General features: G+C 32.0%; 9 protein-coding genes and 1 long non-coding RNA gene across 12 annotated transcripts; 3 read left to right on the plus strand and 7 right to left on the minus strand.

The window, feature by feature from the left end:
• The first annotated feature begins 899 nt into the window (after positions 1-899).
• LOC123914310 lies at positions 900-1,660 on the plus strand. Its single transcript, XM_045965412.1, has 2 exons — positions 900-1,168; positions 1,258-1,660. Exons 1-2 carry the CDS (start codon positions 946-948, stop codon positions 1,527-1,529), a joined length of 495 nt encoding a protein of 164 aa, XP_045821368.1. The 5' UTR covers positions 900-945; the 3' UTR covers positions 1,530-1,660.
• A 3,371-nt stretch (positions 1,661-5,031) lies between these two features.
• On the minus strand, positions 5,032-6,698 carry LOC123914312 (endochitinase A2-like). The gene has a single exon (XM_045965416.1). The coding sequence runs from the start codon at positions 6,584-6,586 to the stop codon at positions 5,591-5,593; it is 996 nt and encodes a 331-aa protein (XP_045821372.1). The 5' UTR covers positions 6,587-6,698; the 3' UTR covers positions 5,032-5,590.
• A 349-nt stretch (positions 6,699-7,047) lies between these two features.
• On the minus strand, positions 7,048-10,273 carry LOC123914311 (two-component response regulator ARR11-like). Of its 2 annotated transcripts, XR_006811803.1 has the most exons (6): positions 9,967-10,273; positions 9,711-9,863; positions 9,144-9,524; positions 8,883-8,959; positions 7,691-8,602; positions 7,048-7,595 (listed from the first exon to the last, which is right to left on the minus strand). XR_006811803.1 is itself a non-coding variant. In XM_045965413.1 (5 exons), exons 1-5 carry the CDS (start codon positions 10,127-10,129, stop codon positions 7,742-7,744), a joined length of 1,635 nt encoding a protein of 544 aa, XP_045821369.1. In that variant the 5' UTR covers positions 10,130-10,273; the 3' UTR covers positions 7,048-7,741. The 2 variants fall into 2 exon arrangements, 1 of the variants encoding a protein (XP_045821369.1); XM_045965413.1 differs by having other exon boundaries at positions 7,048-8,602.
• A 12,135-nt stretch (positions 10,274-22,408) lies between these two features.
• Positions 22,409-24,983, plus strand: LOC123914313 (E3 ubiquitin-protein ligase AIRP2-like). The gene is made up of 5 exons (XM_045965417.1): positions 22,409-22,824; positions 23,095-23,257; positions 23,762-23,828; positions 23,984-24,224; positions 24,484-24,983. Exons 1-5 carry the CDS (start codon positions 22,745-22,747, stop codon positions 24,692-24,694), a joined length of 762 nt encoding a protein of 253 aa, XP_045821373.1. The 5' UTR covers positions 22,409-22,744; the 3' UTR covers positions 24,695-24,983.
• A 1,661-nt stretch (positions 24,984-26,644) lies between these two features.
• On the minus strand, positions 26,645-30,882 carry LOC123914314 (subtilisin-like protease SBT4.14). 2 transcript variants are annotated; one of them, XM_045965419.1, is made up of 11 exons: positions 30,587-30,882; positions 30,399-30,490; positions 29,867-29,964; positions 29,636-29,779; positions 29,415-29,520; positions 28,762-29,272; positions 28,563-28,660; positions 28,259-28,483; positions 28,062-28,170; positions 27,691-27,904; positions 26,645-27,335 (listed from the first exon to the last, which is right to left on the minus strand). In XM_045965419.1, exons 1-11 carry the CDS (start codon positions 30,692-30,694, stop codon positions 26,803-26,805), a joined length of 2,238 nt encoding a protein of 745 aa, XP_045821375.1. In that variant the 5' UTR covers positions 30,695-30,882; the 3' UTR covers positions 26,645-26,802. The 2 variants fall into 2 exon arrangements, with proteins under 2 accessions (XP_045821375.1, XP_045821374.1); XM_045965418.1 differs by having other exon boundaries at positions 29,867-29,967; positions 30,587-30,732.
• A 3,156-nt stretch (positions 30,883-34,038) lies between these two features.
• LOC123914315 (agamous-like MADS-box protein AGL29) lies at positions 34,039-34,596 on the minus strand. Its single transcript, XM_045965420.1, has one exon. The coding sequence runs from the start codon at positions 34,570-34,572 to the stop codon at positions 34,039-34,041; it is 534 nt and encodes a 177-aa protein (XP_045821376.1). The 5' UTR covers positions 34,573-34,596.
• A 4,792-nt stretch (positions 34,597-39,388) lies between these two features.
• Positions 39,389-43,132, plus strand: LOC123914316 (probable mediator of RNA polymerase II transcription subunit 19b). The gene is made up of 5 exons (XM_045965421.1): positions 39,389-39,650; positions 39,908-39,993; positions 41,910-42,202; positions 42,333-42,524; positions 42,726-43,132. The coding sequence occupies exons 2-5, from the start codon at positions 39,963-39,965 to the stop codon at positions 42,786-42,788; spliced, it is 579 nt and encodes a 192-aa protein (XP_045821377.1). The 5' UTR covers positions 39,389-39,650; positions 39,908-39,962; the 3' UTR covers positions 42,789-43,132.
• Positions 43,133-45,707: 2,575 nt separating this feature from the next.
• On the minus strand, positions 45,708-49,651 carry LOC123914317 (wax ester synthase/diacylglycerol acyltransferase 4-like). The gene is made up of 5 exons (XM_045965422.1): positions 49,462-49,651; positions 48,602-49,201; positions 48,007-48,351; positions 46,330-46,467; positions 45,708-45,872 (listed from the first exon to the last, which is right to left on the minus strand). Exons 1-5 carry the CDS (start codon positions 49,645-49,647, stop codon positions 45,708-45,710), a joined length of 1,434 nt encoding a protein of 477 aa, XP_045821378.1. The 5' UTR covers positions 49,648-49,651.
• Positions 49,652-54,823: 5,172 nt separating this feature from the next.
• Positions 54,824-56,094, minus strand: LOC123914318. The gene is made up of 2 exons (XM_045965423.1): positions 55,940-56,094; positions 54,824-55,664 (listed from the first exon to the last, which is right to left on the minus strand). Exon 2 carries the CDS (start codon positions 55,642-55,644, stop codon positions 55,261-55,263), a length of 384 nt encoding a protein of 127 aa, XP_045821379.1. The 5' UTR covers positions 55,645-55,664; positions 55,940-56,094; the 3' UTR covers positions 54,824-55,260.
• Positions 56,095-59,834: 3,740 nt separating this feature from the next.
• LOC123914320 lies at positions 59,835-64,094 on the minus strand. The gene is made up of 6 exons (XR_006811804.1): positions 63,682-64,094; positions 63,527-63,567; positions 62,442-62,611; positions 61,959-62,100; positions 61,070-61,151; positions 59,835-60,332 (listed from the first exon to the last, which is right to left on the minus strand). It is a non-coding gene; the product is annotated as an uncharacterized LOC123914320 (long non-coding RNA).
• Positions 64,095-70,895: the final 6,801 nt, after the last annotated feature.

Genomic DNA, 70,895 nt, shown 5'->3' on the forward strand with positions numbered 1-70,895 from the left:
ATATGTAGGGTGTTGGTGTTCGAACCTGATCATTCCACTAAGCATGAATTTCTAGCCACTAAGCTACTTGACAAAATAAAAATTGTCTCGTGTATGACAAATATATGTACTGTGTTTTTTTATGTAAAAATGAAATGTTATATATAATGTCTTTTTTATGGTATTTAAAAATGTATTTTAAAGATGTTATAATGTCTTTTTTATGACGGTACGCCAATTCTGTTACCTTGGTTAAAATAAGCCTTAATTTCATTGTCTTGGTGCAAACTTTATGAGAGGTGTTATTTAGCCATAAAAAAGTATGGACAAAAGATGGACACATTTTTATTTACACATGTTGTACGCAAATCGAGGTCAAAAAAATATTTAAAAAATCTGAAACTGTATTTTTGTCACATTTTTGTCAGTATTTTGTGTTGAATTATCATTTCCGAAACTTTATTATATGTAAATGATGTGTGACTCTAGTAACAATTATGCGTTTAACACAATGTTATCAGTAAAGTTTGTAAGTGACAAAATCATACTTTTTAATTTTTAGTTTACTTAACAAGTGAAATTACTACTTCTATTTGTGAATTCATCAAAACTTATGTTGAGATTAAATACTCAATGTGATTTATGATTTAACTTCCGTCTATTTGTATGGTAAATATGCCTTAAACTTCTTGAATGAGATTAAGTATTGAATGTATGTTTATCATAGGCGTTTATATATATGAGTCACATATTATAGCGAGAAAAAAAATCCAAAAAATTTAAAAAATAGGATGGTTAAAATTTCGGATTTTATAATAGGATGGTAAATTTCTCATTCAATCAAAATAAGGATAAAACTGATTAACCAAAATCTATTATAAGCTTGTTAAACACGAAACCAGAAGCAAAGGGAGCACAGATTGAAACTTGAAACCCTAGAGTTTGAGACAGAAAGTGAAAGTAACCATGAGACGATTTCTGCTGAAAAATGCTTCTCTCTACACTCGCAATCTTCTTCATCACTCTTCTTCCACCGCCACTCCACTCGCCGTTTCATCTCACTCCCAATTCCGTCTCTTCTCCTCCAATGATATACCCGCTCCACTTCCCTCCACCACTGAAAAACCCGTTCCACCTCCCTCCATCAAAGACTCCGCCCCTATCGAAATCGAAGACGTCGACAACAAAGGTTTCTCTCTTCCTTTCAATTCTCATATACACACACACAATGCCAATTACAAATCTGAATCTCTTCATTTTTTTATTTTTGTATTTCAGAGTTTAAAGCTATGATTGAAAAATACTTTAAAGGCGACGAAGAAATGCTTCCGACGATCATGGAAGCAATTCTGAAGAGGAAATTATCAGGAAAACATGAGGATACTGATGATGAACTGATGGAGGAACTTCGTCCGGAACCTATTGATGATGTTGATGATGAGGATTTTGAAGAAGATTTTGAGGAGATGCATGAAACTGATGAGGAGATTGATGATTTGTATGATGCAAGAGACATTGTCATGGAGAGAATGGTTAAAGATAAGTACTAGCTTTAATATGGATGCATAATTACTTAAAGAATAAGATAGTTGAGGTATATTCTCTGGTATTAAGATGAAGGCAAAATAGTAGAAAAAATAATACTGTGTGTTTTTGTTATCATTCTCTTAGCTCTATGAAACACAGCCATGAGCCACTTATTAAATTAGAAGTTTCGGTGTCGGATATCGATGCTTGATTCCATTGAATTATAACATTATATTATTATTTTTTTAAAGGCTAAATTTTATTAATAATGCAACTATGCTGCACTCTATAAAACAAACACATATAAACTTTACCAAAAAAACAAACACATATAATCACATCACATGACAAAAAATAAACTAAAACAACATCTAAATTCACCGACACCCATAGCGGGTCTTACACCAAATAACATCCAACTCAAGCTCCATCACCACAATAACTATCGATCATGCTCTGACACTAAACCATACCGCATCAGCCACAACCTATTAGTATTTAGACTTGAGAGACAATTTGCATTACTATTCTCTTACTTTTGAAGCAAATATATTTTAGACCTAAATGCAGTTTTGGCCCCTAAGTTTTACAATTGCTTGATTATGACCCCTCACGTTTCATTTGCTTGATTTTAATCCCCTAAGTTTCACAATTGCTCGATTTTAGCTCTCCAAGTTTCAATTGCTCGATTTTGGCCCCCCAAGTTTACCCCTTTTTGCATTTGTCAGCCCCCCGTTGACTTTTTTGACTAAAAATTGCTTATGTAACATTTTAAAAAAAAATTAAAAATATGTTATAATTAAAATAAAAATAAAAATAAAAAAATTTGCTTTTATAAAAATGTATTAAAAATTGTTTTTTTTAATAAAAGGTTTAAAAATTTGCTTTTATAATTACTTTTTTATATAAAAAAATTATTTTATAAACTTCATATAATAAAAAAAATATATAATTTAGTTTTTAAAAAAACAATTTTTATTTTTTAAAAGTTCAAAAACATTTTTATTTATTTTTAAATACTTATTTAATTTTAAAATGTCACATAACCAATTTTTAATCAAAATAAATTCAATCGGGGGTTAGCAAATGCAAAAGGCGGTAAACTTGAGGGGCCAAAATCGATCAATTGAAACTTGGAGGGCTAAATCGAGCAATTATGAAATTTAGGGGGTTAAAATCAAGCAATTGAAACATAAAGGGCCAAAATCAAGTAATTGTGAAACTTGGGGGCCAAAACTACATTTAAGCCTATATTTTAGTGTCATTATTGGCACCTCACTTATCCTTAATAGTTATTGACATGACAAAATAGTATAAGCAAAAGAATTCAAAAAATCAAATGTATTTGCTTCAAAATTTGGATGAAAAATATATTACTTTTTTTCATTCATTTTGCTTAAAATTTATTAAGAAATGAAATGAGTCCTATACACTTTATTGGGGTCATGACCCGGATGAGATTACATGAATTTCAAATTTCAGCTCATTTTTATCTTAAAATCATTAAAAGAATAAGAATTCACATCAACCTAGAGGTTCCTAGCCTAACCATCTCAATATCTATACTACTCTAGCAAGTTCAAATCACATAAATAGATTGCAAAAAGTATAAGTTGCATAAATATTGTATTACGTAGCATTGTATGGACCACTTATTTTTTTTAATCATTTTTGTATAAATCACTTGTTAGTAATGTATGATACCCAAAATGGTATCATCATTGAAAATGCTCTTATTTATTTATTTATGAAGTGGCAACACTTATTAACTTATTTTTGCTTACATGTATAATCCGCAACCTAATAAACATTGACACATCATTAATGAATGAATCAGATAGTAAAAAATGATATGATTGAGGACCAAATTTCAAAAACGAAAAAAAGAAGTTAAATTGAGGGATGAGATATTTCAATTTTTAAAATAGGACTATAAAAAAAATTAAAAAATAGAGCGATCAAAAGTGTATTCATATTTTCGAGTGAATGACGATTCAACTTATCAAATCTATGATACTAAGATGTTTTTTTAGTTGCATGAGTGAATTTTTGGTGATTCAACTTATCAAATTTATCATAACATGTCTGGCTGCTAGTATATTCATCAGGGGCGGCTCCTATGGGTGTGCAAGGTGTGCCACCGCATAGGGCCCCTCTAAATTTGGAGAAGTTGGAGGCCTCCTATGTACTATGGATCTTCAATGTATGATATCATGATATCAACTACCATACCAATAGATAGTAGTTATATTAGTAACAATAAGCGTAAACAAATAAAAATATTATTATTATTATTATTATTATTATTATTATTATTATTACTACTTAGTAATAAACACAAAATTAATAAATGATGAATAAAATGAAGACTTAATTGATCAATTTGCTTTAAAAAATGTTAAAATGTTGACATCTTTTAAGTAGCTACAAGATTGATAGTAATATTAACTTGAAAATTATATTTAGATCTTAGGCTTAAATGCAGTTTTGCCCCCCCTATTTTGATTAAATCAGAATTTTACCCCCCCTGTTTTAAAACGCGGACTTTTACCCCCCCTGTTTTATAATTTTTTGGATTTTGCCCCCCCTAAAATTCTGCTTTCGAGTCACAACTTTAAAGCTTCGCGCGCAACTCAATTTTGATCAATAATTCACCAAAAGGATACCGAAATGACCGTAATCGAGTTATCTTTCCACAGAATCAAACCCCACTAAATTTGGAGTTACAGAGAGAGATTAATTACCGTTTTAGTGAAGTTCTGTCCAATTACTAATTCTGCAGAAATCTACTTGTGATCTTCAAATTCAACATCGTCTACCGAACACATCGTAACTCCAAATTCGACGAAATTGAAATGCCAACAAGGGTAATTTCGTTAGATTTCCATACATGTAAATAGTATTAAAATATGAGCTACAGGGTGAGAGGAATGACGAAAATATCAGTAGTAGTTTCATACGATAATTAATTTGAACAGACCTTCACTAAAACGGTAATTAATCTCTCTATGTAACTCTAAATTTAGTGGAGTTTGATTCTGTGGAAAACTAATTCGATTGCGGTCGTTTCGGTACCAGTTTGGTGAATTATTGATCCAAATTGAGTTCTGTGCGAAGCTTTGAACTTGAGGCTCAGAAGCAGATTTTGTGCAAAATTTTGGTGGGGGGGCAAAATCCAACAAATTATAAAATTGAGGGGGGGTAAAATTCCGCATTTTAAAATAGGGGGGTAAAATTCCGCATTTTTCAAAATAGGGGGGGGGTAAAACTGCATTTAAGCCTAGATCTTATTGATTATAAAATGTCTCTTTTTTTTTTCGGAGGTCGCTTTTTATGTTGATTATAAGAATGACTTTTTTAATGTTATTTAAAACTTATATAGAGAGGATTTTTTTTTTTCATTTTTTTACTAGGGCCTATTTTTAATAATTGAGCAGGGTCTCTAAAAAGTTCGAGCCGCCCCTGATATTCATGAATCATAACATGTCTGGCTGCTAGGATATAATGATTCAACTTATTCAAAGATAAACATCAATAGTGATGCATGAATTAATCATAACATGGACTGATGCTAGTATATTCAAAGCCGAAGGTTTCTTCTTCTTCTTTTTTTATCGGTACTTTTATCATATCTTGTCTGGCTGCTATTTATACTTTTATCATTTTGGTCACGCTTTCTTGTTGGATAAATGATTAATTCAAGAGAAATGATGATTTAAGAGATACACCATGTTATGAAAACGTGACCCAACAACCAACATTTTTTTTTAAAAACTTGGTATCCAGCTTTAGGACCGATAAGGGGACCAATCTCACCGCCCACTTGCAGGGCCCCCATTTAAAGCCAGAGACCTGAGAACAGGGGGGATCGAACCTGAGACCTTGAGAGGAGCATACTCCAAGGACTCAAGCCAACACCACTAAACCAACCCCAAGTGGGTTCCAACAACCCACATGTTACATTACATTATAGAAACATGCATGTAGCTGACACAACCCAATTACCCTCACAGGGTGAACCATGATTCACATCATTTATTTTAATACAAAAATAATACAAACAAGCTAGGCAGTGGCAATGGTGTTAAGAAGAAGCTAGTGATGGCAACAATAGTGAAGATCCAAATGGCCTCTGAGAAAAACAAGCAAGCTTATCTCCATATTGAAGTCCAAACATGTCACAATATCTCTTGTAAAATCTGATTCGATCTTGCACTCTAGTATCCACCCCTATTCCACATTCAAGTCCTCCATTTATGATATTCGTCACCGTCCCATATCCTGGAAACCTTCCTGCAGCAAGATCCGCACTCGAAGGATTCCATCGTCCGGTTATAACATCGTGGCATGATGGCTTTGACGATTGAGGCGTCATCCAGAACCACAAAGCGGTTTTGAAGGATATAACAGCATCATTCGCAACGAGGTCTGGATTATTGAGCAAGTCAACACCAATTGCTCTTCCACATTGTCCATAGTTGTAATTCCAAGTGATCTGAATAGGACCCCTACCAAAATATTGTTTATCTGAATTACATGGAAATTCAGAGCTCGGTCGACAGTAGGCGCTAGGATTTCGTTCAGTGACAAAGCAGTAACCCCAAGCGTTTGGACCATCAGGTGCAGTTGGCCATCCACCAGTTGTTTCATGAGAAGTTTGTCCAAAGAAAGCAGCAATTTCCCTTTTTTTAGTGGCGGTATCTCCATAGTTGGCGAAGTTTGGGAAAGCTTTCGCAGCTGAAATGAAAGCGTCATAGGTGTAAAAGCCTTTCCCCTGACATCCATTATCATCGCGATGCTTGAGCATATTGTTGAAAGTGTCCCTGGAGATGAGGCTACCAAGGTCACCTCCACCACCACCTCCGCCACCTCCACCACATTGACTTTGGCAACCATCTCCGCAGTAGTCGCTGTTTGATCCACACCAACCATATTTGCTGCAGCATGTTCCTCCGGGGCACAGAGCACCTCCAGCTTGGCTACCACATTGCTCTGCCAAGCTGCATCCTATAATACTAACAAGTAGTATTAATGTTACTGTTGTAAACCTCATATTCATGAATGGGAGTGTTTGTTCCATTCAATTGTTTGTGTGTAGAAACCTACTCCACCATCTATCTATATATAGGCGCTGCATAAGGTTATATTACGCCAAAAATGGATCTTGCCTCACTTTTTTTATTTCAAAATTTATATTTTATGATTCTTTAATATCAACTTTTGTTAATTAACAAGACTAAATAAAAAGAAATAGCTGGATTTTTATAATTCAGGCTGCTAGTCCTTAAATAAATGTTATGTACTTCATTTGTGTAATAAGTAATATTTTAAATATTGATGTTGAAGTTGTTTGTAGTTTGTATCGAATTCTCACATTGTTCAAGTTTTTGGGCTATTGAATGTTTAAATATGTGTTTGGGCGCTTTCATTCTTTGAGTTAACTTTTGGGATGAAATCGAAATCCATTTAACATGCTATTAGACTCGAATTAAGGATTCAATGTGTTGAAGTTGTTGTGTTTATATCTCTCATAAATGGACAAACAATGGAGGTTAGTAAATGGAGCAAAGTCGCACTCCACCCTTTGAGTTAGTTTTTGGAATGAGATTCAAATTCATTTAACAATAGAGAGTGTAGTCTTATAATTGTAAAAATAGGGAGTATTGTCCTATCTTTGCCATCTCATTAAGCCGCCCTCCAATTATCTTTAAAACTTGTTTTTGAAAATCTCAATTTGTGATCATCTCTATTGCACATGGACCACGTTGAGATGAGACAAAAGTAGAGTCAATGATGGCATTTCAGTTTGAAGATTGTTAACTATTACTTGGGCAATGATGAAGAACCATAGCTGATCATAACATCAAGATAAGGTTTTAAGTTGTTGATGCTATCAATCAATTGAACAAGTTTGTTAACACTGGCGGGGTAGCTCGGATGCCACTACATCGACATCACGACTAAGGAATTCCTTTAAACTTTCTAAAATACATGATGCATTGTAAACATTTCGAGTCTAATGCTAGCTAGAGTATTGACAGAAATGGAGGAATCTGCATGACCGGTTGAAGTTGATCTTGGTTCATTATACGTCTATTTTCGCCAAATAAGTCTGGGCGCTGTATTACGAGCTGCTTAATGCGTTTCAGAAATTACATCTAACACATAAACGATCGTCAATTATCCGATTTTCATTGAAGATGCATGAAAAGGTAAGACAAAATCAAAGATCATGCTATGAATAATCTGCTGAATCATACAAATTGGTAGGTACTTCAGCAATAATCCATGGATCAGAATACTCAGACATCTCTATATTCTGCATGCCAAAGTTCATATTATAGTATTCACCTTGTAACAAAAGTAAATGTAAGTCTTCATCCAAAGGTGTTAAGGCTGCATGGCTATCCAAAAGTAGGTTTCTTTGGTAAATTTCCATATCAGAAATGCAACCGAGATTATATCCTGGTGCTTTCGAACTCAAATTTGAAGTGAAAACGATATCTGGAGATTGATCATTCGCGACGAGGCTTTTGGATTGACTAGGAAAGGTGACAACTTCCAACGCCATTGAATTCACAGGACTAATGTAATCACTTGTGTAACCGGAGGGATCGGAATTCATTGATTGTGATTGATCAATTTGGAAGTGCTTCTGTGTATTTTGTTCTTCTTTCAGTAGCATTTTTGGAACTTCATTCCAAGAGCATTGTGTCGAAACGGTGGAGTACTCAAAAACTGTATGATTTACTTCTGATTCTGCAGACTCATATGGTTGATTATGGCCTATCTGTGAACACTTTCTTATCTTTGGATCAATAATATCACTAACTGAAGCTCTTATTTTGTCTATTGTTGGCCTTGTCACAATTCCATTGAGATCAACTTCATGACTTGTACTCTCCATATGAAGTTTTAATGTCCCATCCGAATATCTGAAATTGTCGATTGCACCATCGTTTTGTTGCTTGTTAAGAGAGTCGAGAAAACTTACACATCCTGAATCTTTTGAAGGTAAATCGAAATACTTTATTCCACCTGTGGAATACTTCTGATCATTTTCCTTTTGCAACCTACTCAAGTAGAGCCGGTACTTCTGCGAAGCATAATTTTATTATTAGGAACCTGTTGTATGTTTTCAAACTCAATAAAACTTTTAGACTATTGCAGAACATTTTTTCCGTTTTAGGTTTTAAGATATTCTGCATTTATGTCGATATTTCTGAGATGAGTATTGGTTCGGCAGTTTTAGATTGAACCTCTATTATGATTCTAGTCTTCTAGTTCTAGGCCTAACAGAAATGACATCAGATACAAGAACTCATAATCCAAAGTTTTAATAAGTAATTCATAAGTAATAAGTAAAAATCATATACCTGCAAGTGACTAGCAACATTTTCTCTAGTAAGCCACGGAACATTCATCAAATCGAGAATTTTCTTCGGACCAATTTCTGCCAAAGATAAATTATATTTGTCATTTCATTCTCTTACACAAAAGATATGACGGCTCATAACTTTTTATATAAAATTAACAAGAACAATATATGATCAACAAGACATGAATTAATGTTTCGCTCACTGGCGTGCTTATCAGATAATAATACTATTGATGAGAAATGTTGATAAGAAACTTACTATCGAATCCAATTCGATTCACAGCTTTAACAAACTTCTGATGAAGATCCACAGACCAAATTACTCTAGCTTTCTTTAAAGAAGTTTGATCTCCAAATTCTTTGTCATCATGTTTATTATCTAAATCTTTTCTTTTCTTCATTAAGTTCATTTCTCCTCCTACAGCAAACAGGTTACCGTCATCAATGTGATTCGATCCATTTCTCATCAAGTGAATGCCCTCAAAAGTTTCAAATTCTCTTGCCTCGTGTATTCTTTTTCTTAAGACATGTTGCCATATATTTCGCAATTCTTTCATCCTTATAGGCTTAAGCAAATAATCACATGCTCCATGTTGAACACCTTTCATCACTCTACTTGTTTCTCCATCAACAGACATCACTACATAACATCATCGAATGAGGCTAGTAAGAACACGGAATTTCAGTCAATAAAATCAAAAGGTTATATACATATATTGTAACATCCCTCTTCCAGCTCGTTTTTTCTGGACCAGGAATGCTACTCATAGGTACTGATTGGTCCAGAAAAAGAGCTGGTAGAAGAATGTTACACTAAAGAACTTACTAATGACAGGAAGATCCATTTCAAGTCCAACATGTTCAAGAAGCTTGAAACCATCCATGTCAGGCATGTTTACATCACTGATCACTATGTCATATGCATCTTTCTTTTCGCGAAGCTTCTTAAGAGCCTCTATTGCTAAACAACATGTGGTAACTAAGAGTACATGATAGATAAGAGTCAGATAAAGAACACAAGTCATTGTCTACAAAAGAGACACAAGATGTGAAAGAAGAAGCAGAGAGTGAAAGAAAGAAACCTTGGTAAAAGCATTTTTTGAGCATTTTTTCAAGGATTCTAAGCCATGTTGGATCATCATCGACAACGAGAACTCGTAAACCAGCTGGAAAAGCATCAAGGTGTGGAGAAGGAAAGCAACCACTGTCTATATTGTGAGAGATAATAGACCTGTTGTGTACCATGGTGTATGAGTTGAAGAAAAAAATGGGTTTGGTTTGTTTTGGTTTTAAAGTGAAGGAAAAAAACAAGGTGATTGTGGGAACATTAGAGTTAACAGTGTATAAATTATGAAACTATGAGTCACACCTAACACAATCTTGTATGTTTTTCCGTAATCTTTCATGTTTAAATAATGAGGCTTAGATTAGAGTATTCCTCTCTCCGATCTTATATATAAGTAAAAATGATGTATTATAGACTTGATAGTCGATACATCACAGTATAGATTAGATACGTAAAAATTAATTTTTACATATATATGAAATCGGAAGGAGTAATATTCTAATCTAGCCCAAGGGTAGGTCTCTCTCACTCTACTCAATCGATCTGTCCACTTATCAATAACGATGAGTCATTCTCAATACAAACATCGGGAGACATTGACTTCAATCAAAAGCTCGAGATACATTAAAGTACTAATTATTTATAGATAACAAACCTTAATGCATTAGATTAATGAGTATTCCCAATTATAAAGTACTCGATCTCTATTTTTTTAAGCAATGTGAAACTTCTAATCTCACACTTGCTACGCAACAATTTTATAATTTCAATGTTTTGTATTCTTCTCTTTGTGACTAGGACCATCAACTACACATTATCACTATATGGATCAAGATTTCCTACAGTAGATATTGCACGCAATTTTATACTATATTGAATCTCATTCATCGATTTTAAATCAGACAGTTCAATTTATAAGCTCAATTTTATACTAAAAAAAATCTCAGCCGCCGATTTAAAATCGGACGGCTCAGATCAAATACTGCGTCTTGCATTTACCGCGGGAAATTCACTTTGATCACTATCTATTAGGTTAATTAGTAATAGACATACACATAATGATTAAACGTTTTACAGAATCGGAACTAAAGTAGAACATTTATATTCTCAGAGACCAAATTGAGAGTTTGTTACAATACTATAGATTATATTTGATTGCCAACAGTACACCTAACAGATATATTTATCTATCTAAGATTATGTTTTACACAATGAGGGATCATTTTAGTGGTTTATAAACTTTTTACATAGATATAAAATTAGTTAATTTTTCATTCATACAATCATACTCATCAAATTAACCATATCTAATAAAAACAGATAAACACATCGCAGATAAAACTATATTACCAACAACCACACTAACTAAACATCAATGTTGATATATTTAAATTCAATTATTCATTCCTTTCAAAAGAAAAATCAATTATTCAAAATAAGCAAACAACTTCAGGACCCACCAGCACCATTCACTTGGATAAGTGCTAAGTGCTACTAACTGTACTGTTTTTTTTTAGCAATGTGATTAGGCATGAGCGCATTCAAATTCATTCCTTTGTTTTATATATATGAATATATGTGTGTTTATAAGCGAAGACAATGTTTATTTTACAAATCAATTTTATAAAATTAAATTAGTTACAATTTAAATTCTAAGATGCATGGTATCAAAGTTTTGAAGATACGTTTGACCACCAGCTATTAGAGTTTCTACTATAAAAGACTGTTAGATTTCAAGTGTGAAAGGTTACGTGTCATGTCGATTATGAATAGAAAGAATATTGATTTATAAAAGAGGTGACACGTGCCTTAAGATTTAGGATAGCGTCTCTTTATAGTTTTGGAGCATTTGACATGTTGTTTCTTCGGAGTTCCACCCAACTACAAAGACTATTAACTAAATTTGACTGCCCAATGAACATAAGACACGTTATATTATACTTCTACTACGAAAAGACAAAAATAACAACAACAAAAGAGAACAAACCAAAAGAAAGTATTAGAAAAAGATTATTGGAATGAGTTGCGTACCAATGTTATTGTGTTCATTGATAGAGGCCACGATCCCTCTAGCATTAGCAATATAACATTTGAAGGTCTTGATAGCTCCATTTGCAACGCATAACTAAGAGGCTTAAAAGGTGGCATCTTCTTTAACCAATAATCATTTAATTAAGTTCACACACCAATAGGAGCTGCATCAATATTCAATATATGCGCACTTCTTGCTTCTTCTGCTTTCTTCTTCTTTCTTTTCCACTTATTATTCTCTTCCACTTTTTTCTTTTGGTATATGTAAAAAAAAACTACTAAAAAGTTAATGTCATCAAAGTTTAGTTAAGCAAGCATAATAGCTTATTTATAAGTTAATATGATTAAAAAAAATTGTTTAGTAATCGTCAATTTTTTATTAGTTTTTTTCTTAAATGACTAATATAATTATATAGATAAAATAAGACGTAAAATCCAGAGTACAAACATAAAAAGTATCAAGTATCAGAAGTCTTCACAATCCGAGTTATGTATAAATTAAATTAAAAGTTATACTAATGTTTTGTTTTCCTTTTTGTCCGGATAAAAGTTTGTTTTGGAGATTTCACAATTTAAGTATAATTAATTTGGGCCAATGTATGCTTTTGTGGACTGTGCGGTGGAGGTACGGAAAGGATTTTATGAAAAGGAAAAAGTAAAAGAAGCTAGAGAGTGTAGTAAACAAAAATTAATGAATGACCCTAAAAAGGAAATTCCCACTAAGAAATTCTTTATGATTTAACAATATTATTATTATTTACACAAAAAAAATAGGGTGGTGAGGCCAGGGATGATTGGCAACTCACAAATTAGAAAATGGATTAACTTCATGCAACTTCTGCTAATTAAGTGGAGTATAACTTTTCATTAGTTTAATGCAAAGTTATGAAAATGGTTATGCCAGCTTATTCTTCCTCTATGATGCTTCCACGGTTGCTCTTTTCAAGTATAATCTTTTTCCTTTTATTTTGGAATTTATTTACTTTTCATTGTGAAGTATTTTGCTATTGAGAGAGCAACTCTATATAGTTTGGGGAATATGATGCACTTCTTTTTTAAAAATTATATGTAGATACCACTATATACTGAGTGAGAAGTATAGAAAATGATTTTGTCAAAAAAAGAAAGAAATATATATATTATTTTTGGATTTTCAAGGCCACGCGAGATAAATGTTAATGTTTACCAAAAATATCTTCCGGTGGAAAGCAAACCGAAGTAAATATCTACTAATAGATAGCGAACAAAAGATATCTTTTCGTAGATGAGAATGAATCCTCTCCAAAAAATAATCCTCAATTTTCACATCTCAACTATCAATCAACTTCTCTCAATTTTTTTTAGATTTAAATATTATTTTATATTTAAAATCTAATTGTCTATATTTCACATTATTTCCTCAATTTTTTTTCCCACTTGAGAGAATTCATTATCTTCCATAGATATAACATTTAATACCTAAGATATAGTACTGGGCTGTAGTTCTTTTAACATTGGGCCAAATTCTTTTTTATGAACAAACTAGGCCTAGTTAAATCTTATAAAATTGTAAAGAATTTACTAATCGTACCCTCAACAATTATAAGTCTAACCTAATGTTTTTCCATTTTAGACCTAAATATTCCATAAAAAATATGTACCATAAATTTGGAGTTTACCATATAGAATAGATATACAATGAAAAGGGATTACTTTTTTTTTATTAAAAAGGCCATTATTGTCTAAATGCAAGAGTATAGGGGTGCAATGCTATTTGTTTATATGTGTACTTTTAACAATTATCTATATATAAAGAGGATACAAAAGTTTTGGTATCGACTTTTCATAATACCAATAATATCCTTGATTCTTTTAGTAGCAAGAAAAATATTTTATTAACAAACTCACCATAACGTAAGACACATCTTTTTTTTTTTAGCAGCAAAAATCTTTTATTAACAAATTCACCATAACAAAAGGTATGTCTTTTTTTTTGGACATAAGTTAGACACAAGCAGGTGCGGAACGCGCCTGTATGGCCCGCTAGTTAATAGTAAACTTGGTAGCAATATTTTTTATTTGTTTTTTTTTATGAAAAATTATATTTATGTTTCTATTTCTATATTCCTATTTTTATTTTTATGCATATTCATCTTATTTTTCTATAATGTTTTTTATTGACTAAATTATCAATAATTTTTTATTGTTTTTGTTTTGTTACTCTTTTTATGCATAGATTCATATATATTCTTCCATAAAAAAAAGATTTATACATATTCTTGTTGTTGTATTCTTGTCTTTTGTTCGTATTAATTTGTTTTGTTGCAATTTTTATGCGTAGAGATTCTTCTGTTTTGTTTCTATCTATAATTTGTTTTTAAGCATATCATTTTTTTTTTGTATTTATCTTATATTATTTCTATATATTGTTTTTAATATATTTTTTAGTGAAAAATTACAATTAAGGATACAAAAATTCCAATGTGGTTAAAAATAATAAGAATAAACTAGTAAATTTGGTGGTAACCGATTTTATTATATTAGAATTAGATGAGAAGCATCTTCAAAATCTTATAAAATGTATTATAAAAAAAATTATAAAATGTAATCAAATAAAACAATTCATACGGGTCTTTGGAGTGACCTAGTGGTGTTGGTTTGAATCCTTGGAGTATACTTCTCTTAAGGTCTCGGGTTCGATTCCCGCTGGTATCAATTTCGGTAGGCTAGTCCATACAGAACAAAAAAATTCTGGCTTTAAATAGGCCCCGCAAGTGGACAATGAAATTGATCCCTTCGAATTAGTTGGTTCTAGGGCTGGATATCAAGTTTTAAAAAACAACTTTTATAATTAGTTTTTTTTTTTTAATTTGCATTCCAAAAAGTTTAAAAGCCAATTTTTTTTAAAAAAATAAAATAAAATATAACTATACATATATTAACGGCTTCCACTCCATTCGGTTTTAAATCTCAATTAACTTCATCTAAAAAATTTTTTATAGGCCTAACTTCATCTAAATTAATTAGAAAATCATCCAGATATTTATAAAAGATAATGAAGCACATCCTCCTAGTAATCCTACTTAATTTGAACTACTTCAAATCCATTCTTAGTTAAATCTAAACAAACTTCATCTAAATACCAAAACTCTATAAATACACAACTAATATATACATGAATTATAGGGTATGATCTCAAATCATCACGAGTTCAAGAAAAAAATACAATGAGGTCAAGAAATATGAGGCAAGAGAAGAGTGATAGAGTGAAGGATCCTATAACTCTTCAAACTATGAGCTACGATGAATTTGACAAGTTTAGGCGGCAATATTTGGTTAAGTATTATCCTTTTAATACATATGGGATGCATGAGAAGCAAAGTTTGATGCAAAAGATAAAAAAGTGCTTCATTAATTGCTTGTGCTATATTGATAATGAAGAAACTATGGACGAAATAAGAAGCAAAAAGTTTTGGATGGAGGAGTTTAAGGAGTTTGATTTTTGAAATTCTTTTATTTTTGTTTTTATTTTTCATTATATTAAATAGTACTTGATTTTTTCTTTTGTTTTTACCACGAGTATCCGGGCTACTGGACTGTCTAATCTGATTTGGAGATCAATTCTGTCATAAAGTGGTTTCACTCGCCTCCCGATCGTAATTGTCAGGATCTCATGGTCATTCCTACCAAATTCAGCGTCAATTACCATTGGACCAACTAATGATTAGTACTATATAATTTGATATAAGTTAATATTAGAATGTGTTTAGTATTGCCTAAAAAAGTTTGTTTTTAGTATTCATATAGTTCTGGAGGAAGAGGTACTTTAATTATCCAAGGAAGAAATACGATGGATATATATGGTATTCGTTTTATTAATTATTAGGTTGAATCTGCTTTGATAGTGGTTAGTAATAAACTTAGGTAATATTGCGCTGTTTGTCGTACCGTTGACTCTATCTATTCATTGAGTTTAGTTCTGATCTGAGTAGGCTTATAAATAATAGGGAATACTCTAACCTTGGGAACCGGGGCCTGGCCAAAGTCCAAGGTGGCTCTTCGATCAAGGAGATCTCATGTGCCCTATTCAGTAAGATCTTGTTTAAGTTTGTTTATATTAATATATTTTGTTGCTATTTTTATGTGTATAGATTGTTCTGTTTTATTCACATCTATAATCTGTTTTATTCATATTTTTAAGTATGTCATTTTTTTTTATTGTATATCTTATATTGTTTTTATTTTTTTATATTTTTTTAGTGAAATTATAATGAATGATACAAAAGTTGCAATGTGGTTAAAACTACAAGGATAAATTATTAAATTTTGTGGTAATCAATTTTAATATATTAGAAGTAGATTTTATACCTTTAGACAAGTGGATTGAAATTCACATCCCAAAATCAAATGAGTTATTTTATGTGAACATGTCATAAATTCACACATGTCTTAACAGCACGTCAGCACTAGAAATTTAGACTATGCATGGAACTTTCTTGATTCAACACATATCTAACTGCAAAATACATACATCAAAACATGAATTAATTTCTTTGTATAGCCAAAAGGAACTAAAAGAATCTTAACTTTCAACCCTTTGATCATAGCATCACAAATGCATGCAAGTAGCTAACACTCCCTATCAAGGAAGTAATGATATCTAGAAGAAAACTTGTGTCATGAAAAGACTATGGTGCTGAAAGATGAAACATTGGGATCAGTAAAAGGATTCAAATCTAGAAACTTAACATGAATAATATGCAATTAATTCATCTATGATAATGTTCCCAAAGAAGAAAGATTTCTTGAAATTGAGAGCCCTTACTTGTCAAATGGTTACTCTCTTGTCAGCAACATAAATTGGACCTAAGTTAGGTGGATTTTGTCTTCTATTTTTTTTGTTTACAAGTGTAACACAAATTTGTGACAAGTGACAACACATTTCTTCAAATCTCGGAGCCAAATGATTTGTGGTCCAGATTGGATTTGTTTTTTTTTTATTTATTTATTAATTATTTGTTTATGCTTCTCTGGTCACCTAACCATATAATATATAAATTAAGCAATAATAATATAATTATAATAGTTAATATCATATTAATATATTTGTCTAAAATATTCAATATTTTGCTTCAAACTTGGATTGACACATATTATTGTTTTCTGTTGAGCAGCCACCCATGTGTAGCATTACTTTGGATAAGATATATACACAATTTTGAAAAGCAAGAAATATATGTCAAACATGTTTTCAGCTTCAAGTCAATAATTTGCAGAAGCCCGTTTATAGTCAAGAAATATCATTGTGATGGTTGTTTTTTCTTTTCTACATAAGTTCCTCTGCTTGAAGTAATTAATAATATTGGAAACTCTATTGAACGTTAAATGTAAATACTTATCTCGATCAAAATTCAAACATTAATTTATTATGTTGTAACTTGTAAGAATTCAATATCTTTCATTAGACCCAAAGTCGTGTTAATAATATTGTGATAGTAACCGATCATATATGGACTCATCTTAGTTGTGAAGATTTTTAGAGTATAATTCTCTCAAAATTTCAGAATTCTCTTCGCACTATTTTTTGTGTAGACCAGTTCATACAGTGGCGATTATGCCGTCTGGCAAGCCCGGCACATGCCTGGGCTGCCTTATTTTTTTTTTTTTTTTTTTTTTTTTGTAATAATAAGAAACAAGAAAAAATAAAAATAAAAGAAAGAAACGCATTTCGTAAAGGTACCGTATGAAACATATTTAGTCTCTAATGTTTATTTTAGGTTTCAATTTGGTCCCTTATTTTTTAAAAGTTTCAAGTTGGTTCCTTATGTTATTGATCTCAACATAAGTTGGTCGTTTTCGTTAAATTTTGAGTTAATTTTTTCTAACTTTTTGTTAAATTTTGAGTTAATTTTTCTAAAACATTCACATAGTACTCTCCTAAGTGGTCTACGTACACAAATTCATTAGAAAAGTCGACGATTTAAACTAAAATTTGAGGAAAATGACCAACTTGAAACTTTTAAAAAATAAGGGACCAAATTGAAACCTAAAATAAACATAACAGATCAAATATGCAATTAATTCTAATTTTTAACAACCTAAAACCTTCTCAATCTATAATCTTTGTTTGATGACTTGATGGTGTTTTGAATTTTAAAATTTGTTAAGTTGTTTTGATTGTATAAATAAGTAGTTTAATATAATTATATACGTCGATGTGGATTCAGTTTTCATTGTAGTCTCTTATTTAGTTGAGCCTTAATTATATTGGAAACATGACTATACTCTTGCATGTTATTTCTTGTTTAAAAATTTCTTCCAAAATTAAATATTGAAAAACAGAGTTTAAATATTTCTATATTCGAAATTTGAGTTGATAAAATTCCCTCCAAAAATTTGCCCAGGCTCCCTAACAATCCTGGAGTCGCCACTGAGTTCATATATAAAGTAAAAAATTCTAACTTTAATAGGTAGCATGCTAATGAACATTATATATAGTTAATGTCCCTCTAATTAGTCGATTAGTCGAATATCAAGTCTTTCAGGAAAAAAATATCAATGTGATAGTCATCCTCCTATCAAAAGTAGAGAGCTAGGCAGGTTTAATTTCAAGTTAGAAATACGCAAGTTCTTATTAGAGTTTTAAGAAAATCAAAATCAATATACTTTTTCGGATTTAGGCCCTCTTTATATCCAAAAATAATTAATAGAAAGTGTGTAATGCAAATTTTGTCCTCTAAAAGTAGTTGTTTTTGGATAGGATACTAACATGGTCATGAGGAGGGTGATCTCATATTACTTTTTTTTTATAAAAAAAAAAAAAAACTTTATATTTGACCTGAGGACCGATTAATTTGAGGGGATCAATTTCACTATCCACTTGTGAGACCTCATTTAAAGTCAATTTTTTTTTTACTTTATATAAATTAATCCGCTGAAATTAACAGAGAATCGAACCTAAATTTTTTTGTGTATCATTTGATTCATTTGTGGTCTTCAGCGTGTTACACCTGTTTGCATGTTTGCAAGGACGGAGCTATGTAGTGCATAGTGGGAGCTTGTGCCTGGACTAAATTTTGATGAATTTTTTTAGTGGTATATAACAATATGTTACATGTTGACATTTTGGCTAATATATGGCCAACACTCATCACACAACTTAAACTTTACAAGTTGCTTATCCAACATTAAAAAAATGCCTATTTTATTTCCTATCTAGAAAATTTTATTTTTTTTATTTTTTTTTTATTTCTCATGTTTATTCTCTATCAATAATAATTTTATTCTAAGCGCATCTGACTCTAAATATGAATACTTCTCTAAATCTGGATTCAAATTATATTCAACAAGTTGTAGAAATTTCGTTTCTTCTGCTTCATTCAACCACTATAGGTATAAAATTGGTATTTTTTTTTTATGTTTTTAAAAATGAGAAAAATATTTTATGTTAATATTTGTATATATAGTGTCCCAATTATTAAAAAAAATTTATTTCATCTCTGCCTGTTTGTTAATGTACTCCTCATGAGATTCATAGTAGTAATAAAAAAGTTGTGAGAAAATTGCAAGGCAAAGGACATGCATCCATGAGCAATTTTTTTGTGTAAGTTGAATATGCAAAGATTTATTTTTTTTAACTTTTTTAAGAGTGTTAATGATGTTAATAACTCTCTTCTTTTTTTTTTCAAGAATCAACTAAATATTTTTTTCCTACTAAGGATTATTTTTGTGATTAAATTTCATTATTTTATTTAATATAAATAAATGCAAGGAATGTATGAGAGGAACAAATTGGATGAAGGGAAGCAAAAGTCATTGCAATTAATAACCGTGAAAATCCAGTTATGCCTTTTCCTTACAACGAAACGCACTAACACCACCTTTCCTACGATCACCATACGACTCAGCATGATGAGATGAGTGACAAACAACAATAAGGATAACGACGTACACTAAAAAAGGTAAATATATAATTATTAAAAAAAATTATTATTAAAAGAAAAATAATACTAAAAATGGAAAAATAAAAAGGATGAGAAGAACACAGGTAAAAAAAATATGAGAAGGAAAAATATAAAATATAAAATATATAAAAAAATTATATCTATCTTTTTTTCATAGCCGACCCTAATTTTATGAGAGATAAGATAACTTTTTTTTTCTCTCTATGTTTTCTTTATTTTCTTTTATCGAAAAAGGGTGATTTTGGATTTTTTTTAACCCGAAATCATATTTGCATATTTTTCTATTTACTTTAATATAAATAAGTGATTTTCAAGCCATTGAGTTTGATCTAGTGGTGAGGGGTTTGGGTAGTATGTTATAGGTCATGAGTTCGATTCACAGCTCATTATAAACCAAAAAAAAAAAAGTGATTTTCACTTAGATTAGGATTTCCTTTTGTGTGTCTTTGTGTGATTTTGTGTTTTGGTGCGGTGCTTCCTTTTCTGTTTTGTTGCGGTGTTCATTTGATTGAATTGACAGATCAACTTCGATAAACTACTGATTTACACAATGACTAAGTTCATCAACTGTTCATATACGGAGGCATATATAGTCTAGTTACTTTGATTTTATCACATTTTTTGTAGGCATAAGTCGTTTTATATTGTTAGCTGTAAGTTTGTTCGCAAATTCATCGTTTTAGTTTTAGTGGTGTTGAATTTGTACTTGAATCATGTACTCAACCAATTTGAATGAATGAAATCAATGAATATCTTTTATTTTAGTAACAAAAAAAATAGAAAATTAAAAAAAGGGCAAAACCTCTAACAAGAAAAAGGCAAAGTTAATTATTTTAACTTAATTTTTGTATTTTGTTTAGGTAAAAGAATTATTTTATTTTTCTAAAAGTATGAACTTTAGCTTGACCAAAAAAAAAAGTGTGAACTTTAGTATTTGTTCTATCCAAAATCATTTAAAATATCATGGTTAATTTTGTGGATAAGAATTAAGGACCGATAATAAATAGTATAAAATTGTAACGTTCAACTTTTATGATTATTATTTTTGGCAAAAAATAAAAAATATAAAAGTCCAACATTATCATTTAAACTTAATTTATGTACTCTCACACTATAATATCATTTCTTTTATGTTAGTTTTAAAAACATTTATTTTATGTAATTTAATTGGATATATGAGCACAAAAGATTACATTGTTGGTGACTTGGTGTACATAAATTTTTATGTAAAATAAAAAAAATTGACACATGTAAAATAAATATAAAAAATGAGTTTTTGTACCAAAAGAAAAATTTAAAAATCCAAAGTGCCTATGTTTATCAAAGTGTCGGAGGTCAAACCTTCGAGGGAGATTGGAAGGCCTTGTGGAGCTGGAAAGGACCACATAGAATTCAAACTTTTATGTGGATGGCTGCTCATGAGCGTCTGCTCACTAATTATCGGAGGAGCAAATGGGGTGTTGGAATTTCTCCAATGTGTCCTGATTGTGATAGAGACAACGAAACTACTCTGCATGTTTTACGGGACTGCCCAAAAGCAACTCAAATTTGGATTAGGTTGGTCCCTTCAAATCAAATTACTAATTTCTTCTCTTTAAATTGCAGGGACTGGATCTTCAGGAATATCAGCAACCAACCTCAAGGAATCCAAAGTAAGAAGTGGACTACTACCTTTTTAGTGGCTTGTTGGCACATTTGGACGTGGAGAAACAAGACTATTTTTGAAGACGATTTTCAATATCCAACCAACCCAACCTACATTATTCTTAAGATGGTTGACGAAATAGACAATTGTAACCATAATCCTATGAATCTTTACCATGGAAACACCATTTTCATTGGCTGGAAAAAACCTCAAGAAGGGTGGGTCAAGCTTAATTGCGATGGAGCATATAAGGATTCTCTTGAGCTAGCTGGTTGTGGTGGTCTCCTGCGTGACTCTGATGGGAGATGGCTAACAGGATACTCTCGCAAAATTGGAACATGTGATGCTCTTGGCGCTGAGATGTGGGGGATGTACTTGGGTATGCAAATTGCATGGAGACAAGGTTTCAACAATCTTCAAGTGGAAAGCGACTCAAAAATGCTAGTTGACATGATCACGGGGAAGGCCGGAATCAATGGTAAACCACCTACGTTGGTTCGTCGTATTCAGGAGCTTTTAAAGTTGAATTGGCAGGTGCAGATCAATCATACCTGGCGGGAGGGAAATAGATGTGCCGATTGGCTGGCAAATTTTAGTTTTTCTTTGAATTCTTTTCAAATTCATGTTATGGAGACTCGTCCTAGTGGGATCTCAAGTCTCCTTTTTGATGACATTTCCGGGGCTTGCATGCCTAGGAACATTCGTGTAATTGTTTAGTTTTCTTTTGGGCTTTGGCCCTCTTTCTTTACCAAAAAAAAAAAAAAAAAGAAAAATTTAAAAATGAGTTTGAAACTTCAATTTTGATTTAAAGAAAAAACAACGAAATTATCACATAGTCTCGCGAGTCGTGTTGTTCTCGTCATTATCTCACGAGTCCACCCACCCACACAAAACATCATAGAAAAGAACGTCAAAACGCAACACAACATAACTTGATACGACATTCTTCTTTGGCAGTTCCTTCTTCTTCTTCTTCTTCCTTCCTCTTCAGCCACCATCACCACACAAAACCATAACCCCCCTTTTCCCTTTTTCTCTTCATCCTTATCCATTCTCTATCTATAAAAAAAAAAAAATACTCAACAAAATAATTCATCACACTCACAAACCAAAAACAAAAGGGAAAGTTAGTGAAGAGTTGTTGATTTTCTGTTTGACCCTTTTCTTGAGGGAAGATGGAAATGATGCTTTCTCGTTTACCTTACCATGATTCCCTCAAACTACTTGAGGCTGATATTCACCATGCCAATGCTTTGTATGTTTCTTTTTTCTTATTATTATTATTCACTCTTTTTTTATATATATATTTAATCAATTTTCAAAATTATCAACAAAAAAGTGTTCTTTCTTCAAAAGGGTCATCATATCATGTTTAATTGTTTTCTTGTAGTTAATCAAGTATGAATTTTGTGATTAATTTGATGCTGTTTTGTTTTTTGTTTGGTACTATGTTTCATGTTTCATTGTGTTTATGTGTGTGTTTTTTTTAATTTCTGAAATTCTGTTATGGGTTTGTGTTGTTTAGGGCTGCTGCTATTCCAAGAGCAAAGGGTGGGAGTGTTTTCCAAATGAAATTGGTTTACAGTCAATTGGCTCCTCTTTTTCTGTTGTTGCTACAATGGATGGATTGTTCTTGTTCATGTTTTCTACATAGGTATCTCAACCTCTTCCATATAATTATATACAAGGTTAGTTAATTTCTCAATGTAGGTCTTTTTCATATTTCTAATTCTCTTATTAATAATAACTTGTTGAATTAAGAAATTATGTTTTTGTTGTTTTTTTTTTTTTTTGCTGTTTAGGAATAGATTCTTCAATGCTTGTTTGTGATTGAATTTTGTTTTTGAAACTTTTTTGTTTTGTGGCAAACCATCATTTTGGTCCCTGGAAGTGTATCTCGCTGTCACATTGGTCCATGAATGTATCGAAATTGCAATTAGGTCTGTTTTATTAGTCATTTTGGTCCTCAAATTTGTTTTTAGGTAGTCAAATTTGTCTTCAAATGTGTTTTTCGTTAGTCAATTTAGTCCGTAAAATTACTAACAAAAGAGGCACTAGGGATGTATTTGCTATTTTGATACATCCAGGACCAATATAACAGCGAGTTACACTTCCAGGGACTAAAATAGTGGTTTGCCTTTTCTCCTTCTTTTGTTGTTGTTATTGATGTTGTTCTATTGTTTTTACCAAAGGTACATAATGATGGTAGACCAAGTATAACTTCTCATGGAAGAAAAGCAACCATCCAGGACTTTTATGGTGTGTGGAACTTTGACTTTCAAAAGACACCTTTTAATGTTGTTTGTAGCTATTTCAACTTTCAACCTTCAACAACAAAAGAAACTGTGCTAATGTTTGTGACTTACTTTACTAATTTTTCCCTTTTTGTTGTCTTGTCAAAAATTGAACTTTAGCTGTTATATTGCCGTCTCTTCAGCGGCTTCATGGTAGTCTTGAGAAGTTGGAGATTTGTATGAAAGGGCACTCTAGCTTAGAAAGTTCAAGTTATGGCAAGAAGATGATTGAAGCAAATTCAAAACTAACCAATGTTGATTTGGAAAGAGAAGATGAATGTGGGATTTGCTTAGAACCATGCACCAAAATGGTTTTGCCTAATTGCTGTCATGCTATGTGTATCAAATGCTACCGCAAGTGGTTAGTGATCACATTATATTACGGATTTCATTTATATATGCATTGACGGTGTAAAGATTTTTGACACAGTCAATCATATACGTTGGATCATTAATCTTTTTCTGACTTTAAGCATATGCAACTTAAGAGTTGTACAAATAATGGATTGTGATTGGTTGATTGTGTAAATAAATTTACACTGACAATGCATTATGCATCAACCTCGTTACTTTATGTGAAATTGTTTATAATTTGTAACACTCTTATGCTGATCTTGCAGGAACACAAAGTCAGAGTCTTGTCCATTTTGTCGTGGTAGCATAAGAAGAGTAAATTCTGAGGATTTATGGGTACTCACTTGTAACGAAGATGTAGTCGATACTGAAACAGTTTCCAAAGAGGACTTGTTGCGATTCTATCTTTATATCAACAGCTTACCTAAAGATTATCCAGATGCACTTTTCTTAATGTATTATGAATACTTAATTTGATTATTAATTGAGTAAGGAGAAAAATGTATAGATTGGGAAATTCAGACTGCAAATGTGAATAGAGTCTGGCAAGAAATTTCTCTAATCGTGTCAGGTACGGCTTTGCTAAGATAGATTTCTGGAATTTTGTCCCAGAATTATCACTCTTTACCTATATATATTTCCTCTGTAGACAATGTAGAGTAATATTACAATTATTTAACTGTGAAGCCTTTGTTTGAGTTGTAGTAGTAAAAGGTTTTCTAAGAAATTGATTCAGATATGATGATCCATTATCCTTTGTCTGGCATGCATGTTTGAAAAGTATGGTACTGATTGAGAATGATAATGTAAACCAAAAGTAGTGGATAGTTTGTATACTGTTTTTTTTTTTTTTTTTTTTGTGTGTGATATTAATGATCATTGTTTAGAAGTACATGAGATTTGAATTCTTTCTCTTGAGACTACAACGTCAAATTCTTACTACTAAGCTGACATCTCATGGACAGTCTGTATTCCAGTTTGTTTATTTTTTTTAAGTAGATAGACGAAATGACAAAATCATTATAAACTCACACACACAAGTGAGGGAGTCGAGGTTCTAGCCTCAGTCATGACGTCCAGCCTAATATGAGGCTAATAGTAGTAACTGTTTCAATACATTATTAGCTTCTTAATCCATTTATTCATTTTGTTAGTTAAGGATTGAGTCACTATTAACTGTTGTAAAATTGTGTGCAGCATTTGGTGTGCAATTAACATTTTGGAAATGATATTAGGAAGAAAGAAAAAAAAAAACTCACAATATGATAGACTTTGAATATGATCATTTGAATATGAAGAAAGAAAAAAAAAAACTCACAATATGATATTAACATTTTGGTGTGCAATTAACAATTTGATGTATGAATATGATCATTTGAATTGTTGAAACTCTATTAATTATAGGTGGATATTCTCGTGTGAATCTAAGAGACACAGAATAATATGATAGACTTTGTAATATAGTATATAAAATATCTGTATATCATCAGACATCAGTAGTTGAGTATTAGTTTTGGCTTCTTTGAAGAGAGTAAAGTCTGACAATGAATCTAGACTTGCTTTAGCACTTCGTTTTCTTTACAATTTCTTTTCACCTAACTCGTGTATACATAGTGTTATTTTTTATACACTTTCATCTACTATTTGTATTCTTTCCACTTAGCTTTTTAGTTTGTTTCATTAAGGACAGGAACTTTATTTATTTTATCAAGTAATGCCGACTTACAGATTACAGTATATATAAACTTGTTCCCTAATTTATGGCTCCACTATATGCCACCTCTCTAAAATAGGTGTACATGGTATGGTAGTGTTAAAAATTAGAGAGATGTGGTTCATTTTATTTAAAGAAGATCAAGATATTTCTCACAAAAAAAAAAGTGGTCCAGATAATAATTAAATAAGCATCCTGATTAATCAAATTTTGCAGAATCTAACCAAACTAGTCATAAAGTATGCATCACTTTAATGGACCAATTGTTGGCATTTCCATCTAGAACTTGACCTCTGTGATGATTGCTTTCTCACCGTAATGCATTAATAAGGAAAGGAATGAGTCCAAATGAATTTGGAGTGGTCAATGTCTCCCTAATTATTTTCCTTATATTTAAGTTAATATGAATTAGGTCCTTATATTTAAAGTTAATATGAATTTTAGGTCGGTAAGGACATGGATTCCATGCAGTCAATAGATTTTAGGCCGTCTAATCTTTTGATCGGACTGTCCAGATGTCATTCTAGAATTTTATATTAAACAACAATAAAAAAAATTGTCTTAAGATTTGAACGGTCTGATCTTAATCAAATGGTTATGAATCACTGACTGCATGCAGTCCGATTGCATTCAATCCAGTTACAAAATGTTACTGTAATGTAACTAAGTTTATCAATGTGATCCTCGTAAGTTTAACTCAGCTGATAGAGACATTGCATTATATATGCAGGAGCCGAGGTTCGAACCCCAAACACTGAAACACCCCACGTGTTACCATAAAAAAAAAAAAAAGTGTTACACATGTTAGCATGCAATGCAACAAGCTTGATTTTGGTCACAAGCTTGATTTTGGTCATTGCTAATAGTATCTTTATAGACTATAGATTACAATAGGACTTCTAACAATGTAACGAGGACTTCTCCAAATAAGTGAACCTGATAAAATTTTCATGTTTATCATAGACTTTGCTTTCACCACCACCTTAAAGCTCTTCTTTTGTAGGGTATGAGAGAAAATAAGGCTAGTAGGTTTCACTGTAATTTCCACCCCTTTTGTAGATTTAATGGTAGCATTATACATACTTGATCCAGGACCTACATTGGTAACTGTTCTCATGAAAACTCCTATTGTTGATTCTGTGTTGTTTTTCACACTTAGTTGCATACTTGGATAGTTAATAGCATCATGACCAAAACCAGGAAGCAAAGAAGTGCAATTTATAGGAGAACCAATTAATATTGATAAAGTTGTACCATTATACCCCTCATGGCATAAGAACTGAATATAACCAAGTTCATCCATGTCATAGATTAAGCCAGGATTTAGAGCTTTTGTTGGATTAACTTGACCAGAACCAAAAGCAAATTCTGCTTCCTTGTTGAATTTCTGGCTCATAGGTTTAGCTTGACAAAGAGTATACATAAGTCATGAGTAGGAAGTGGAAATAACTCAAATAAGCTTTAACTTTGGTTTAAATGCACTTTTGGCCTCGAAGTATTAGATTGTGCGATTTTGGCCTCCAAATATTTTTGAGCGAGTTTAGTCTTTTAAGTTTGGTAGTCCGTCTCAATTTCTTTTCAAGTTTACGCTGAAATGACATCATTTATTGATGTGAAACTAAAGTTTCATAGTCAGTGTAAATTTGTGGAAAAATTGGCAGGGGCTACCAAATTACGAAGGAGTAAAACATAAGAGACGAAAATCGTACTATGACAATACTTGTGGAGTAAATGTGCATTAAAATCTTCAATTTTGCACCTGTGGTCATTATAGCTGATCTGATTGCAGCTGGAGTCCAATTTGGGTGAAATGACTTCACATATGCTGCTATTCCAGAAACATGAGGGCATGACATGGAAGTACCAGACATTAGTGTAAATTCCGAAAATTGGTTGTCCGCTTCTAAACTAGCAATCGATTGCCTAAGTGTATATGCTGCCAAGATGCTAATGCCAGGAGCTGTTATATCTGGCTGCACCCAAAAAATTATTCAACACATTACATTATTACTTGCTTTATGGTCAACAATTAATTGATAAGCTATGAAGCACGAACATAGACACTGGACACAACAAGGACACTGACACGTCGACACTGATAATAATTTGAGAATTAACAATTATTAGTACCTTGAGAACATGTTGAGATCCTAAATTTGGACCCCTAGATGAAAAAGAAGCAACAAATGGAGCTGGTATTTTCACTTCATGGCTCTTATGTATCACTGATGTTGGTGATCTTTGTTGAGCAAGAAATTTATGTAAAAAAATCTATGTTATCAGATAATCCAGTAGAAAAAAAATGTTGGTTGTAGAAAATCTTTTACCTTGTAGATTGCATATAACTTGTAATAATTTGACCTGCACTTCGATTCACAAAGGTAGCAGGAGCAATGAATATTTCAGGAACATCTTCAAATTCATCATATTCAACTATAGTACCAATGCCTCCTATTGCTTTCACAACAGCTTCAGTGCTCCATGTTCTGAATTTACAGTATACAATCTTTCCTTTCACTTTATTTGGCTCTAAGGAGCCTTTGGCACAGAACCTGCCGATTTATTAAACTGTTCTTTTGTCAACATAAGAAACTTTAATCAAGTACTACTGAAAATCAAAGCGATAATTACTTAGCATTTTCCTTTCTTGAAGAGGCTCGCGCTGCATCCATCCCATTAACAAGGGGATACTGTGTTTGCTTTGGACTAAAAATGTTTACTCCTTCTCCCTGCATACAATTCTCTGATTATCGATAAATTTTTCATTTTACTTTTCAGTTATCAATGACTTATATCGAGAATAGTAATAACGAAAATTAATAAAACTTACGGAAACATTTGTTCTAGTCCCTAACTCTACAGTACTATGGAAGTCCCTATCAATGCCACTAGCAGCTACCGTGACAATCCACGGCGCATTATTTACGACAGTTGCCATAGTTGGACCATCATTTCCAGCCGAGGCAACAGTGATTATACCTTTCCTCATGGCATGAAATGCACCAATCGATATAGGGTCCTTAATATAATTTGAATCTTCTCCACCTAAGGAAATGGATATGACATCCACACCATCATGTATAGCAGCCTCAAATGCAGCAAGTACATCCATATCAGAACATCCATCTGTCCAGCACACTTTGTAAATTGCTAACCTTGCCAAAGGCACCGCCCCGCGAGCAGTCCCGTTTGCTAATCCAAAGAGACTCGCATTTGGGACAAGGCTGCCTGCTGCTGTTGATGCTGTATGAGTTCCATGCCCTGACAAATCTATAGGAGATAATATATCAGATTGTTCAGATCTTCCATCAAGTTTGAAGTATTTGGCTCCAATTATCTTGCTTCAAGTTTTCCATCAAGTGTAGATAGATTCCAAGAAAAATGTATAATACATAATGTTAGTAATACTCGGAGTTTGTTGTAAACTCGGAGGTATCGAATTTGATTCCTACTCAAAAAAGTACATAAGGATAGGGATGTTACTTATTGCAGCCTGAGAAATTAACAAATTTGTCACAAGTTCCTTTCCATTTGGAGGGCGGAGGACCAAATCCATCGTCGTTGAAGCTTCGAAACTCAGGAGTGATCCCTACATCACACATATATGAAAACACAGTGATTTGCAATTAAACAAATCATGAAATATAATTACATAAAATCTATATAAAGCACAGAAAATACAAGCAAACAAAAAAAATAGAAACCTGTATCCATAAGAGCCACAATTGTATCACTCTCTTGTTTCAGTTTTCTCTTAGCTGTCAAAGGTAATCCAATGAAGTCCCATGATCTTGTTGTGTGTAGCTTGCGATACTGATTCGGAAGTACTGAGAGCACTTCATTCATCGCTGCACGTACAAAAATGTTAAAAATGACTTAAATATATACAATTTAAACAAATATGAAGGGACTAATAGAGAAAAATGTTCTTATACCAGATAACTTGTTGGCTTCATCCTTCGACAGTTTAGCAGCAAATGCATTAAAGCTCTTTGTATAGCTGTATACTATGGATTCTTTGGCTTCAACATGGCTGCTAAGTAAACAGAATAATCAAAGAAATTTTTCTTAGATGACATTGAGATGATAATGCATGCCTTTATAGTTTTAAAACTGCGGACCTTTTTCGATTGACTTATTTGAGTTTAACTAATAACATATACAAGTGTAAAACTGTTTAGAAGAACTTATAGAAACATCTTATGACGTGTTCATAATAAGCTGTTTTCAGATTAACTCTTCGGAATAGATTGTAAACTCAACTTAACACTTATATAAACAGTTTGACTTTATTTTATCTTTTGTTACAGACATAGTTTATTATACGTATCATAAGCACATGATAAGCATTTGTTATGCTAGAAAGTATTTGAGTGAAAGTGAGCTACATAGCTCACTTTTAAGTGATTTTTTAGGCTTGAACTGCGAAGGAGAAGGAAGTGTCGACAAATTAAATAGACTAGTTACCTTAGTTTAACAGAAGAGAGAATATTTATATGACTCTCTACTGCTTCTTCTCTACTAACAGGATGAGCTCCTAGGAAAACAATGTAAAAGTTCTGCAAACAATTCAAATGATGCGCGCATAAGTTAATAAAGAATAAAACACACAAACTAACAGAATTAGGAATGAAGGAGAAGAAGTAATTGATTGCCTTTTGTTCAACACCATTAACTGAAACACTTGTTAGTAGAATCAGCAACAATGTAAGCCAAATAAGAGAATAAGACTTTGTAAGTTTCTGTAAAAACATATTTAGCATATTAGCATGCCTATTAAGGTCCCTTAAGCATAGGTTTATTATATAGATATCATATCATCACAAATCTAGCAAAGAAACCATGTTTCAATTAGTTTGCTTCTTCCACAAGAATAATTACTAATAGATGTTTTTGCCTTTTTGGTTGCTTCTTCAAGAGACATTCTCATTTTCAATTTCTCATTATGTTTGTTATCAGTCTTCATCATCAATACAGTTTATTTTGTTGTGAACCGAGTGTTGAGTCGTGAGAGGAGCCCGCGGAATTATTCACATTGGGTTTTGAGCAATCACATAAGTGACTTAGGCACTATATCTTAACTCAAAAATTTAATACATTGAATTTTTGGATCCTCTCACTTTTATACTGCCGTTGTTTGCTCCATCAACAAGAAACGCCGTTTGAACACCTTGGTCAGTCTGGTTAGAAAGACTTTTGATACAAGAAGCCGGTCTAACAAACAACTTTGATACCACACAATGAGCCAAGAGCAACCACACAAGTGAGAGAGAGAGAGAGAGAGAGAGAGAGAGAGAGAGAGAGAGAGAGAGAGAGAGAGAGAGAGAGAGAGAGAGAGAGAGAGAGAGAGAGAGAGAGAGAGAGAGAGAGAGAGGCCGCACTTCCGCCCAAAACCTTAAGACATTTAATTGTATGAATTCTCTCGGTTATATATTATTTGACATCTATTTATATCCAATTTGAAACTCTTACCCACACTTGAAATGCCAACATAGATATCCTCTACTACTTGAGATCCATTTCTATTCACCGTAAGACTCTTACTCACACTTGAAATATCAACATGAATGTCATCTACTGCTGACATCCACTTCTATCTAATGTAAGACTTTTACTCACACTTGAAATAGCAATAAGGATGTCCTATGTGCGCAAATGCGGGGACCAACGTCTCGAGTCTTGTGGGACCTGAATGTGTGCACACTTTCCGTGTGAGTTATACTTAAGATTAATTTCTTATGATATTATCTTTGACTGGTTTTATTTTTCTGGAACGTAGATAACTTTATTAGGTGGTAAGTAACTCAAGAAGGGAGATCACCAATTAGGCCAATGCAAGCGTGATTTATATATTGCTTAAAAACAAAGAACCCTTTGTATTAATTAGGACTCCCTATTCCTTAAATTCTAATGCAAGTGTGATATTGCCTTGTATATTGATTGTATACATTATTATTATTTATTTGGGCATATCTTGAAGTTAAACCCAAATGAGACACAATTATTTCCTCATTATCTTGTAAATTAAGTAACAATGTTAATTGTTGGATTTGCCTTTGAATTGGATGTTGAAAAGCAGAAACAATGTTCAAAACTGTGAGGGTGGTGTCATTTGCACACCATGCGCAAGAAATGAGATTATGATGCGCAGGAAATGGGATTATGATGCGCAGGAATGGGGGCAGCCTCTGGGCCCCATGCGCGAGTAGCTGCGCCCTATGCACCAGTTGCAGTATAAATATGCAGTCAAGTTGTTGTGCAGCCGCCAGGAAGAGAGAGAAAGGTTTTTTCAAGGGTTTTTGCAACCAAGTCAAAAGGGGATTCTTTTGGGTATACTCTAGGGTTGGGATAATCATTGTAACACCGGGAAACACTTATTGATTGAATCTCTTGGCCACGGGGGAGAGATTCGGGAAAAAGATAGAATTTAGGAAAACTCTAAATTCTTGCAACTCTTTGTGGTTGAATCTTTGTAATCAAGTTGAATCATTCACAGTAAAACGGAGAGCTCTCTCCCTCAAACTATGTCATTATTGGACCGAACTGGGTAAACAATTATTCGTGTTCGTTATCGTTTTCATTGTTTTAGCTTTTGTTGATTTATTGCTTATTCCATAAGTTTAGGTTTGGTTGCTTAATCGTTTGCTCCACACACTTGAGTTTTATATTAGTGTGGTTTTCGGATCGAATTCTCAACATTAATCAAAATGGAGGAAGAGATAAAAGAACTCGGGGCATGGTTGTTGATGTTTATGTAACTAAGGAAATAAATTATTGGAAAGTTTTTTTTTTTTTGCCCTATAAGTTTTTTGCACGTTCTATTTTTACTCATCCGTTATTTAAATAGCGGATGTTTTTTTATTTAATCAATAAAATGCATAGTAGCTGATTTTATAAAATAAGAAATTTGAGAAAAAAAAAACATCATCCACTACTTAAGTAGCGGATTGTGTTTGAGAAACTCGTAGGGTATCAAAAAAAAGTATACCAATATAAAAAGTCATCTTACTAGTTAAGTATACTAATATAAAAAAATTATTTTGGAATTTGTAGATGTAACATATTAAAGATGTAAAAAATCATCTTCCTATTATTAAATTTTTTTTTAGTATGCTTAATTAGTGCTCGAAAGCAAAGTTTAGCATGACCCTTAAATAAAAGTTTGTAAATCAACAATAAATTATTAAATTCGTTGAAGTAAAATATTTAAATGTAATGCCCGTGTGGATATTCCTTACAATATAATTGTTCATATCCCCAAATTTATAATTGGCATAAATTAATATATGTCACAAATTTAATATTTATACCAATTATATTTTATCTATATATTTTGTAGCATGAGTAAGAAATGTATTCTTTTTCACCCAAAAAGAAAAAAAGTATTGAGTGGTGCATAGAGAATATTTGGCAAAATTTGATAAATGGCAAATATACTTTAGTTAAAAATTTATATATTTTTTTATTTCCACCAAATAAACATTGTATTTATGTTTGTGCCGTGGTGGTTTTGAATGTTTAGGGTGTGCATCACACAAGCCTCTATAAGAATGTGCATGTGTACAAGGCATAAAAAATAGGGATGTAAATTTATATTTTATATAGGACATTTAAAATCTCATAGAGGGACCGATGTGAGATTAGTCATTTTCTTTCACTACTTGACAATTTAATTTTAAATTATTAAGTAATTATGCATATCAATAATATTTGACAACTAAATAATATGAATATGATGGGTTTGTTCCTCTCTAATTAGTATATACATTTTAAACATGTATTTAAACTTTTATTGTAAGTTTTCAAAAGTAAACCCAAAAACATTGTACTAAAAAAACACACACCCACACCCACACCCACACCCACACCCACTACCTCAAAGTGGTTTGTGTGTCGGAGTATTATAAATCCTATTAAATTCAGTTCCTACCAATTAAAAAGTTAAAAAAAAAAAAAAAAAACTATATTCAACACTCATACAATTTTCTTTTCGATTTCTCTTTGATTATTACGAACATGGACAACAAGATTTTAAAGAGACAAGGGACATAAATTATTTCTATTAAAAAAAAACATAAACTAAATTTAATTTTCATGCTATAAAACATTAATTTCTTCTTCTATTCTTTTTTGTTGCTTTAACCCCTACCACCGGCTCCTTAGCAAGCAACATCATATATTCTGATATCTCGATATCACTAAGACACAATTTTACCCAATCTTGAAGCCTTTTGCATGAATCTCTCAATTCTTCAAGCTCGGAGAGTGTTGTCACATCATTTTGTTTCAATATCTCATCATAAATCTCAGCCTGTTTTTCACCTTCACGAATTTCAGCCAATACCTCAGCAAGTTCCAGATTCAAGTTGTCAATATTGGAAGCATCGGAAGAGAGCTCTCCTTGGGAGTCACTTGGTTCGGGATCTTGTTGAAGATACTTGGCTGCAACAACATCAACTCCTGGGTGACCAAAAGAGTAAGGCTTGTTCCCGGGAGAAAACACAACAATAGCTACTTCTGCTCCACACAAAATAGATAATTCATTTGCTTTCTTGAATAAACCTGTTCGACGCTTTGAGAATGTGACTTGCCTCGTGTTGGGGTCTTTCACTATCTCAATCTTAATTTTGCGACGACCCATGATTCTTTCACTTGTTTCACACAATTACCTACTACAAAAAAACGCAAGTTTAGAAACGGAAAGTGATGGTAAAGGTTGTGGGTATATGTTACTCCAACACTCCTATTTATATATACACTCTAGAGAAAGGTTCGGTGTTTCTAATATTGATTTTCAAATCTTTATTTATCAGTTATAGACATTATTTTACTAATATGGAAATGTTTTATTATCATTCTAAATTTTATAAATTTCCCCAAAATGTTTTTGGTTTGTAATTTTTTATTTGTTAATACTAAAAATGTAGACATATTGGATTTATTCGAAAACAAGAAATATAAATATTTTTTATTTGATATTAATATATTAATATTACATAAATATAGAAGGAGTTTGTTGTGAATTGGTCACAGCTAGCGGCAACTTATATCACACATCATTTTCTAAGTGGGGAGTTTATACCATGAAATCGGTTTAAATTGACTTAAATAATTAATTAAATTCAAAATTATTTTAAACCGTTTTCATGATATTAGATAGTTTTGCTACTCAATATATGATTTTATTTTTCTGTCAAAAAAAATATATATATGATTTTATTTTATTTTTTCAAATTTTTTTTTTTGTTTACTCAAACAACCCGTCTCAATTGTTTTTAGAAAACTTCAAACATTTAAACAAATGTGGATTACCTACTAGAGAAGTAGGAGCTTAAAAATACTTAACATGTTTAGTCTACAAAGTTTTATTTTTTCCTTTCTCAAAGTGTATAATGGCGAAACACACATATATTACATGTCGATAAAAGACTATTGTGAGCTGCAATATAACAAATGTATCTCAACTTTTTAACATTTGAGTTGCACTATTAATACAACTTCTATTTTTATAAAAAAAAATAAAAAAATAGTTTACCTATTTTAGTTTACCTTGAATGTTTTTTGTTCAAATCAAGGAATGAAAGTTTCATAGATGTTTTTATAAAAACAAAATAATGACTATTAATTATCATTTAAAGATTTAGTTTTCTACATATATATTATTAAAAAAAACATACGAAATGGCAAAGCCATTGAAAACTCACACATACAAAGCAGAGTAATCGGGGTTCGAACCCCGGTCATGACATCCGACACTAGCAATTTCGACATTTCTACCAGTTGAGTTAGGATTTGTGAACCGTTTCTTTTTTCTATTCATAGGTTTCCCTTTTACAAAAAAGAACAATATTTATTTTTTTACTCCCTTATTATGATTTAAATCCTTTTTTACACTATCAATTTATGATATTTAAAATAAAAGTTATTTTCATTGCCTAACAAAAACAAAGTTTTTCATTTATAATTTTATTAAAAGTGAAGTCTGTTCTTGACACAAAAAAAAAAAAAAAGGTGCAGTCTCTTTAATCTTTATCAAGAAAATTTCTTCCCCACTATTGTTTTAGTCAATAACCCATTTAGAAAAGGTTCATCCATTGTTTGGTAAGGTTTTTTGGATTTCGCTCTTTAATCAAGTGACTTTATTTAGCAATGAGCCCTAGTGATAGAATTATACATATTTGTGAATCAAATCAACATTTCATCAAACACTTGCTATGCAACTACATAATAATAGTATAATAACATCACTCATCCTAGATATTTTATGAGAATATTAGAATCCAATATTAGACAATGGATATTCAATACAATTTGGACAAGCAAAATATTTAGAAAGAAACAATCAAACTAAGAATACTAACCTTTTTTTTTTTTTACAATACAATACTAACTTTGTTTAAACAAACCAAAGAGTCAATCTAAAAGTTAAGAGAAAATTATGAATTTACGAATAATTATGAATAGATTATTGAATTGATCGAAGATTAAAAAAAAAGGGTGAAAACAACACCGTTTTGGGTTCATTCATGCATAAAAGATATATAGAATAAAAAAAGAAGGGAAAAATTCATACCTGGAATAAGATTGAAGGAGCTATGATGAGTGTTGTAGAGCATAGAAGAAACCTTCGAATTCTCAATGTAAATCAATAATGATTAACGAATGTGAAAATACAAATGAAACACAATTGTGACATGATTACTAAAATTGGCATAAACAATTTTATCAATTGATGATGTTGTGCAATGAACATAAATTGTAATAGTAAGGCTACTTTTTCTTATGCTTTGTATTGATCAAAATTTGTCTCTCACAAATTATGTATGATTTTGGAATTTTAATTTGTTGGTTGTATATGTTTAAGATCATTTATCGTCAATATATTTATGTTGCTTTTTTTAGGAAAATATATTTATATTGCTTATTTGCTTCAATTTATTGAATCGGCCAACTATTCAATTTTTTTTTCTGTATTAACCTTTGGTTGTCAAATATTTATTGAATTGACAAACCAAATCACTAAAATTAAGCTATGAAAGCACCAAATTGGCATAATGTTAACCCTATCAAGCTATGAAATTAGGGGTGGCAAAACGGGCCCAATCCGCCGGGTCAGTCTGTTTACCCCACTATTTTTTGCGGGCTGAGCCTAATTTTTGAGCTCGACACCTTTAGTTAGTCCGTCCCGTCAAACTCGCTTAAAAAACGGAGCAAGCACAAGGGGCGGGCTAGCCGCGAGTTACATAAAAATATAAATTATTTTTTAGTAAGGAATAGGATAAGATGGTCCAACCCAATAAAATACAACACTTATATAAAATAAATTTAGATGTTTTTTCTTCTATTAATTCATACAACCGGTGCCAAATTTAGGATTAGTTGTTGCCGTTTTACTCTCTTATTGCATTGCTCGTCTGCTCCTTTTTGTCTCTTCATACTCATTCTTCTTCTTCTTCACCGGATTTCTAGTGTAACTTTTTTTTTTTTATTCTATTACTTGAATCAACATCACATACGGTGTGATTTACATTTTTCCCCGAATCATTACCTTAAACACATAGTTAAATACTTCCTTGATGATTAGAGTGACTACATACATACGTGTTTATAAGTATATAATTAATGGACTTATACTATACTTTCTTGATGATTTTGTCTCATAAGTTAGTTTTTTCTCACAAATTTGTTTGTTTCTATTTTAAAAAAATAATATTACCATTTTTTTTAACAACACGAGTGTTAAAATAAAAATAAAATAAAAAACAAAACAAAAAATGGTGGGTCAGCCCGCCAACCTGCTTGTATTAAACGAGGCGAGCTGTGATTTTAGACTCGACCACTTAAGTTGGTTCGGCTCGTCTCGTCCCGCTTTTAGGCGGACTTAAACGGACCGAGCTAAATGTGGCGGGCTTGCCTGCTTTGCCATCCCTATGTGAAACTATGGAAAACTATGCTATCACTAAGAAATACAATAAAAATGACAAGTAAAATAAAATATAAATTCATTTGATTTCGTTCATTAGGTTACAATGCATAAAACACTACATACATATAATACTACAAATGGAACCTAAAGGCATAAAACCCCGTTAATCAACCCAATAACATAAAAGTCCACATAATATAAGATACCGTTTGACCTAACTTTTTTTCCTCTTCTTTTTCCTTAGAAGTAAGAAGCTAGGTCAAACAATAATTTTTATAAGCTCTAGTAAAAAAAATAGCTTCTATATTTAAAATAATTATAATATATTATTAAACATCTCTTTTAACCCTATTATCTATACTTAGATATAAAGAGTATACAAAATTTTATGGTGTAGACTTTTCATACTATATACTCCCTCCGTTTCAAATTACTTGTCTTTTTAGAAAGAAAGAAAAACAAGAAATTAAGAAAGTGTATTTTTGCACTTTATCTTCCTGTTATATCCTTATTTTAATTCACCCATAATTTATTTTTTCACACACTTTCTCTTTCCAATAAATTTAATATATTATGTACCAAAAAAAAAATTAATATGTTGTGTACCAAAAAAAATAAAAACATTCAGTTTTCAAAATATATATTAAATCTTTTATGGTTTTAAGTTCAATAACCACTCCTAAATATCTGGAATTTACATGAGGGTATAATAGACAAAATATAACCTTAAATTATCAAAACGACAAGTAATTTGAAATAATTTTTTTTTCTAAAACGACAAATAATTTGAAACGGAGGGAGTATAAAGAGGATACAAATATTTTTGGTGTGGACTTTTTATAATACCAACAATACCCTTGACCTTTTTTTTAGGAGAAAAGATCTTTTATTAACAAATTCACCTTAACATAAGACATTTTTTTTAGCAGCAAAATTTTTTTATTAACAAACTCAGCATAATATAAGACATGTATTTTTTATTTTTTGAACATAAGTTTGCATAATAGACACAGACAGGCAGGCGCGAAACGCGCCCTGTCTGGCCGCTGGTAATAATAAAAACAAACAAACAACTTTTAACCTATTTTTTATTAAAAAAAAGTAAGATTTACCGATTAACTTTAATTTTAGTTTTAAAGCTATTTTTTTAATTTAGTTTTAAAGCTATTATTTATAGCTTTGTGGTTAATATAACTTCTACAACTAAAAAAAAACTGGGTCAAACAGTACCTAAATATTATATCTTACTTATATCTAGATTATTTACTTAACTACGAGTACCTAGTACTTAACTAACTACAATCTAATCCTCTATCATTTAACCACGGCTAAACGGTGCCTAAATTTTTTATAACTTGGGAAAAAGTAAAATATGAATATTGAATTGTTTGTAGGGGAGAAGTGTTAAAGGTAGGAGCAGAAGAAATTTTTTTCCTATGGGCTTCGGCTGTCTTTATTATAAAAAAATAAAAAATAATTTTTTTTTTTTTTTTACATTATCAAAAAAAATAATAATAATTTTTTTTCCTAATTTAATTTAATTCAGCTAAGCCCATTTGCAACCCAATATTCAACTAAGCCCATCTATATGAGCGGGTTCGGGTTTTTTTTATCTGATTCAGCGGTGTCGGTTCAAAAACGAAAAAAGATTATAAATATGAGATGAGATGAGATCTTTTGTCTTTCGTTTCAATAAATAACCTAACATCACATCGTTCCAATCCCTACCTTAGCTCTGTTTTGTTCTCCGACATATTTTCTCACATTCACTTTCAGGGTTTTGTTTGACTAAGGTTAATTGATTGTATTAACTTCAATTTATTTTAATTCACACCCAACATCAAAGTTTTTAACTTTATGATATGTTAGATAGATATAATCATATTTGTGTATTTGGGTGGTTTTTTTTTCTTTGTTTGTGATGGTGGTTGTGAGTGCTAATTTATCAGATGGGTTTTTTGCTCCTTTTTTTGTGAGTAAATTTGATGCATGCATGTGTTAGAACTTAGATATTATGATTTTGAAAGTTCCTCATTATTCAAATTTTCAGGTTAAGTGTAATTGGTAGGTGCATTTGAGGTTCTTTTTGTGAGATTATCTGAAAGATGGATCTTGAAGGCAAGAGATTTGGGAGGGGTAAGATCTTGTTCATGTTATTACTTTTGTTGGAATAGTTGACTATGAAGTACAGACACTAGACACGGACAATGCCACATTGACACAGATAATACTTGGGAAAATAACATAATTCAATGTAATCATATGTGTCAGTGTCAGACACTGACGCGTGTCCGTGCTTCATATAGATAGTTGAGTTGGAACACTGTGGAAGCATTTGTTTACCATGGAATGTGTGTCGTAATAGAATCATTTATAGATTGCATACCACATTTAGTTTCCTACTAAGTCAATAGATTGTTAAAAACAAAACATTAGGAGTCGGCAGAGCTTTTTGTTCCGAGGAAAAATGTTTCTTTTCTTCGTTTTCTTTACCGCAAAACTTTGTTGGTTTCTTTGTTCACTGTTATATTAGAGCTTCACGTTCAAAGTATTTCGTGAGGTTTAAACTCGGTGATATATCAAATAGAGCTTAAGAGACCTTTATGATCATGAGGTGATTGTTCATAAAAATCCGGTTGAAGGCATGCTCTTACATTTAAAATTAAAAGCATGAATTACTCAGTTTCTTTCGACATTATGTCACTGATGACTATATAAACTAGTTTTCATGTTCTGTTTGTCACGTAAATCAACTTATGGTCTTATCCTTGGTTTGATTGTTTGATTAACTAGTACTCATGTTCCCTCTTTTTATTACTATGTGGATATGGATAAAAGCTAGTAATATGGATTATCCTTTGTTTTGTAGAAAAAACTTAGAATGGTTCTGTTGGTTGTCACGATTAAATTTGGATGACTTTTCCCATTAATTTCTTTATACTCTGATCGTAGACACTTTTCATGCTTTGACCATGGGACAAAATTCATTTTGAGCAATATAGCTCTATTTTATATTTTTTGTTAGAGAGAACTTTAGGGTAAGGGGATAGTATCCCCTGACCGCTAATCCAAGGAAGGGAAAGCTGATATGTAGACCTTGATTGGGTGCAATCCCCTTATCTTAAAGTTCTCTCTAACAAAAATAAAGATTCCAGTTTCTATCAACCTTCTCTTTTGCTTCTTAATATGCACTGGATGTGTCCTACTTTCGAGCTGTGGTTGATAATTTGTTATAAATGTTTTAAAACTAAGGTGGCTTAAATATTGTTGTAATGTGCATTAATCGGAGCACAATAATTTCATCTTTACATGGATGCCTTTTTTTCCTAACCTTATTGTGGAATGCAATTATGTATATACAAGGTTGTCAATCGAGGATAGTGGAAAGTAGCGGATTGTTAAATTTCCGCTACGTATTAGTGCTATAGTATAGTGCCACTATAGCTGCTATTTGACAATATTTTGTACTAAATAACATATCGCGGAACAATAGCAGTTAGTCAAAATTCCACTACATTATAGCAGTATAGCACCGCTATAACTGCTATTTAACAACACTGCTCTTTAAAAACAATATCCTAACATCATCCCAATCCTTAGCTCTGCTCCATTCTTGGACATAATCTCCTACTAAATCAACACAATGTTAAAAACAAAACATTAGGAGTTGGTAGAGGCGCACAGCTCTCTGTAACGCAGAAATTTTTTATTTTCTTCGTTTTCTGTACCACAAAACTTTCTTGTTTTCTTGGTTCACTGTTATATTGGAGCCTCGCGTTCTTAGAATTTCGTGAGGTTTAAACTCAGTGATATATTAGATGGAGCTTAGGGGGCCTTTATGATCACTCACTAGATGGCCGATCATAAAAACCCTGTTGAATGCTTGCTCTTACATTGAAAATTGTGAATTACCCACCTTTCTTTCAACATTAGGTCACTGATGACTTTATAAACTAGTTTTCATGCTCTCTATCACATAGGTCAACTTGTCCTCGGCCGTTTATTTGAAAAACTAGTGTGTATTGTTTAGTAATATTATTTCTTTGAATCAGGCAATAGAGAACTTGGAGGTGCTCATGATCTCGTAAGTCAATATAAGCTTTGGCCTTACTATGAATTCTTCTGCAAGAAGTCACTTCCACTGTCAATTTCGGAGACACATTATCTTCGCAATGTGGTGGGTGAAACAAAAATCAAGAAGGGAGAAGGAATGGAGCTGGATCAGCTGTGTAAGAACAAGAACACCTATATGAGCGAGAAAAAACCTTCCTTGCGTCCTTTTGACTTGAATGTACTAAGTGAAGCTTTCCATTTAAGAGAAATGGATCCAAATCACATTTCTTCTGTAAGATTTTTAAACTATATTTTCTGGCTGCACGTTTGATCCTTTCTTCAGATTATAGAGAAATCTGCGTCATTCAAATTGTCTTTATGTTTGACTAATATAACATCCTACGCCGATATGTTCTATGTAGGCCAAGAAGGGGCCACCAAATGCAGTGCCAAACTCGGCAAACCAACCTAGAGAGAATGAAAGGAAGAACAAAACGGACGAAAAACATACGAAGCACAAACTATTTCGAATTAAAAATGGAAGTTGTGTTGCTAATAACACAATTAGACAGAATGATTATCAGCCCTCACAATTGAAGAATCAACAAGACAAGGTATGCTCTTTTAGTCCTTCTCCCCGTTGTTATGCATTGTGCCTCTTACATAGAGGGAAATATCGACATAAAAATGTCACAAAAAAGTCGTGCAATTTCTGTACATACTTTCACGTCTTGAAGTAGTAAATACTATGTAATATTTATGTGTAACATAAATTGGACTAATATCCAAATATTTGTCCATTTAATTTTTTTCAGAAGAGAAGGGCTGAGACAAGCTACGATCCTTCTGTTAGCAAGCGATTAAATACTAGACAATGAGGCGGAATTAGCAAGCAATTAAAAACTGACACTAAACATTGGTGATTCTTTTAAAAAAAAAACTGTGAATCTCTTATATTACATACTTCTTGTTACCATTTAGCTCGTCTGCATATGGAAGTACTTAAGTTCTGTCTGAGATGGGATCATGGTCGGATTCTTACCTACGGTGCAATTGCGAAGCAAAAAGTTCTGTGTAAAAAAGTGCTTCCGCTTGTGGTGGTTTGCTGCCGTAGTTTAATGCAGATAGATACAGAGGATTTATAGATCTTTTCAACTTTGTACACTATAATTCTTTATGAAATTAACTGCAATTTTTGGACCATTTTACTTTTGGTTTTGTGGTAAGTGTTAACTATTATTGTTCATGATTTTGTTCTCAAGTTTATGATGTTTTTATTCTTACCATTTTTGTTATAATTCATGTTTTTTCTGCTTTGGCATTTAATTTTGAGATCAACTAGTTGAGGAAGAAGCTAAAAAATTGACATGTTTAGAATCTGGGATTTTCACAAACAGATGTATGTAATATTTATATAAATATTATAAAATGCTCGTCCATTGTAGAAGCCGTCTAAAGACAACTGTTAGATATTGGTTTCTTTTAAAAAAATAAATAAAATATCATTTTAAATTATCTTTAGGTAACCAGAAATATTTTATGTATTGCATCATGAATGATACTTAGAAAAAAATTCTTATATTAAAGATCAGAAGGCGTGGTATTTTCCAAACTCTTCATACTTGACATTTTTTCTATGCACTAGAAGCAGGGTCGGTATTTAAATGAGTCTCGTGAACAAATTATAATAATAGTACTTTTTTCTTATACAAAAATCTTAATTTATCAACAGTCAATCTCTTCAATTTTTACTATTAAAAGGAAGCTTGAATTGCTCCTACACCTTCATTGTGATGATGTGACACCTCTAAGAAAATTTCTTACAAAAGAATATATCAATAATGAAAATAAAAAATTTAATTAAAAGTGACCAACTAATATTATAAGACCTTTTTTTTTATTTATGTTTCGGTAATATTTCAGATAGAGACATAAATGATACTATAATCACGAAATTCTCATGATTGTTGGAATTCTAAAATGAAAAATTTAATTAAAAGGGAACAACTAATATATAAGACCTACAATTTTTATTTTTTTTTTATCAAATAAGACCTACAATTTTATGTTTCAGTTATGTTTATCTACATAATAATAATAATAATAATAATATATTTTTTTAATTATAAAAAGAAACTTAAGTAGCTCCTAGGTAAGCATTGTGATGATGTGACACCTCTAAAAAAAATTCACATTTCTATTGAAACTTTACCAATTTCTCTTAATTATTAAATCTAAAATAATATGAAATAAAATTTATCCCAAGCCTCTATTTAAAAATTGTCTCACAATTTATTTTGTGAGAAACTGATTTTTACGCTTTTTTATTCATTGCTACAGATCTAATTTCAGTTACAAATTAACTTTCAAACAAAGAAGCCAACGAGATTCTTATATATATAAAAAAAATAAAACAACGAGACGATATTTCATTTCAGTTGGTAATTTGATCTTTTTTTTTTTTTTTTTATAATTAATTGAGATCGAACCCAAAACCTATAATATACTACTCAAACATCTCACCACTAGATCAAACATAGTGGCTTAAAGTGCCGAAAATATATTTTTTACTTATATGAATCGGAATAGAATCATCTGTGAACTTGTATTTTTAGACATAATGTTAAACACACTGTTACGAACGCTATTGGATCTTAATTAATGTCGTCATATTGATTAACCGAGCGAGACATTGGAGATAATAGGGACAACGGATCTCCCTTCATTTGCTGGATATGAAAATGTATGATGAAAGATAGGTGTGAACATATTCAAAACTTCGAAAGTATATAATCGATCATAAGGATACATTAAATAATTATTATATATACAAACGTCGTTGTACTCCTTTCTAAAAGTCAAACTCCTCTTTAACGATGCTTGTGTATATTTACGGCGACACCACCCCAAAACTCTGGTGGGCTCGTAATCAACAAGAGTTGTTCATAACCCACGCCGCCGGTGTTGGGTGGCTTTTGTTCAACCAGCAACGCTCCGTCTTCATGTCCACGACCACTGTGAAGTTGGTTTTCTAGTTTGTTTTACCTAGATTTAGTTCAAATCTGAATTTTTCAGGTTTGATTGCGTTTCGGTTGTTGCCGTCGGAGTTTGGATTTCGAGCTGGTGTGTCGCTGCCATGTTCTTCTGTGGTGGTTGGGCTTGATTCACTACCGTATATATATGGGGGAACTATCAAATGAGAGGATTTGTTGTTGTGAGAGATGAGAGGAGTAAATATAGACCTTCGGATCAAAATGAAAGGTTGAGATTAAAAGCTCCATCTTAAGTCTCACATACATCTCTTTTTCCAAAGCGACTCCTTCGATTCCCACCCCCTTCCCCTTCCTTCGTTCTCTCTGGCAAAGCATGGGTTTTTTAATTTAATCAAGTCAAATTACAATGAATTTTTATCTCTGTTACGAAGCTTAAGCTAATTCTTAACTATGAACCGTTTTTCATCTATTTTTTCAAGTGTAACCCTTTTTCAAGATGAGAATTTATTTATGATAAACACTGCTACTGCAATATACAACGATATAAGTATGAAATTTTATTGATAACTAATCTCCAACAAGGAATCCATGCGGAACACTGGATGAATTTTTTCCACCAAACCAAATTTTTTCCATACATAAGGAATAACTAGAAATCGGACATCTGATAACTTATTTAAGGAGTCAAGACTCTTACTATTTAAACTAATTTATTATTAATAATAATTTTATTTTTATTTTTGACAAATGGATAATCATTTCCTTACAAATTGATACACTTATATAAATATTTGTATGTCCCAATTAATTTTTGTTGGTTATCTCGGAGACCTCCATAGCCGCTTTGAATATGACTTCAACCGCTTTCTCAATGCAAAACTTGAATTTCTTTTCATCAATGAATCCCTTTAGAGTTCTCAAGCTGATTTTTAGTATTTTCACGTAGCTCACAATTGTAATGTTTACATTCTACAACCACACACAATAGATAATTAAGCGTGTTAGAACTAAAATTAATAATATGTACATTTTATTGAATCCAAACCTAACTTTCGTGAAGAAATTAAATTTCTATATTAAGATATCTTATCATATGCCTTATATGCACATGTTAACAAGACCCTTTTCTATATAAGTGTAAAAATGTGTGTGCACGAACGCAAGTGAAATGTGGTGTGTGGGAACTCAAACTTAATGCTAATTTTAAACCAAAATAGAACAATAAATAATGAAGATAAAACTAAAGACACACTGTTTTTGGTGGTGAGAAACAATAACAAAAAATACTAATAGTATAAAATATACTCCAAAATTTTAACAAAATTATAATGTGAATGTTTTTTTTTTCTTTTCAAAAGGCTAGTGTGAAATTGATGATGTTAAATTCATTGTCAATTTAAACATAAAAAAAAGTATATATACATACCTCGGATCCACCTGTCCCAGCAAAATAAAACCCATTTACAGGATGATTTTCCAAACTCATACTCTCTATTGGCCCAACCATGTTTGAGATATTAACACTTGAGCGTCCCAATGTGTTATAGATTATTTTAGCCACAGCCTAAAACACCAATAAAATAGAGAACATTATTAATTTAAAAAAGCTTTTAAACTAAGCAAAATACGTAATTGTTTTAAATTAAATTATAAAAAAAATTGTGTTAAATTTCATGTTTTATCTTTATACAAAATAGTAGTAATAAATATTACTCCATTCATGTCGAAATATATATATCACTTTAGTAGTAATAAACATATATAGCATGAAAATAGAATTATAAGAAATTTTACAAAATTTCTCTTTATTTTTATTATTTTTTTATTAACTCTCATATTTTCAGAGAAAAGGGATCCTGATAATCTAGATTTAAGCCACGGGGTAATTAAAGTCTAGGTAAGTAAAGTCTAATCAAGAATTGTTCCTACCAAAAATTGAACTTGAGTTTTTCCGAATGAGTCGTCCTGGGGAGTTCATTAACCAATTGAATCTAATGTCTTGGTTTCTCTTTATTATTTTTGATGCATACCAAATTACTACTCCCTCCATTTTTTTTAAGTGTCATTTTAGCATAAAGTTCTCCAACTAATATAGTGGATAGCTTTACTCTTTAGCATAATTTTAATTTAATTTAAAGCTATAGATAAATTAAAATAAATTAGATTAAAAATTTAATAGTCAGTCCCCGTGAGCTTAGCTCAATTGGCAGGACGACATTACATTTTATATGCAAGGGTCGAAGTTCAAACTCCGGACATCTCACTATCCACTTTAAAGGTGAAATTTCTAGACACTAAGATACTTGACAAAACAAATTTAATAGTCAAAATTATTAAACTAATGATATTTAAAAGTTTTGTCAATGATATGAAGTAAAAAAAAAGTCAATTGAAATACGAGATGTGAAATTTTATAATAAAAAAAACACAGAATAAATGTTAATGTTGGTGTATATTTAAAGGAATGAAAAACATACTTAAAGCTATTATAAAATGACATATAAATTGCGACAAACATTTTTTTGTTATAATGGCATATATATGTGCGTTTAATTTGTTAAAAAAATAGTAGATTGGACCGTACAACCTTTATTGTATCCTTTTTGATTTAGAAATTGATTATAGTACTGAACAATGTAAGTAGCAAGGGACAAAACAAAAACAAGAATTTTTGTCCCCAACTGAATCAAATGACAATTGTTTGTCCACAGTACAACTATAAAAAATACGAAAATATCCATTTTATTTTCAAATATAAAAAATATTATCGCCCTATATCTCCTCAGTATGGTTTTGTCATGTTTTGTACTATCGTGTTCTGTCATATACTTCCTCCGTCCCAAAATATAAGAGAAAATTGGTTAAAGAAAGTTGATATATTTGGTTAAAAATTTAGACTAAATACATGAACTTTATTTGATCAATTTTCCCTTATATTTTGGGACGGATGAAGTACTATTTTGTCCCGTACTTATTGTTTTGCAAATCAAACTCACAAATATATTGTGCAATAGATTAGGTAGATGGGTAGAGTCTTAGGTATCAAAACTAATATATGAATGAATGAAAAATAAATACATTAAATTATGTATGTGTGACGCACCTCAGGCCCTCTTAATTTCATTTCCAAATCCATAAGCAAACCTATAAGATGAACACCGAAAGAATGCCTTTTTCTTTGGATTAGTTTACGGGTTTCCCAAACAAATTGAAGAGGGTATGATTGGTTTATTAGCTTGGGTATTGGTATATGTAAAAAAGATACTTGATTCCCCCAAAGACCTTTGGACTCTGGTTTTTGCATTTCCTTCAATGATTGGTAACCTACATTTCGTGTATTGAGCATTACCACCGCTGTGGAATTTGATGTTTTTGTCTTTTCATTCATCTCTTCCATATATAACCTAATCCCATAGAAGATCATACCACAAACCACATCGTTTATTGTCTGCACCATGCCAAAAATTAATTAACATCAATTAATTTAATTAGAGTTAAACATTTTTTTTTATTCTAATTATAATTGACAAAACTTGATTATGGTCACCATGTTAAATTATAATGTATGTACTATATTTTAGAAAAATAATGTGTACTAGTATTTTTTAATCTAGGTTCTTTGCAATCACAACTTAGTGATTGCACATATAGTGATTTACATATTAAAAAATAATCTATCTTGATTAATGAAATCTTACCACTCGAAGCTTTGATTTGATTTCTTTGATCTGATCAAGAGATAATGATATGTTTAACAAAGTAAAAGGCTGAGATTCAGTTCCTTCATATCCTGACCGTATAGGTGTTTTGTCATCTTCAATCAATCTTGTCTTGATTATGGTTGAGCCAAAATCTGATAATGAGCTAAAAAAGGAGAAAATATTTAGACATAGTTTCTTGAATAAGCTTTTGTTTGCATATTTTGAATCTAATTTTGTTTTTCTTCGTGAAGGAAAAGACAGAGGAAGAGAAGGATCATCAGCTCTTTGAAGACAAGAAAGAAGAGCACTCATGAGAGAGTAACCATCACCAAGTGCATGATGAATTTGGAATATTAATGTGCCACCAGCATTGGTTGTTGGATATTTAATCAAATGAATTTCCCTAAGTGGTTTATCTTGAGGTGTTCTTGAACTTAGAATACTTGTTACATAGTCACTAACATAGTTGTCATATAATTCATTTGATGATGATGATGATGCATTAGTAGTGATTTCAGGAAACTTAGGAATCTTTACGTGTTCTTCAACATTCACTTCAACCTTTTGCCATGTCATCTTACCATATATGTCTCTTACCTATTTTGCAAATTAAATAACAATTATGATTAATAGGTGTATATATAATTTATATGCACGGTCAGTGTAAAGTTATTTTACACATGCTTCAAACAATATACCGACACATCATGTATGATATTTAAAAACACATGATGTGTCACATTCATTAAATGATGTGACAACGCATCATTCTATGTATATGTAAAAAAACTATATATATAATGTAGAGTACAAGCAAGTTAATTACTAATAAATAAAGTATGGAAGAGATGTTGAACCATAATAGAGGAGAAGCGTGGATTAATATGGATGAAGATATCTTTGAGGAAAGGTATAATTTGTAAGTCATCAATTGGAATAGCGAATTCCATAAAGACAAACACATATGAACATATCACAGAGCTGTTGAAATACTGTCCATGAGGACTCACTGGTTCTTCAAACTCTTCATAGACTTTGTCCATTATGTTATGCTGTGGTGTGTGTGTGTCAATTTGCTATCAAAAGCCAAGCTGGTATCATGATATATATACTACTCCCTCCTCTCGTTTCTTTTTAAGTGTCGTTTTGAAATAGTAACATCAAATTAGTGAAGTGTTTTTTTGCATTTTTTCTTCCTATTATACCCTCATTTTAATCCACCAATAAATTCCGGAATTTTTTCATACGGTTTCTCTTTTCAATAAATTTAATATGTTATGTACCAAAAAGAAAATTTAATATATTCTTTTTTTTTTTTTGTTTACAATGAGTTGGGAATCGAACTCAAGACCTATAGCGTACTACCCAAATCCCTCACCACCGCTAGACCAAACCTAGTCATTTTAATATATTCTCTTTCTCTTTCCAAATATATAGCATTAATTAATTAATTAATTTTATTGAAAAAAAATAAGAGTAATTGACAAACGGTATAATTAACAAATTGTACCCTTAAAATACTAAAAGACAGTTAAATAAGAACGTTAAATTTGTAGTCAAACCACACTTAAAAAGGAACTGAGGGAGTAAAAGTAACAATAACATTTTGTATATAATTACGACATAGAGCTACACAGCTTTGATTTTTAAGTGATGCATAAATGTTGATTGTATTACTCGGATTTGGATTGCATGCAGTCATGCAGTCAGAGAAGATGTGACCGTCTGATTAAAATCCGGCGGTCCAGATATAAATCAGTTATACAGTCTGGTTTAATCTTCTTTATATTTAAACCGTCCGATCTTAATCAGACTGCCAATAATTATATGACTGGTTTAATCTTCTTCCTCTTTTATTTAGATAGATTAATTAAAACTTAAAAGTATGGTTTGAAGCTAAGCTAGGTGCCATATGCATCACGTTAAACCTTAAGATCCCCTTAATAGGGTCCCCTTTAAGTGCCATATGCATCACGTTAAACCTTAAGATCCCCTTAATAGGGTCCCCTTTCTCTAATGGTGAACCACACCAACTTAACACATAATTCTATTTTATTTAAATAAATAAAATTTGTTGTAAATTATTTATTTATCTGTTGTAAAACATTTATTTAATCTATAAATTTAAAAGCATTTTTAATTTCTATTTATATTTGATCCCCAACGTGAAATTTAATAGAATTATTTAATAAAATTAAATAATTTTTCAAAGCACTCTTCTGATATGTGGTAATCCACATAGACACTCTTGTTAGATGTCGGTAATTGCTAAAATTAAATCTCTCTTGTTTGGTTGGAAGTCTCATAAGTATCTATCGGGTTTCATTTAATTTCATTTCTTTATGCGCAGGAGCGGTGGATGGTGAGGCTAGAAACGTTCGTTGGATTATTTTGATCATATTCAGGAGGTCCTGGAGTTAGGAAAGTTAGGAAAGTTAGGAAGTTCAATCTTGATTTATTAGATATATATTTGAAGTTCAAGGTACTTATAAGGGTAGGGTCAAGATAAAAAACAATTACTCCCATCTGCACATTATGACATTATCTAGTTTCGTTTTATAAGTGTGTCAAGGGGGCAGAGAATGGTCGGAGGATGCTCATATGTTTCCGGCCTCTCCTCCAAATTTATTCTCTACCTCCATTTTCCATCACAAGGAGACATTTTTCTCCATCCTCATCTCCACACATTCCCATGGTAACCGTGGACATCCTAACACTATATTTCGATATTTTTTTTTTTTTGACTCAAAATAAGGATATTCATTCATTCCAATAATTGATACAGTACATCACATGCAAATACAAATTCAACATAGCTAAAAACAAAAAGGATGAAACTGCAAACAATCTCACAGCATCCATGTTAATAGCATACAACGGCAATTGCAATATGCCTACAAATAATATAATATGATAAAAGTCACCAGAATGTCCATGCTTCCGGATCTGCAACGATGATGCCCAAATCATTGATCGAATCTGCAATTGATTGAAATCTACCTTTCAAAATGAACCAAACGAACACCGCAACAAGACGGACAAACAAACGCCGTAACAATGACGACCACCAACAAAGCGCCGCACTCAGACGACGAAATCACAAAACAAGAAAAACAAAACTAAAAAACTTAATTTATGTGAAATCACTTATTTAAATGGAAAGAAAATAAAAAAAACAACTTAGAGGGGTGATTTTGAGTCAAAAATTGACCCAAAAACCACCCCTCCTTGGTGGATGATGAAGAAGAAAAGCAAAATAGGGTTAGAAGAGAGGGGGAGCGGCGGCTATGTTTAATAAAATTAGTGTTACTATATTTCGATATTTATTCCTCTAATTTTTTTTTAAAAGCACAGCATATTTCTTTCTGTTTTAACAAACATATTGCTTCAGTAACAAAATAAATATAAAAAATCTTTAGTTCAACAATATAAACATAGAAAAAAACTCCTGGACAAAAACTCAACATGCATAATTAATATAGGAATATTCGGTCTCCATGAGCTTAATTAGCTCGGTTAGTAGGATACCACATTTTATATAGGGGTCGGAGTTTAAACTTCGGACACTTCACTTTTTCATCTTAAAAGGTGGAATTTCTAACCATTATACTTAGACAAAAAAAAAAGGAAAATTCTACTAAAGGCAATTATAGAATTGCCAATGATGATAATTTAAAATATTATTAAGGCAGTTATTCAACAAAAGTAGACAAATAAATAATATACTAACTAGAACTTTGACCCATGCGGTGCATAGGTCTAATTAGCTGAATATGTAACAATTATAGTGTAATGTTGTTTCTTTTGATTTCTCATCATAGTGCAGTGTATTTTCTGTCTTAGTGTGGTGTATTTTGTTTTCTCGCTTTATGCGGTGTTTATTTGTTTTAAGTTAAAGGATTAAGTTTGATCTAGTGCAGATGCAATCAATGATTTTTGTGTCATCAAAGCTACAGATCTGAAGACATAGATATTCTAAATACTTCAATATAGAGCCTATTTGGATTGACTTTGTTTTTAGCTTATGTGAAACAACTTATGTAAATAAATAAGCTTTTATGTATTATTATAAGCTTTTTAAGGTAGTTTATGAGAAAACAGCTTATAAAGATACAAATTTTGTTAGTAAAAACTTATAAATTAACATAAAACTTTATTTATTTACATAAGCTATTTTCATAAACTCAAAAATAAGTCAAATCCAAACAGACCCAAAATATGAAGGCTTAAGCAATTTGCAGTTTTATGCTATTAACACGAATGTTGTGAGTATGCTATCCTTTTTATGCTTTCGTAAATTTATCCTTTTTATTTTTATCAATTTTGAATTTGTATTACATCAATTTACTCTATGAATTTTAATGAATGAATATTGTTTATTTATTAAAAGAATAGTTTACAACTTTGACCACAAAAAAAATAAAAAAAAATAGGTTAAAACTTTACACCGAAAAAACCAATTGTTTGCATCTTTACTATATAGCAAAGTTGAATTGAACTACTGTCCAGGGCCATGGGCATCAAATCTATTTATTTTTTAATTGTATACCATATATAAATGTAAATAGTAAAAGTAAAATTTATATTATTATTTAAACATTACATTGATATAAAATTAATAAATGTTATTAAATAAAATGTAAAATAAAAACAATTTATTATGTACACAATTTTAACAAGTGAAGGGTCTAACCGTGACACTAAAATTAAAATGTTGATATGAAAAATTGAAGAGTCAGATTTTAGTTTCTTATAGTTAACGATCACAAGGTACAATATCCTTACCCTAATTTGTGAGTCTCTTTTCTTTGTAATCACTTCATCTCTAATCTGTTAACACCTTACAAGAAAGAAACAAAATTGCATATTCCATTGTTAATTGTTTGACAAAATCAAACTCTGTTAAATCTTAATAGTGAAATAGAAGTGACTGACTTACTTTTGACATACTGTTACTACGGAATTTGCTGCGATATACTAATTCACAGACCAAATTTTACATTTATTCCATTAAAATTAGCTTATACTACATATTTACATAAAGGAAAAAATAATGAAAATCGTAAGAAACTCCAAGGGAGCACGACATTAGCTCCTGAAGTAGAAGTTCAGCATTTTCCTTATTATAACATCTCAAAGAAGTAGAAGTTCAGGATTTTCCTTGTTATAACATCTCAAAAAATGACATAATCAATTTCAAAAATAGGATAAAATAATTGCATATATATACATATATATATATATATATATATATATATATATATATATATATATATATATATATATAGGAGTTGCTAACGTACACCTACTTATTTTTTAGAAGGAGTGTTTTAGCAACATGCACCTCAAGGTGTATGTTACCACTTTTTAGTTATGACTTGCTAATACACACCTTCTAAAAAACAAGTGGGTGTACGTTAGCAAAACCCTATATATATATATATATTTTACGGAAATCAACTTATATTTGTTTAATCTTGTTTTCGTTAAACCAACATCAATTAGGTGACAATCTCACGGTCACGGTCTTGAAGCCGAAGAGCATTGTGTGTTTCTACTTCTGAAATGCAAGTGCAGTAGCAGTAGTTGTTGATATTTTGAACAACTATTAGGTACCAATTCATATCAGACCACACTAGAATAGAACATGTCTAAAAAATAATCCAAAAACCAAATATTCCTATATGTTGCAATTATTAAAACATTGAGTTGGATGGGGGTTGAGGGAAAATAGACACAAGTTTATATAAAAATGCTAAGAAAACACATTTTATTAATTCATTCTCTCTTACTGGTTAAAATTACTGCATGTCTCACTAAATTTTGTTGAAAACACTCATCGACGATGTATTATAATATCTCCGGCAAAAGTAAAGGTAAAACTATAACTATACCCACACTGCGAGGCTAAAGAAAAGCCCGCCCATAGGACCAAAAGCTCCCAAATCCCCACCGCAAAGCACATTAGTAAAACATCATTCTTAATCTTATTAGAGTTTTGTATTAACATGTATAATTGTTCTGTTTGGCCTAACTTATCATGGTCTTAAAAGGTATTTTAATATTAAAGCTAAAATAAGATGTTTAAAAATAAAGCTAAAGTTGTTCGGTTAATTGCAATTCTCTTTAACTTATTGTGCTTTTGGACCTCATTTTACTCTCACCCACAAAATAGAAGCCAACTAGTTGATGAAATGGTGTATACAAGAACAAATGACATGACAGTAATCCAATCTTGTAATACTAATAACAAGAAAACTTTAATATCCCTAGGTTAAAAAACAAGAATAACAATATGGCCTCCGTAAGGGAGTTTAGCACAGAGTGCATGATTTCCAACGCGCATTCAGCCAAGCAGATCAAAAGAAAAACTAAGTAACAATAGCTTTCATGGAGTAAGCTGTATGCCTTTTCCCCTCTTATAATCAATCACAAGGTCAAACTCTCGAAAGAGGTTATTATGGATAGATTGAAATACACAACAAAGTATTAATCATCCATGAAGCCTAAAAACTCCTTTTACAATAAAACCCAAAAAACAGGTGTAACATTGCATAATTAAATCAATTTTTTAGGACACGATTAGTGAATAAATCCTTCCAAACTAAAGGAATATTTGAAGCACAAAGAAAGGCATACCCGAATGAGCAAAATTATTATTTGGCTTTGTCTTCTTCCTTCATCTTCTTCGCCCACTTTCTCTTCTTGTACTCAAGCAACATATCCGGCATCTTCTCCATCAACTTAGCAGTGTTTGCCCTCTTCTCGGCCGCTATCCTATCAACCTTATGTCCTTTTCGCCTCGTCCTCATTTCCTTCCTTTCAGGATCATAAGTCCAATCTTCCCCAGCAAGAAGAACTTCTTTACGAATTCGTGCCCTATGCCGAGCACTAATACTAAGCGGCTTCCATGCCCCTAGCTCCCAGTACCCGTACACTCCCTTGGCCAATTCATCCTTGTATTTCGCTAACTTCTCACGCCATGGATATTGATATTCCGCTACCGCCTTCGCCACTGAACCAGCAGCTTTTCCTGCCATAACCCCCTTTTACCTTCTCTCTACAAGCAGCACACATGATAATAATAAATACTCAATCAGGACATTTCACAAACAGCTTCTATGCATGCACAAAATCAATAATTAACAATTTCTACAATGTTCATTTTTCACAATAGTTCTCTAAATTTATTGCAGAGCGATGATATTGTACAACATTATGGTTAAAAACATAGCATCAAGCAGTATTGCGATGGAATCGCGTTCTCTCGCGCGCTACAGAGGAATGGAAGGAAAATCTGAAAAATTGAATTAAATAAAGTAAGAAGAAGAAAACCTGGATGAATTTCTCACAGATTCTTGCGGCTGAAGATCAACTCCGGCAGTGTTTTCCGGCGAGATTTTGCTTTTCGCGGCCAAATGAGTTCAGTTCGTCTCCAATCCAATCTAACTTGTCACTGATACTACACAAGGTAACGCGCAGTGATGAATATTATGGGCTCTCCAAAACAAAGTAGATTGGGCTTGGGTCCATTAAGAAGAATCCCATAATTTGTTTTGAAATATTTTCTTTCCCCATTTTTCTTTTCTCCTCCTAGAATTTCATTTTTGTCCTTGCCTTGCTTAAAAAATTCGGAATGCATTTTTTGAAACTGTTTTGTCGTTAAAAATAATATTTAAACTAGGAAAACACGTTTCAAAGTTTTTTCACAAGAACAAAAATGAAATTTCAGGAAGGAGAAAAACACGTGGAGGGAAGAGAATTTTTCTTTTATTTTAACAAAATCTTTTGCTTTTTGATAATGAAAAACCAATTTACACCAAGTTATTATTTTGCTTTTTTCAAAATGAAAATATACTAATTGCTTATATTATTTAGTAATTGTTGTATTATATAGGAAGTGGAAATTGAATCATCAGTCTTATCGTTATACTAAGTCCAAAAAAAATGATTTAATCATCTCTATAAAAAAGTCAACTCTATATCTTCTTTAGTAACTAGAGGAGTGCTAGCAACACACTATTTAACAAACACACTCTAACACACTTTTTTTTATTGGTTAAAATTTATATGGGTCCACATTTTTTTATGGGACCCATGTGAATTTCAACCAATAAAAAAGAGTGTGTTGGAGTGTGTTTGTTAAAGAGTGTGTTGCTAGCATTATTCTAGTAACTATATTATATTATCGTTTATTTGTAGAGAAAAATTTATAAAGGCACAAACACATATAAATTGTGGTTAGGCATACTCACATGAGAAAAAAAAAATATTAAAGAACAAATAAATTAATTGATGTGATTATATAATTTTTCTTTTAATTTTTTCCATTGATGTGTGCCTATAATTTGTGTCTATATCTTGTTCCTACGCAAGAATGTCTATTGTTTGTATTAACATCTCTAAGACAATCCATCAACATTTACTATAAAACATTTGGATTTCAGGTCTGAGTTAAAATAAGATTTTGGTTAGGTCATGGATTGATGTATGGGGGGCTGTTGGCGCAGCTGGAAGCTAGGCTTCGATCACTCTGGATTCGATCACTTTGGCCTGCACAGGCCTAGCAAGCAAGCAAGGATACACGCACGCTCTGCACTGCACTCTGGCCACGCCTATGAGCACAGTTTCTGCAGGATCTACTATCCTTGTTTGCTGCAACAATGGTGGATGAATGAAAGAAAGAAACACACGATTTACAGAGGAGAAGGAAGAAGAAGATTAGAGAAAATAGGAGTCAGTTTTTATTCATCCTCAATGGGGAAAGAAAAGGTTGATTACAATCACTAATCATGAGCCTTATTTATACTAACACTAGATCATCACACTTTGATGATTCTCCTAGGCTCTAACCAACTAACTAATCTCTAACTGACTCTAAACACTTTAACTACCTAGGCAAAACAAATCAAACTGAATTTCAACAAACTTTCTTAACAAACTTCACTAACAAACTAACTAACTTGCTTAGAAGCAATTAGTTATTCCTCCACTTTTAGCTAGCTCGCACACCAAGTCAGCTTTCACAACATGGATTAATCATCTAAGGCCTTCTTAGATTCAACACACCCCCTTAATTCATGTTGTCCACTGTCTCAATTCCCATTTCACTTCTCAATTTTTCAAATACCTGCACTGTTACAGCCTTGGTTAACAAGTCTGCAACTTGCTCATCACTTCTGCAGTGCATTAGGGCCAAGTTACCATTGCTTACCTGCTCTCTTAAGTAATGGAACCTTAGCTCTATATGCTTGCTTCTTCCATGAGCAATAGGGTTCTTTGCAAGATTGATAGCAGACACATTATCAATCTTCAAAGTAACTGTCTCACACTTGTCTTGACTGATCTCTTCGATTAGGTTTTTCAACCAAATAGCTTGACAAGTGCTGAGTGATGCTGCTATGTATTCAGCCTCACATGAGGATAAGGCCACTACAGGTTCCTTCTTCGAACACCATGATATTGGTGATCCACCATAGAAAAACATATAACCAGCAGTTGATTTTCTATCTTCATGATCACCACACCAATTCGAATCTGTATAGCCCACCAGCTTGCATTCTCTGTCTCTGTCACTTGCAGGGAACATAATACCATAGTTTATGGTCCCTTTCACATATCTAAGTATCCTTTTCACTGCAATCAAGTGTGAATTTTTAGGCCTTTCCATAAACCTGCTAGCAATTCCTACACTGTAAGCCAAGTCTGGTCTTGTATTGCACAAATACCTCAGAGAACCAATCATCTTTCTATAGAATGTAGGGTCTACATCCTCTTCTTCTGCACACTTTGTTAGCTGTGACCTTGGCTCAGCAGGTGACAATGCAACATTGCATTTGTCCATCTCAAACTTCTTCAAGATCTCTGATGCATATCTAGTCTGGTGCATTAAGATTCCTTGCTCATTCCTCAGAAACTCAATGCCTAGAAAATATGTCATGAGGCCTAGATCTGTCATTTCAAACTCTTCCTTCAAGTCACCCTTGAACTCACTAATATAAGATTCATTGCTTCCTGTGATAAGCAAATCATCTACATATAGACAAATTATAATGACTCCCTTTGCAGCATCTTTCTTGACATACACTCCATGTTCTGTGACACATTTCTTAAATCCTATTTCATTTAAGAACTTGTCAATCCTTTTGTTCCAGGCTCTTGGAGCTTGTTTCAGACCATAGAGTGCCTTCTTAAGCTTATACACCTTAAGCTCTTGACCTTTCACTTCATAACCAGGTGGCTGGGCAACATATACTTCCTCTTCTATAGGACCATTCAGAAAGGCTGACTTCACATCCATTTGATACATTGGCCAATCATTTAGGTTAGCAAGAGCAGTTACTAACCTAATTGTTTCCATTCTAGTAACATGTGCAAACACTTCATCATAGTCAATACCTTCTTTCTGAAGAAATCCCTTTGCCACTAACCTTGCTTTGTATCTGGTTATCTCACCCTTTGAGTTCACTTTCAGCTTGTAAACCCACTTCACATCTATTGCTTTCTTTCTCTGTGGAAGATCCACCAGCTCCCATGTTTGATTGCTTTCAATCGAATCCAATTCTTCTTTCATAGCACCTCTCCACTTTTCACTTTGTAGAGCACTATGCACATCAATTGGTTCAGATTCAGCCATGAATGCTAAATGGATCAACTCACCATCATTGTTCACTTGACCATCTGAGTTCATTTCACACTCTTGTAATCTTGCTGGTAGAACTCTAGGCCTATTCGATCTTCTCACCTCAGGCACTGCACTACAAGAAAACTGCTTTGGAGCGTCAGCCAAAAAGAGACGCTAAATGGCAAAAAACGGACGCTACAAGGTACTTAGCGTCAGCTTAGCGTCTACATCGTGGCAGACACTTAAATGCCCGAAGCTAGACAGTTGCGTCCAGCAGACGCTATTTGGCGTCCGTCCTGTTAGATGCTAAGTGGAAGCTAGTGACATGTATATAAGGCAGACGCTAGTAGCTTCGATTTTTGGCTGACGCTACACATATATCTTGGTGTTATAAAACGTCACCCTTAGAGTCCGCTTGATAGACGCTACTAGCGTCTGCTCTTAATAGATGCTATATTTTAGTTTCTGAATTATATAGCGTCCGCTAAAGCAGACGCTTTTGTTTTTTTATTTTTTAATTTCAAAAACTCATCCTAGAAAGGAACCTATCCTGTATTTCTAAAAATACATCCAAAAAATTATCTTTCATAGTTTGCAACCATAATTTCTCGCAACCATAAAATCTCTACCAATATACTCATTAAAGTCATCAAAACCAACGATAAAAAGTCAAAGGCAAGAACACAATTGTATTTATACAATTAATAACTTAGAAATGCGACAAAATAATGTCATTAGTATAACTCATACTCCATCCTTGGACCAATATGCCTATGAATCTAGAAAAAATTTAAATACACCGGTTTAATAGAAATTCACCTACCTACGACCTATGTAAATGATTGCATCAATTGTAAAAAAAACCATATATAGATGCTAAAAGATTCAATTATACCAATCTAGCATTAGCAAGATATTTTGGTACAAGTGCTGAAATAGTGGCAATGATGTGCAACTTAATTTCATCATCTTTTTCGACTGTCTTCATTTTGTGTCAATTGACTCAAATGTTCCAGATGTTGTTCCTGTAAATCGATATGACACTAATATCATTACAAACCCCAAAAGCACTGTCAATTCACTCAAATGTTCCAGATGTCTGTCCTGCATATTTACATTTGAATATTCAATCAAAATTCCCGCTACATAAAATGTACCAGCATATTCTATGAAAATGGAAATTGAAAAATCAATAAATCCAGCAGCCAGAAATTATAAATTCAGTTTCAAAGTGAGTATAGTATAGAAGACTTGAAGGCACCTACCAAATGCACAAACTTCAAGATAAAAGTGTATCCTTTCAAACAGTTTTCGCGAGCTTGATAGCATAATGAAAAGTATGCAAGCAACTAATTTTCATGGCATCAAGCTATACATACTAGTATTAATGCACTTGACTGTAACAGATTGATAGCATAATGAAAAATGTATCCTTTCAAAATACTTAATGATTTTTCTAACTCAATAAACCTTTATTCCTCCCAATTCTATATCTTAGCATATACTGATGTTACAATTTGAGTGTGGCAAGGTAAGCTTAGTGGCTTATGACTTTCCCAAAAATGCTATAATTTCAATTTACATAACAAAGAGTAAATACCAAGTTATTATCAAAGATAATCAAACTCAACTTCTTTACTAATATGTTATTAGCCTCTTGGTAAGATTAGTAATATTTGTTGAAAATGCCAAAATTTAAGCCTTCAATAATATCAACAAATATGCCACTAGCAAAACTAACATGCAATACCATGTGCAAGTAAGCAATTAAACAATATGTGCCCATGATTTATTTATAAGTATAAGTATGAATAAAATTTACGAGTTTTTTTTCTACTGACCAATTGTGAAATTTTCTCTTCAAGAGATCGGTCCATCTAATTTGAGCAACAATTGAAAAGAATGGGGGGAATGTGGCAAAACCTGTCAGATCAAATTCAAAGTGTTTATGAACACATTTACTAAAAATTAAGAGTGGCACGTGAAATACTTATAAAAGGTTTCTTACACTCTTGGAGAACATATTAATATATTTCCTATGGTAAACTAATTTTATAATAAAAAGCCATATATTGGTAAGTAAATCTGAAGCTGGTAAGTCAGATCTTCATCAACACTTTAAAGAGATAATGCATAGAGGTAGATAATACAAAGTCATATATTGGTAAGTAAATCTTTAAGTATTTTTGTCATAGAGGTAAATAATTATATGCAAGTACATATATGTGTAATTATCTAAAGATAATGCAACAACAAGCTTCTTATTGGTTGATCTTGTGCATTTTTAAACGATTCAAAAGAATAAATTCCCTTAAAGTATAATAAATCTTAAACTTAAATTGGATAACTTAGCCACCATGCAAGCACATCAAAAGTCATCCAAATTCAAAGAAAATTAAATGTGTGAATATGTAGATGAAGAACTAATCACCGAAGCTGAATGGAATAAAACAATTGCAAACTTTATGCTAATAACTGATACAAGACATTAAATCCAATAGCACACATCCCTCAAAATCTTAAGGTCGTAAACTTTTTGAGTCGGAAGAGTCACATTGAAATGTAATGAAATTGAGAGAAAGGCTCACATAGAGTGGAGAAGCAAAAGACGACAACAAGTATGCATTTTGGAACAAGTTAAAATCATGCATACATAACAAAATGCCAATTATAAGAGGCCAAATACAAGATGCAGGGCTATAATTAAGAACAAGGCTAGAATTGAAGTACCTGTATTTTGAAGAACAAAACAAAAGACTTAAAGATTTGTAGCATGATAGTGAAGAATCTTATAGTTCTGAATCATCTCATACTCCTTCTTAACATCGAATTTATGCACCGACACGATACTAGGACAAGCAATATCAGCATCCTGCATAAAAAGTAAGCAATAATAAGTTTTGAAGGCTTAAGTTAGTGTCTATCATTAGTTTTTCATAAGAATTGAAAAAATTTGGTTAAAATGGATGTGGTTAAATTAGAAACACTTCAATTCATCAGAATTTGAATACAATATACTATAATAAAATAAAAGTTAGCTTGTAAATGCTAGCCAGTCAAAACAATCAATAGTGGGAAGGAGAATTTGTTCAACCCACCATCATCCAAATACACGGTTAGCAAAGGAGGAAAAAATAGACATAAACAAAGAAAATACAGTCAGTGAACTCATAAGATTAGAGATCGAGATGAGGGAGCAAAATTGAGATATACCAATTGAAGGAGGAGTCAACGGCAGTGAAATGATGACTGAACGGCAGAGAGAATTAGCGAGTTGAGAGAAGTTTCTGTGACTATCAATTTCCAATTCCTTTGATTTTAGGGTTCTTCGTTTCATATGTGGTGACAATTTCTAAATCCACCAATCTTCTCTTTCGCCAAACCTGATAAAAAAAAAAGCGCACGGAGATTGAAGCTAATCAAGAGAAACATGAATCCAACAATATTAGTGAACGCATGTTGAGCGAACGGCAGATTCTGAGGTAGAGAAAGATTGGTGAATCGGGTTCGATTGAGAAAAGAGTTGGTTTAGATTGTGGATTTGTGTCAAAATTAAACCACAGTGAGTACACCGCCAAAGTCCAAACACCCTTTTCGAGTTGTGGAACCAATCCACAATAAATGAATTTAATTACACAAAAGTGGAAACCTTAGCCACACATATTAACAACCTCTAGCGACATTAATTCCTCTACTTCCTCTACAAAAATCCAAACAAAAAAGCATTTTTGCTTTACAAACTCCACCACACATTCCATAAAACACATCTTAATTATTTCAACTTTTCACACTCATTAAAAATTGAACAATGAACAACACTACATAGGGAAACGGATTCTCTCCAGTGGGAATCCCACTGGATACTCTCAAGTTTCAATCCTAACCACTCAAACTCTTCTCTCTCTTCAGTTTTTATTTATATATATTTATTTGAATGGTTGTGATTCCACATGAGAGTAATGTGACTGCAGACAACCCTCACCCCACTACATAGTATACAATTTTCCAACAAAACATGGCAAATCACACACTTTAATGAGCTACTACCTTAATTACACATAGGAAAAAAAATTAAGGTACAAAATTTCCAAATTGAATATAACATAGGGTCATGTTAACATGTGCACAAAAGGCACATGTTAAGGTTCTAAATATAGAAAATTGCATTTATTGTTAGAAAAACATTTAATGCTTAAGAAGTTAAATGCACATATTTCAATATATTATTTCTACTTTTGTTTCCTTAACATGTGCCTTTGGTGCACATGTTAACATTTTCCTATAACATAATTACTCACAAGCTTAATTGCAACTTCTTCATTTGTCTGAACATTTGTACCTAAATAGAACAACAAATTCAAAGTTAAAATGAAAGCATAAACTAAAAGAAAATCAATTTCTACATAATCAACAATAATTGATAGATTTGAAAATTGAGGGAAAAAAATGATACCGAGATAGATCTCGCCGAAGGATCCGCTACCAATTTTGCAGCCAAGAAGGAACTTGTTACCAATACGAGGTTCCATTGGATCGGGTTAAAACCCTAGAAATTGAGAATAGAGAAGTAAAACCCTAGAAACTGAAAGTTGGGGATTGGAAACGGAAGGAGTTGGAAGTGAAGAGAAATTGAAGAGGAAAGGAATGAGATAGAAGTGTGAAATGATGAAAAGGTGAGAAAAGAGTTGGTTTAGATTGTGGATTTGTGTCAAAATTGACAAGTTGGGAACTGAAGAGAGTTTAAGGAGATTGAGGGTTTGTGAGATTGAGGGTTAGTTCATCAGAGATGGAAGATAATTGTTGGCGAAAACTAATATTTTTATTTTTATTAATTTAAGTGTTTTATAATATAATTTTTATTAATTTGGTCTATTTAGCATCTGCCACTATAGACACTAACATATTTTTGTATTTTTAATTTCTTTAGCTTCTAAGTAACGTCTGCCAAGCAGACGCTATATTTAATGGCTCATTAAAAATTTAAATTAAATTGAAAAAAGATGTAGAGTCCACCCAACAGACACAATGGAGACGCTAGTAGCGTCCGTGTCGTGGCTGACGCTAGAATTTTTGAAGCTAAAACACATTTTTGTTGTAGTGCTGGCTGATTTACTTGTTCTTCACTAACTTCTTCAATCATCACACTAGTTGACTTCTTTCTGTCATTAGTGTTCCAGTCCCATTCCTTGAGTTCATCAATTATTACATCTCTACTGATCACCATATTGTTGTTGATTGGATCATAGAGTTTGTATCCTCCAGTTGAGTGATAGCCAACCAATATCATCATTGTTGACTTATCATCCAACTTCTTCCTTAATTGATCTGGTGTGTGTTTGAAAACTAGTGAACCAAACACTCTCATATGATTCACATTTGGCTTGTGTCCTGACCAACATTCTTCTGGTGTGATACCCTTCAATCTCTTTGTAGGGCACCTGTTTAATGTATAGGTAGCAGTGGAAACTGCTTCACCCCATAGCTCCTTAGGTAAATGCTTTCCTTTCAGCATACACCTCACCATATCCATTATTGTTCTATTTTTCCTTTCAGCAGTCCCATTCTGCTGTGGAGTATATGGTGGAACTATATCATGTACAATTCCTTCAGTGTCACAGAATTTTGCAAATTCATGTGATACATACTCTCCACCCCCATCTGTTCTCAGGGTTTTGAGCCTCTTACCACTTTGTCTTTCGACTGTAGCTTTAAATTTCTTAAAGATTTCAAACACATCACTTTTCTTACTTATCGAGTAAGTCCATAGTTTTCTGCTAAAGTCATCTATGAAGCTTACAAAGTACCTGTTACCTCCAATTGAGTTCACTTGCATTGGACCACATACATCTGAATACACCACTTCGAGTACACTAATGGTTTTACTTGCTGCATTCTTGCTGAAGCTCCCTCTGTGTTGCTTCGACTGTACACACTCTTCACAAATTTCTTCAGGCACTTGCAGGCTTGGCAAGCCTGTCACCATCTTTGATTTTTGCAGCAAGCTGAGGTCCTTGAAATTCAAGTGCCCCATTCTATAGTGCCATCTCCACTCTTCTCTGCTTGATGCAGTCATCAAGCACTTGTGATTCAGAACATTGAGCCCAATCTTGAATGTCCTATTCTTTGACATTTCAGTTTTCAACATCAAGTTACCTTTAGTGTTGTACACTTTCAGCAACCTATTCTCCATTACAATTCTGTAATCTTTCTCTAGCAATTGGCCTATACTGAGTAGATTACATTTCATACCTGGTATGTACAATACACCAGAAATCACTGAACACTTGCCATCCTTTCTTTTGATTGTTACATCACCAATGGCTTGTACTGCAAGACTGCTATTGTCTGCAAACTTGACATTGTGATTCTGAGTAGCCTTTAGGCTTGTGAACCAATCTTTCCTCCCTGTCATGTGTGTTGTACATCCAGTGTCAAGATACCATTTCTCTTGAAGATCACTCTCATCTTTTGTAGTTACAAGAAACATAACTGAGCCTTCATCATCATCATCATTTCGAGCGATTTTGGCCTCAGCATCACTCGATTCCTCTCTGAATTTACATTCATCTGCAAAATGACCATAATTTTGGCAATTATAGCATTGAATGTGTTTCTTATCAAACTTGCCTCTTCCACCTCTGCCACCTCTTCCACCTCTTCCACCTCTTCCACCTCCATTGTAACCACCTCTACCACCATTGAACTGTTTCTTCTGATTTCCACCTCCTTTGGTATCTTGATTCTCTTTTCCATTTCCATTCTGATAACTATCTTTTCCCTTATTGCCTTGCCATTTTCCCTTTCCTTTCTTATTCTTGTTACTCTGTTGAACTTGCAATGCTACTTCACCATTGGATTTATCAGAATTTCTCTGATTCATCCTTTGCTCATGTGCTTCTAAGGACCCTTGCAATTCCTCAACCTTGATAGTGTCAAGATCCTTAGACTCTTCTATTGCAGCTACCACATAGTCAAACTTAGGAGTTAAAGATCTCAGTATCTTTTCAACTCTCATTGTACCAGACACAATTTCACCACATGCTTTCATTTCATTAACTAATTTTGCAATCTTTGTAAAGAACTCACTTACAGTTTCTTTTTCTTCCATTTGTAGCTGTGCGAACTTGCTTCTTAGGGTTTGTAGCTTCACTTTCTTCACCTTCTGATCTCCAGCATAAGCTGTAGCCAAAATATCCCAAGCTTGCTTAGCTGATTCACAATCTCCAACCTTTTCAAAGATATCAGGGCTTACACTTTGATGAATTATGAATAACGCCTTGTAATCTTTCTTCTTCAATTCTTTGTGTTGTGTTCTTTGAACCTCTGTAGCACCTTCTGAGAGTGGTTCCACACCACTAATCACTTGTTCCATCACATCTTGATAATTGAACAAAACTTTCATTTGTTTGCTCCAATTATCATAATTCTTTCCATCCAAAACTGGAAGATTCGCAGGGAATTGACCATTGTTAAAGGTTGCCATGGTTAAAGCACGAACCAGGCTCTTGATGCCAGATGTTGGCGCAGCTGGAAGCTAGGCTTCGATCACTCTGGATTCGATCACTTTGGCCTGCACAGGCCTAGCAAGCAAGCAAGGATACACGCACGCTCTGCACTGCACTCTGGCCACGCCTATGAGCACAGTTTCTGCAGGATCTACTATCCTTGTTTGCTGCAACAATGGTGGATGAATGAAAGAAAGAAACACACGATTTACAGAGGAGAAGGAAGAAGAAGATTAGAGAAAATAGGAGTCAGTTTTTATTCATCCTCAATGGGGAAAGAAAAGGTTGATTACAATCACTAATCATGAGCCTTATTTATACTAACACTAGATCATCACACTTTGATGATTCTCCTAGGCTCTAACCAACTAACTAATCTCTAACTGACTCTAAACACTTTAACTACCTAGGCAAAACAAATCAAACTGAATTTCAACAAACTTTCTTAACAAACTTCACTAACAAACTAACTAACTTGCTTAGAAGCAATTAGTTATTCCTCCACTTTTAGCTAGCTCGCACACCAAGTCAGCTTTCACAACATGGATTAATCATCTAAGGCCTTCTTAGATTCAACAGGGGCTTCACCAATTTTCACCCCTATGAGACTACTCAAAACTAAGTTAAATACTCCGTATTTGTAAAAGGAATAGTGTTGTTGACTTACGGTTAATTTTTTTTCTTCATAAAAAAATAGGATGCATACTTTATAGATTTTATGGTGACTTGCTAGAAAGACAAAAAGACTGTCATTAACTCATTATAGTAGGTTTGGAATTAAAAGTAAGGGTAAATGATCATTTACCCCCCTGCAAAATAAGCAAATTTTCGTTTACCCCCCTGTGCATATTTTTTTTCTGTTTACCCCCCTGCAAAAAATAAATTCTCTCCTTTTGCCCCCTGGCTGTACAGCAGGACATGTGACTGTGCAAATCTGCTGACGTGGCTTGTACACATTGAAAAAATCATTTATATTTTTTTAAAAAATTCCACGTCAGATATTTTTTTTTTATAAAAAATAAATTTTTTTTCCTACAAAATAAAAAAACCAATTTTCTTATTTTCTTTTCCCAAAATTAAAAAAAAATTCCTACAAATAATTTTTTTTCCTACAAAATTTTAAAAATTATATTTGTTTTCCTACAAACGAATTTAAAAAAAAAATTCCTCCCCAAATAAAAAAACGAATTTTCTTATTTTACTCCCAAAATAAAGATTTACTCCGAAATAAAGTTTATTTCCAAATTAAATATTTTAAAGATTTATTTTCAAATCTCTTTAAATAAAAAAAAAAAAACATAATCTTTAATTTTTAAAAACAAAACTTTATTTTTTTTGTTAATCTCTTTGAATTAAAAAAAAATAGAAGAAGAAGTTTTATTTGTGTTTTCCTCTTCTACCAAAATTATATGTGATATTAAATTATGCAGCAAAAAAAATTAAGCAAAATTATGCTTCAATTCTTATGTGATATTAAATTGTGCAGCAACCTTAGCTTGTACTATATCTGCAGCACTAAATTACGCAGACAAAAATAAAGATTCTATTTTTTTTAATTAAAAGATATTTGAAAATAAATCGTTAAATTCTTTATTTTGAGGACAAAATAAGAAAATTTAATTTTTTATTTATGCAAAAAAAGTTATTTTTGTACGAAATCTTTTATTTTTTTTTATTTTGTAGGAAAAAAATTATTTGTAGGAAATTTTATTTTAAATTTTGGGAAAAAAAAATTCGTTTTTTTTTTGTAGGATTTTTTTAAAAAAAAATAAAAATTATGTGACATGGAATTTAAAAAATAAATATAAATGATTTTTTCCACGTGTACAAGCCACGTCAGCAGATTTGCACAGTCACATGTCCTGCTGTACACCTAGGGGGCAAAATGAGGGAATCTATTTTTTGCAGGGGGGTAAACAGAAAAAAAATCTGCATAGGGGGGTAAACGAAAATTTGCTTATTTTGCAGGGGGGTAAATGATCATTTACCCAACAATAGTAATTCACTTTAGAATTGGATATATACATCCATTTTCTCATATACCACCAATGTTATTTGCCAATTCCTCAGCTACTACTGTTCTTTACACTACAACTTTTTAAGTCTTTTTTTCCCTTTTTGGTAAGCAACTGGTTGTGCTTCTCTTAGTTTTGATAATTTAATGTGTGACTTGCTAGCACGCAGCTCTTGTCGTTATATGAAGCACTTTAGCTCATCATTCAACTTTCCCGGCTGCCCAAACCTATAAAGCAAGTAATAGGCCAAGTAGCATTTCTTCATATGAAGCAGTTCAAGTAGCATTTCTTCATATATATGAAACTTCTTTATGAGTCAATGTCTACAATAATTTTCACTCTATCATGATCATTGACTTGTTGATAGTTATTTTTTTCTTTGGCGGACTCACTCACTTGTCACTTTGTTAGTATTCGGCGAATACCTTTATGTGACGTATAGGGTATTTTTTATATCGTTCAATTCTCAATGAAAGTAACAATTATTCAGATTTATTACGAGGATATTGCACCTCAAAAGATTATAGTTCATTATGTGAAAGGAGTTTTGTGGCTAAATGTAAAATCACCCCTTTACATTTTTTTCTTCTTGCTTTTTAATACAAATAAGTGATTTTCACATAGTTTAAGTCTTATAGTTTTGTTTTCATCTTTGCGATTTTATCTTTTGTTTTGATTTTCAGTATTGTTGTCCCGTCTTAGTGCGGAGTATTGTTGTCCCGTCTTAGTGCGGAGTATTGTTGTCCCGTCTTTGTGCGGTGTTCATTTGTTTCAGGTTTGAAGATTAAGGTTGATCCAGTGCAGATCCAATCAATGACTTTTGTACCATCAACGCTACAGATCCGGCGACATGAATGTTCCGGAAACTTCAATATAGTCAAATATGTAGGCTTTTGCAATATGCCGTTTGATGCTATTAACACGGATGCTGTGAGTTTGTTCGCAGATTCATCCTTTTTGTTTTTAGCGATTTTGATTTGTATTGCATCGATGTACTCTTATCAATTTGAATGAATGAATATCTTTTATTTAGTCAAAAAAAAAATATTACAACTAGATAATAAAGTCTTTCAAAGTCTAACTTCACTACAAACTTCTCGTGAGATACCAGATTTATTGGTATTTTATTATTGTCTTAAATATATTTATAAGTATTTATTTTCACCAAAATTGTAAAATGTTTTATTTAAATAGTCTCTATAGAATCGGTGTTGGAATCTTATTGAAAGATGTATTCATATTAGTCTATCATTGTGCCTCAAACATGATTTCTCAAAACATGATTTCTCAAATATGTGAAATGAGATTGACATTCAATTAATAGTAAGTAGTTAATGAGTTCAACTAAAAGACAGATTGATTAGGAGAATATGAGATTAATTCATGGATGAAACAATTTTTATTAAGCGTTACTTACATTTGAGGCAAACCCCAAATTACCAAGGGCCTACTCCTCTCGAGAATCGTAGGGTTAAACAAAAAAAATTACTAATAAATGTAAAGTGAGATTTTGATGTGATACATGTAGTATTAATTAGAACATACAATTGAAACAAAATTAATATTACATTAAAAATAAAAAAAATAGGCAATTTTTTTTTTTTGTAAATGCATAGCATACTGTGGGATGTAGATAGTACCTTCTATGAGAACTTATTTTATTGACAATTTAAATATTATTCAGATTGAAAGCTAAATTAATTGAAATATATATAACAACATTCATTAATATATAATAGAATAGGATGAATTTTATATTTTTATCCTCCAAAAACAACATTTTATTGCTTACATTCGACATGAGAAGAAGAATATAATCAAATATATTCATTGTATTTAAGTGGAATCTAATCAAATCCTAGGTTTGTTCCTTTATACGCATAGGCCTTATTTTATTCTTCATGACCTATCCTCAGATCAGTGGCGGAACCAGAAAAAATATCGTGGGTGGGCCGAAAAATAGTCAATCTATTTTCAATTTGAATTTTTTGCTCCTCTATTTTCACATGTTACAATTTTGGTACCAACAAACTATATTTTTACTCTAAAAATTGTGATTTTTGGCTCTAAATGTGATTTACTGTCTCCAACATTGAATCTAAAGATGAAATATCAAATTTGAGACCAAAATTCACAATTTTTTCCCA

Source organism: Trifolium pratense, linkage group LG3 (genome assembly GCF_020283565.1).
Source record: "Trifolium pratense cultivar HEN17-A07 linkage group LG3, ARS_RC_1.1, whole genome shotgun sequence".
Lineage (NCBI taxonomy): Eukaryota > Viridiplantae > Streptophyta > Magnoliopsida > Fabales > Fabaceae > Trifolium > Trifolium pratense.

What these genes read in the sequence shown, in the direction of transcription:
- LOC123914313 (XM_045965417.1), top strand. Translation starts at nt 22,745, where the DNA reads ATGGAAATGATGCTTTCTCGTTTACCTTACCATGATTCCCTCAAACTA. An exon ending in AACCATCCAGGACTTTTATG is followed by an intron (nt 23,829 to 23,983) that starts GTGTGTGGAACT and finishes ATTGAACTTTAG; the next exon opens with CTGTTATATTGCCGTCTCTT. An exon ending in ATCAAATGCTACCGCAAGTG is followed by an intron (nt 24,225 to 24,483) that starts GTTAGTGATCAC and finishes CTGATCTTGCAG; the next exon opens with GAACACAAAGTCAGAGTCTT.
- LOC123914315 (XM_045965420.1), bottom strand. Translation starts at nt 34,572, where the DNA reads ATGGGTCGTCGCAAAATTAAGATTGAGATAGTGAAAGACCCCAACACG.
- LOC123914317 (XM_045965422.1), bottom strand. Translation starts at nt 49,647, where the DNA reads ATGGACAAAGTCTATGAAGAGTTTGAAGAACCAGTGAGTCCTCATGGA. An exon ending in TGAAATTAAGAGGGCCTGAG is followed by an intron (nt 46,468 to 48,006) that starts GTGCGTCACACA and finishes TTGGTGTTTTAG; the next exon opens with GCTGTGGCTAAAATAATCTA. An exon ending in CTGGGACAGGTGGATCCGAG is followed by an intron (nt 45,873 to 46,329) that starts GTATGTATATAT and finishes GTGTGGTTGTAG; the next exon opens with AATGTAAACATTACAATTGT.
- LOC123914312 (XM_045965416.1), bottom strand. Translation starts at nt 6,586, where the DNA reads ATGGAACAAACACTCCCATTCATGAATATGAGGTTTACAACAGTAACA.
- LOC123914310 (XM_045965412.1), top strand. Translation starts at nt 946, where the DNA reads ATGAGACGATTTCTGCTGAAAAATGCTTCTCTCTACACTCGCAATCTT. An exon ending in CGAAGACGTCGACAACAAAG is followed by an intron (nt 1,169 to 1,257) that starts GTTTCTCTCTTC and finishes TTTGTATTTCAG; the next exon opens with AGTTTAAAGCTATGATTGAA.
- LOC123914311 (XM_045965413.1), bottom strand. Translation starts at nt 10,129, where the DNA reads ATGGTACACAACAGGTCTATTATCTCTCACAATATAGACAGTGGTTGC. An exon ending in CAAAAAATGCTTTTACCAAG is followed by an intron (nt 9,864 to 9,966) that starts GTTTCTTTCTTT and finishes ATGTACTCTTAG; the next exon opens with TTACCACATGTTGTTTAGCA. An exon ending in GAATCGAATTGGATTCGATA is followed by an intron (nt 8,960 to 9,143) that starts GTAAGTTTCTTA and finishes TATCTTTGGCAG; the next exon opens with AAATTGGTCCGAAGAAAATT.
- LOC123914314 (XM_045965418.1), bottom strand. Translation starts at nt 30,694, where the DNA reads ATGCTAAATATGTTTTTACAGAAACTTACAAAGTCTTATTCTCTTATT. An exon ending in TTAATGGTGTTGAACAAAAG is followed by an intron (nt 30,491 to 30,586) that starts GCAATCAATTAC and finishes AATTGTTTGCAG; the next exon opens with AACTTTTACATTGTTTTCCT. An exon ending in TCAAGAAAGGAAAATGCTAA is followed by an intron (nt 28,484 to 28,562) that starts GTAATTATCGCT and finishes ATAAATCGGCAG; the next exon opens with GTTCTGTGCCAAAGGCTCCT.
- LOC123914316 (XM_045965421.1), top strand. Translation starts at nt 39,963, where the DNA reads ATGGATCTTGAAGGCAAGAGATTTGGGAGGG. An exon ending in AGGCAAGAGATTTGGGAGGG is followed by an intron (nt 39,994 to 41,909) that starts GTAAGATCTTGT and finishes TCTTTGAATCAG; the next exon opens with GCAATAGAGAACTTGGAGGT. An exon ending in ATCCAAATCACATTTCTTCT is followed by an intron (nt 42,203 to 42,332) that starts GTAAGATTTTTA and finishes TGTTCTATGTAG; the next exon opens with GCCAAGAAGGGGCCACCAAA.
- LOC123914318 (XM_045965423.1), bottom strand. Translation starts at nt 55,644, where the DNA reads ATGGCAGGAAAAGCTGCTGGTTCAGTGGCGAAGGCGGTAGCGGAATAT.